General features: G+C 32.9%; 5 protein-coding genes and 1 long non-coding RNA gene across 21 annotated transcripts; 3 read left to right on the top strand and 3 right to left on the bottom strand.

Annotated features, from left to right (window-relative positions):
- The first annotated feature begins 4290 nt into the window (after positions 1 to 4290).
- Positions 4291 to 6933, top strand: LOC107921896 (probable protein S-acyltransferase 1). The gene is made up of 5 exons (XM_016851716.2): positions 4291 to 4684; positions 5076 to 5255; positions 5390 to 5707; positions 5787 to 6008; positions 6447 to 6933. Exons 1-5 carry the CDS (start codon positions 4538 to 4540, stop codon positions 6765 to 6767), a joined length of 1188 nt encoding a protein of 395 aa, XP_016707205.1. The 5' UTR covers positions 4291 to 4537; the 3' UTR covers positions 6768 to 6933.
- Positions 6934 to 19086: 12153 nt separating this feature from the next.
- On the bottom strand, positions 19087 to 20204 carry LOC107922616 (calmodulin-binding protein 25). The gene has a single exon (XM_016852728.2). It carries the CDS (start codon positions 19922 to 19924, stop codon positions 19277 to 19279), a length of 648 nt encoding a protein of 215 aa, XP_016708217.1. The 5' UTR covers positions 19925 to 20204; the 3' UTR covers positions 19087 to 19276.
- Positions 20205 to 22360: 2156 nt separating this feature from the next.
- On the bottom strand, positions 22361 to 23396 carry LOC107921206 (uncharacterized). The gene is made up of 2 exons (XR_001690973.2): positions 22898 to 23396; positions 22361 to 22610 (listed from the first exon to the last, which is right to left on the bottom strand). It is a non-coding gene; the product is annotated as an uncharacterized lncRNA (long non-coding RNA).
- A 12850-nt stretch (positions 23397 to 36246) lies between these two features.
- LOC107922022 (50S ribosomal protein 5 alpha, chloroplastic) lies at positions 36247 to 37198 on the top strand. Its single transcript, XM_016851847.2, has 2 exons — positions 36247 to 36613; positions 36728 to 37198. The coding sequence occupies exons 1-2, from the start codon at positions 36523 to 36525 to the stop codon at positions 37063 to 37065; spliced, it is 429 nt and encodes a 142-aa protein (XP_016707336.2). The 5' UTR covers positions 36247 to 36522; the 3' UTR covers positions 37066 to 37198.
- A 1009-nt stretch (positions 37199 to 38207) lies between these two features.
- LOC107922021 (short integuments 2, mitochondrial) lies at positions 38208 to 52460 on the bottom strand. 13 transcript variants are annotated; one of them, XM_041114041.1, is made up of 14 exons: positions 52192 to 52420; positions 51787 to 51943; positions 51567 to 51684; positions 51123 to 51484; positions 50896 to 50986; positions 46907 to 47073; positions 46269 to 46512; positions 46060 to 46164; positions 45608 to 45685; positions 42888 to 43029; positions 42705 to 42775; positions 41478 to 41574; positions 40238 to 40452; positions 38208 to 38565 (listed from the first exon to the last, which is right to left on the bottom strand). In XM_041114041.1, the coding sequence occupies exons 7-14, from the start codon at positions 46434 to 46436 to the stop codon at positions 38326 to 38328; spliced, it is 1116 nt and encodes a 371-aa protein (XP_040969975.1). In that variant the 5' UTR covers positions 46437 to 46512; positions 46907 to 47073; positions 50896 to 50986; positions 51123 to 51484; positions 51567 to 51684; positions 51787 to 51943; positions 52192 to 52420; the 3' UTR covers positions 38208 to 38325. The 13 variants fall into 13 exon arrangements, with proteins under 13 accessions (XP_040969975.1, XP_040969965.1, XP_040969959.1 ...); XM_041114031.1 differs by having other exon boundaries at positions 50906 to 50986; XM_041114025.1 differs by having other exon boundaries at positions 51787 to 52443.
- A 4609-nt stretch (positions 52461 to 57069) lies between these two features.
- Positions 57070 to 64883, top strand: LOC107922535 (kinesin-like protein KIN-14L). 4 transcript variants are annotated; one of them, XM_041114012.1, is made up of 20 exons: positions 57070 to 57285; positions 57457 to 57548; positions 57760 to 57917; positions 58011 to 58157; positions 58230 to 58479; positions 58809 to 58900; positions 58992 to 59063; positions 59921 to 59995; positions 60461 to 60542; positions 60866 to 60961; positions 61046 to 61219; positions 61311 to 61417; positions 61501 to 61679; positions 61778 to 61942; positions 62092 to 62342; positions 62458 to 62621; positions 62767 to 62794; positions 63386 to 64025; positions 64238 to 64422; positions 64524 to 64883. In XM_041114012.1, exons 2-20 carry the CDS (start codon positions 57482 to 57484, stop codon positions 64607 to 64609), a joined length of 3018 nt encoding a protein of 1005 aa, XP_040969946.1. In that variant the 5' UTR covers positions 57070 to 57285; positions 57457 to 57481; the 3' UTR covers positions 64610 to 64883. The 4 variants fall into 4 exon arrangements, with proteins under 4 accessions (XP_040969946.1, XP_016708106.2, XP_016708105.2 ...); XM_016852617.2 differs by having other exon boundaries at positions 57072 to 57285; positions 62767 to 63364; positions 63956 to 64025; XM_016852616.2 differs by having other exon boundaries at positions 57076 to 57285; positions 57461 to 57548; positions 62767 to 64025.
- Positions 64884 to 72089: the final 7206 nt, after the last annotated feature.

Genomic DNA, 72089 nt, shown 5'->3' with positions numbered 1-72089 from the left:
TAATTTTTTTCAAGATATCAACAATGGTAACTTTCAAAAAGATCTAACAGTTTTATAAATTAGTACATGAGCCAGTCAAATCAAGCTCCCATGACCTCAAAAACATAAAAATTATAAGAAAAAAATACTTAATTGAACTTACTATTTAAAGGTAGAACGTTTGAAGTTTCCTTAAGGGTTTTCTTTCTTTGTTTGTTTGGTGGAGAAGAAGATGAATAGAAATTGACCTTTTAATTCTTTAATTTATCTTATATAGTTGGATTGGGGGTTAGTTAATTAGGTTTAATTAACTTAATTATACTTAATTAACAAAAAAAACTAATAATTAAACTTAGTTAATGGAGAAATCATCACCATCCACTATCCATAATAGAAAATTTGTTTAATTACCATTTCAAACCTTAGGCTAATTACAATATATGTCGCTTGGTCTTTGGCCAATTAAAAACTTATAGCGATAAGACTTTTATAATTGAGTCCTTGTACCTTAATTAAGTAATTAATTGAAAATATTGAAGGTACCAAACTTTAATATTATATTATACCAACTCCATATGGACTCGATTTACAAAATGGGGTTCTAAAACTGCCTTTTTCGGTACCACTAAAAATTAGACTGTTACAAGTGAGGCAACATGGGCTTTAGGGAATTTCATTGTTTTGACTTGGCATCATTGAAAAGTAGGTTGTAAGATTGGTTTCAAATTTAGACAACTTAGTTAGTTGTTTCTTTAAAGATAAATATTTTACAAGCTGTAGTCTTTTTGAAACTGATAAGGCTGCCATTTGGCAAGGTTTATTGGTTGCATGACATCTTGTGTGCAGCGAAATTTGATGGAGAGTTGGTAATGGGTGTGACATTGGAGTTTATCAAGATCCATGGCTTATTAATGATGATTTTTATGTTGATTCACTTTCGTTACCTAGTATGAAGAATCTTTGAGTTTCTGATTTGCATAATGTGGATGGGGGTTTTTGGAATAGGCCATAGGTTGAATGTGTGTTTTTGCCAAGTGATTGTGAATGGATATGGCAAATCCTAGTTAATTTCAATTGTCGCCTAAATAAAATTATATGGCACTTTGCTCTTGATGGAAGATATAGTGTAAAGTTGAATAATAAATTGGTGATGAACTTGTATTCTAATATGAATTTTTTTAATTCAGGACAAGCCTTGGCAATAGATATGACATTTGTGTATCCTTCTACATGTGAAGGAGTTTCTTTGGTATTGTTTGCATACCTTTCTTCCAGTTAAAAGTTGACTTCTTAAAAGGGGTATTTTTGTTACGCAAGTGTGTAGGGAAGGTGATGGGAAGGAGGACGTTGAGCATGCCATATTATGCTATTATAAGGCACAAGTTGTTTGGACTATAACAATGGTACCTATAGATAAGGTTACTTGGTTGGATTTCTTGTTGGGATTGTTGACTATGTCGAACAGTGAGGTTTAGAGACGGTGTCTTGTGTTGTTGTGGTAAATATGGTCGGCCAGAAACTTATATTTATGGCAACATCGTGAGCTTCCACCATTTTAGGTTCTTTATAATGTATATTGTTTCATTCAAGAGTTTATGGTTACAAATGTTGTTTATCCGAAAGCTGAGTCCCAATCGGCCTCGGATATAGAAGATGGGAGTGAAGTCGGGATGAGAGAAGGATTCCCAAAGTCTCTAAGGTGTCAACTAACTCCTTCCCGGCTGTTCAAATGTAATGTCAATGCCTTTGTTTTTGTAGATGAACCGACTATCAGGGTTGGACTAGTTCTTCAAGATAGTTGTTAGAATTAAGTGACCCGAATCCTTATTTAAATAAAATACAATGGTAAAATAAAATAAAAGTAAAATCCATATAGAACTACACTTCTTTTATTTTATTTTAGAGTAAGGTTTTTTTAATCCTTAGTAAACTCCATCTATTTTATATTGATTAGAATAAGGTGTTTCAATCTTACTACACTCTTATTAGTATATGGCTTTACAAAGCCTATAAATAAACATAGTCTATTCCTCTTGTATTAATTCGAATTTGACATAGTGAATTTTTTTCTCCTCTGCCGATGGTTTTTTCTCGAAAGAGTTTTCACGTAAAATTTTTTTGTTCTTTATTTATTTTATTTTATTTTATTTTATTTTCACAATAGTCGTGATGTTTTGATAAAAAGGTTGTCGACATTTGAAAGTGTAACATTTAGCCCTCAGTTAGCTGAGGCCTTCGTCATCCGAGAGGCCTTGTCATGGTTGAAATCTAATCATTACGATCACATCATTGTTATGTTAGATTGTGCATCAGTGGTGCATGCATTGAATCAATCCATTGTTGACAACTCAGAGTTAGATTGTTTAATTTATGATTGTTTATGTTGAGTGCTTTCTTTAAGTCCTTATCATTTAATTGGGTATGTCGATCAGCTAAAAGGCAGCTCATTCACATTCTCAGGTAACCTTATTACATATTAATCATACTACATAATCTACTTTACCGTCTTCGTTTTTAGATGTTTGATGATTGTTTTATGGTTCACTAAACTAGATACTATCACGAAAAAAGCAAGCGCACCTATCGAATGGTAGTATAGCTATGGTGAGTCCAGAATATCGTATCCACAAGACTAAAAGTACTACGATTAACTATCTTTCTATTATTTAGCCTAGAATAGAAGGGATTTTGTTTTAATCTAAATTTAACTAAACTAATTAACTAATAAACACGACAGAGAGTGAAGAAAATAATCGAATAAACCAATAATAAAGACAATACCCAAGGAAGAATCCACATAGACTTCACTTATTATTCTGAATCTGAATCAAATGATTTATTTACTTGTCTTGATCCGTAGAAATCCCTAAATTATGTTAATATCTCTTTCGAGACTAAAAACAATTGACTCTAGGTTGATTAATTGAAATCTCTTTCTAATTAAAACCCCTATTATAGCATTAACTCGATCTATGAATTCCCTTATTAGATTTGACTCTAATCCGACAAATTTATGTCGCCCTATTTCTAGGATTGCATGCAACTCCGCTTAATTATGGTAGATCTACTCTTAGACAGGAACTTTTGCTCCTCTGAATAAGCACATCAACTTGAATTAATATCCTGAAAATATTAGATCAAGAATTAAGAACACATAATTAAGAACAAGAACGAGTATTTATCATTAAATTCAGAACATTAAATAATAAGATTCGTCATAGGTTTCATCCTCCCTAGGTATTTAGGGAGTTTAGTTTATAATGTGAAAGGAAAACATCTCAAATTTAGAAAAACAACAAGACATAAAAAAAAACCCAAATAAACTTCGAGAGAAATTTGAATAGAGATCTTCAATCTTGAGGTGGGTCTGCTTCTGAGACGATTCCAACGGCTTCCTTCTAGTAATTCCTGCTTTCTGCTCTGTGTGTCCCCTTAGGTCTTCTTCTAGTATGTATTTATAGACTTTTGAATGCTCAGAAATCTTAAAAATTGGCTTTTTTCCACATGTTTGGGAAACATGGAGCGATATCGACATGGGCTGGCACATGGGCATGTGGTCTGCCCGTGTGGATCACATAGGCATGTGGCATGCCCGTGTGGATCCTGAAAACTCTGATTTTGGCCCATTTTTCACTCATTTTGCTCCGAAATACTCTCTTAAGTATAGAAACATGAATTTAAGGGATTAGGAACATCAAATTCACTAATTTACATCATTAATCATCCATAAACGCATTAAAATGGGATTAAAATATATTACATTTATGGTTTATCAATGTTTTAAATAATAATAATTTTCTTGTTTCATCTAATGGGGATATTAGGTAATAGTCGTTGAATTTTGTCTACTTATTTTTTCGTTTTGAATATAAGTTTACCTAAAAGAAAACTATTATAAATTATGTATTAACTAGTTTGTGCATGGATTTATTTTTAGATATTCAATATATACCATAACTAGTTTGTCGTTATAAATCTAAGGGATTTATTTTTAGAGATATATATATATACACACACCACCTTTTCGACGTACATTCTGAGTTGCTAATGGATCTTCACATGTAATAATACTCCAAAATTCGCGTTTATCTTTTGCAAATTAAAAACATTATATTATTAATAAAATTTTATTTAGAGAGAAATAGATGGATTGATAATGAGAGTTAACCAATAAAAAATAGTGATGAGTTAGTTGAGGAGCATAGAGGGTTGAAAACAATAAAAAGTAAGGGTAAGGAATATAAAAAAGAAACTAGTTTCGGCTGCGGAAAGCTCGCTTGAATTTAGAAATCTTGAGGACCCATGAAAAAGTTCGTTAGGAAAAAGTTGTGAGGACCGATCTGGTAAACCAACAACTGTTGATAAGGGAAGTTGAAAGAGAGACAAGAAAAGCAAACGCTAACGAAGCGTTTGGTATCCTTTGTCCTTTGGCTTTCCTATGTTAGGAAAACAATGAAAGCCATTTTGACCCTTTTCAATTTTGTTTGGTTTTTGTAATTAAGGTTCATTTTTTTCCTCTTTGTGGGTGTTTGTCTCCCATTACCACGTACCTTGGGTCATGCATTCAACAGAATTGAAAGACCGTACAAAGAGAAGCATGAGAACGAGCAAAAGCCAAGTTTATGATTCTTCTTCCATTGAAATTGACCCCTCCCCTCCCAATTCCACTCCGAAAAGGAGTTATCAAGTTTGGAAAGGAAATAATGTATTCTTTTTCATCCTTCTTCAACTTCCCTTTCTTTCTTTTTTTTCAATCATATTCTTCTTATTTATGCATATTTAAAGGTTTTTTTTTCCTTTTGATTAATGAACTTTTAACATTGTTCATGCCATTTTCCTTTTTTTTCATAAAGTATGTATGCAATGGTGCGAAATAAAAGAGGGCTGAAAAGATGACGAGGTACCCCATAGCATCATTTTGCAAAATCTGGTTAAATCCCATGAGGGGATGGTACCTAAACATTTATGCTTTAGATACTATCTAAATGGTTTTAGGGTTGAAAAAATTGACTATTTTGAGTATAGCAGCTTATATGATACAATTATAAATTCGGTATTTTTATGTGCTAATGAAAGAATACATTTTTCAATTTCAGAAATTTTGTTGTGGAGGAAGAATTATACTTGGCCCCGATGCTTCATCACTTTTCTTAACGTCGTTTTTGATTGGATGCCCTGCAATTGCCTTCTGTATAAAGATGGCGTTGCATATCAAGCCCCAAGATACAATTTTTAACCATCAAATATTGCTTGGGGGACTCATCCTCACTGTTTTGGTTGGTAAAAAGATTTTATACAGCTTTATTAGTAGTAGTAGTAGTAGTAGTAAAAAAATTAAATTTGGGTTAATATTATATCTTCTCCGGTCCTTGATTGTTTAGTAAATTTGAAAAGATTGTTGTTTTTGCAGGATTTAGGTTTTTTATTTCTGACAAGCTTTGGAGATCCTGGAATAATACCCAGAAATACAAAACCACCAGAAGCATCATCAGATGATGATGATCTGTGCAAGTCAACTTCATTTGATTGGGCGAATGGTAAGACTGGAACCCTGAGACTACCGAGGATTAAGGAAGTGAAATTGGAGACGGGTGAAACGGTTCAAGTGAAGTTTTGTGAAACTTGCTTGTTATATCGATCCCCCCGTGCCTCTCACTGCTCCATTTGCAACAATTGCGTCCAGAGGTTTGACCACCATTGTCCATGGGTCGGTCAATGCATCGGAGCTGTAAGTTCCTTTATAATGATTCATTCTTCATCTACCCTTTCTTCATTTGTTTAAAACCAAATTAATGAATGATTTGCAGCGCAACTACTCATTCTTCATTTGTTTCATATCATCATCCACTGCCTTGTGCATATACGTCTTCACGTGCTCTTGGGTGAATATTCTTCGACAACGCACGAGCTTCTGGACTGCCATATCTCGTGATATACTATCAGTTATTCTTATACTCTATTGCTTCATTGTCGTCTGGTTTGTTGGTGGCCTTACAGTTTTCCATTTCTACCTCATTTCCACTAATCAGGTCTTCTTCTTCTTTTTTCCCTTAATTCCCTCCCTCATCTCTCTCTCTCTCTATATATATATGAAGGTTAAATGCGGTAAAGTATCTTAAAGAATATTTGTATTAAGAGTTGATTTCATTTTACTCACTCTATTAGAAAATGGCTAAACTAATCTTTGTACTTAAATTAAAAAAAAAAAGGTGTAAACTAATTTATTTGTTAAAACTTTTCATCCATTTTCGCTATTAAAAACTGATTATATATTAACATGAGGTACATATGACATGATACGTTCACTATTTAGTTATTTGTCAACAACAGTTTTTAAATGGTACAAATTGATAAAAAAATTTAACAAAAAAAATCAATTTACTCTTTCATCTAATGTATAGAGACTAATTTGTCATAATATTTTTACCGGTAAAAGGTTAAATAAATAAATAATTGGTTGATTTCAGACCACGTATGAGAGCTTCCGGTATCGGTATGATAGGAAGGAAAACCCATTCAACAAAGGCATATTGAGCAACTTCAGACAAGTACTGTTTTCAAAAATCTCACCTTCGTTGATCAATCTCAGAGCATGGACATCAGAAGATGACACTGGGCTTTCAGTTATAGATGACAATGGAGATAGCGAGACTGGTTCCAAAAATTTTGACGTAGAAATGGGAGTTCCCAAGCTTTTGCAGAAGATCGACTTTGATGGTTTCGATAATAAGCCTTCGAATTCCAAGAACCAAGATTTTCATGATCAAACTAAATTTGGTATAGCTTAATTATTACAATCACCAAACCAATTAGATTGTAAATGAACCAAGTTTAAATGAACCGTTTTCCGTTCGTGCTTGTTCATTTATTTATTTTTGAGTTTGTTTGTGTTTGATTTGTATTTTTTAAGAATTCGAATTTGAGTTCAAAGCTCAATTTATTTAAAATTATGTGTATTCATATTCACTTTAAATCAAATGAATTTGTTTACGAATATTAAAGGAACATGTTCATCGATGTATAATTGAATATGCTAATGAATAATTAAAAATATTCATGAACACTTTTGGAGATGACATTGTTGAAAAAGATAATTACCAAATTCAAACATATATTATAAAACAATGAAGGAAACAAAAGTAATTCATGAATAAAAAATCTAAAACATTTTACTTTTTTTTTATTAAAAAAAACACACATCACAAATGAAAATGTTTCTTAGTTTTAGATATAAAATGATAAAACTAAATGTTTGCATAATTTTTTAACTTCATTAAAATGAACTTATGAGGTTCATCCTTATAAACGTTATTAAATCATAATGGCTTAAGTGCCCATTTGGTCCTGAATTTGACTCCTCTTTTCAACTTAGTACATTTAGTTTTTTTTTTTTTTCAACTTCATACTCTAAGACTTCTTTAATTTTCATCCACTATTGTGATACTTGTTTGTAGGTTTTCATTTGAATATAGTGAAAAAATAATTACTAAATAAGTATGTTAAAAGTTCATTTAGTACAAATTCAATGACCTCAACATTAGAGGTATTAAGTTACTTGTAAAACAAATTAATGCATCTGCATTTAACGATGATCACTATGCTTTTTAATTGTAATTACGTTAATATATGCCACAAGCTACTATACTTTTCGAAAATTAGGAATTTAATCGTTAAATTATATTTCATAGAATTTAGTCTCTTTACATTTTAGATTTATAAAAAAATATAAGTCCAATTATTAACATTATTAAGTTTTTTTTATCTCTTCAATTCGTTGTTGTGATTTTTTTCAAATAAAAAAATACTCACTTAGTAGTCATATAATTAAAAAAATAACTTTGTAATTAACTTGAATTTAACAAAAAAATAAAGTCAAAACTGTTAACAGTTGAACCTAAATTTTGAAATATAAAAAATAAAGAAACTAAATTCTATAAATAAAAGTACAGGGATTAAATTTTCAATTTTTGAAATGACAGAGACTTGTGGCAAATTTTCCCATGAGTGCGGAGCTCTTTACAATCATTTCTTTTACTGTGCCTATAAATACCTCTCCCTTATTTGTTTTTTTTTTTTTACGCAAACAAAAATTACGTCTCATTGTTGTCGAGTTTCTCACCCAAAAGCCTCTCCAAATTTCTTTCTTTTACCTTAAATTCAAATCATATGCTTTGGAAGGTATGGATATGTTATTTTCATAATTTATTATTCAGGCTAGTATTTATTTATTGTTAATATTTAATTTTAGTATTAATTTTTTATATTATTGAATATAAATTATTAATTTTTTTCCCTTGATTAAGGAAAAAATTTCTTTGGATTTAACAAAATGTAAAGGATCTGACGTTGATTGAGAGAGCATGTTTAGAGGTAGCAAGTTTTTAATATGGTTGAAATACTATTCGTATGTATTTGTTTTATTTTTCTTTTAGTGAATTATAATTAATGTGATTTAAACTCAAATTATGATGAAAAGGTCTTATCTTTTAATTTTTTTTTATAGTAAACTGACAATCATCTTGCAACATGATAATTCACTGGTATAATAGTGAAGGATTAGTGAAGGATGAATTAGAGTTAAGTGTTAACTTGGTTAATTGAAATATGTTTTAATAATAGTGATTTTAGAGTAATCAATGGAAATGATTAATTAAGCTTTAAGTTGAAGCTAATAAACACGTATGATATACATGGATGTGACAAAATTAATATGAAATTGATTCATGATGGAGTAATAATTAAAAATTACCGAAGTAGGACGGGTAAGTTGATAAATGCCAATTTACTTTATTTTAAATGTTTGTATGTGGATGGAAAAATCTATGAAATTAATAAAATACAAAGGCAACCTAATAGGTAAGTAAGTTGCTCTATAAGTTTATTGTATAAGCTGGTTGAGTCTTAATTCGACTAGCATCGATATTACTGTCAATATAGGAAGACATGAGTTCGAGTGCACTGAACACATTATTCTCCTGTTTAAGGGTTGGGGAGGGGCTATAGGTAATTCTAAGTATTGTATCAGAAAGAGATGATATTATAACACTTTTTACCGAGTTCGGTCGTCGAACCCGAGTAATAGAATGCCATAGATAAATACAAAACATTTACATGCAATTCATAGTTCAAATTTCCAATTCAATCTCAATTTATCACATATGATCAAGCATAACACGCAATACAACCAAATTCGGGTTTAAATCAAGCTTACGAGAAAGCTTTAAATTAACTTGACATCAATCAGAGATAAATTTGAAACCAAAAAAAAAAAGATGGAAAAATTTTGTAAATAGGGGTCACACGGCCGTGTTCCCTGACCATGTGAAAGGTTGAGGCTATGCAAAGATGGGACACACGGCTATGTGGGCAGACTGTGTAACAGACTGACCCCGTGTAAGACTAGAGTCACACAACTGCGCGAACAAACCGTGTAACTCACTGAGGCCGTGTGGGTCAAAAGTGCAATTATTTAAAAATTGTCACACGGCCGTGTAATAGGCTATGGCCACGTGCAATTATGCAAGCATAAAATTTAACAGGTCACATGAGTGTGTGCTAACTCGTGTAACAGCCTGATGTCGTGTCAAGGAACCATGTGTGGCACACGATCGTGTAGCACCAAAAGTGAACTATAAATCACAACAACAAGCCTAACATTTTTCCACATACATGCATGATTCACAATGGCACTTATCTATAACCTGCACATAATTCACTAGAATAACATCCAAAATACCACATTCAAACTGCAACACCCCTAACCTATATCCGTCGCCGAAATAGGATTATGAGGCATTATCGGACAATATAACATTTATCAAATATTCAATATCGCATATCAATCATTCACATACACAAAGTCCCTTAAATAGGTCTATGAGACCTTAATACATGCTTAAGAGTGGTTCAAGACTAAACCGATTACACATAAAAATTTCCAAACACTTAGAAAAATTTCATGAAATCATAGGTCACACGCCCGTGTGAACAGGCCGTGTACCTCACACGACCACCAAACACGCCCGTGGCGCAGGCCGTGTGAAAACAGGGCATACATACTAACTTGTACTACACGGTCGAAGACACGCCCGTGTGCCATGGCCGTGAGAAAACTAGGGAGGTTACTGAGTTGGGTCACACGGCCGGCCACACGCCCATGTACTAGCCCGTGTGTCTCACACGACCAGTAGACACTCCCGTGTGTCTAGGCAGTGTCAAAATTGTAAGGTATATTGCCTTAATTCGAAAGGGTACCCTAGGGGACACATGGCCGTGTAACATAGCTGTGTGTCGCACACGGCTGAGACACACACCCGTTTCTCTATCTGTATGGACAAAAATACGCCATTTGAAAAGCCAATTTGCCACCCTTATCTCATGCATACAAATTAACCTAAATTGTACCATTTCAAGACATTTATAAGCAACCAAAACCAGCCAATTTATACACATATCATGCCATCTATACACAATCATTTCAACTACTCAATTCCACAACCAAAACACACCAAAAATCATTAAACTTGTATAACTTCTAAATGCATTTCATCATCACTTTATCACCTATTTCATGCCACAAATCTTACCATTTCAGCACTACATAATCAAGCCAGAACACATAAGGCATTATATACATCTCATGTATCATATATTAAGCACATAACTTAAGCCAACTTATATGGCTAAAAATATACTAACATTTATATTATTAACAAACCAAATCACATGGCTAACATTATAACTCAAAACATACCAAAATCACACTAGCCTATACATGCCATATACCATTTATACAAAGCTTTCAAAGTACCAACAAAATGATCGATAGTGTGACAATGCTCCTGACGATCCCCGAGTCCAAGCTAGCTTTGACTATCTATAAAACATAGACAAATAACACACAGTAAGCTTCATAGCTTAATAAGTTCGTAGTTAAGCAATTCCATTCATCAAATAATATAGTTCAACCATTTGCACATTACCAAATCAACATTACATTAACACAAACCATATTCAAGTCTCAAACATAATTAAATACCATTTCATTAAAATTTCTCAATGTAATACTTGAATATATTCCATACATACCTGTATCACCTCGTACTAACCTCTTTCTCAACTACAACATTTATTTATCAGTTGAATCATTAGGGTTAAAAGTCAGATACTCAAGAATCGCAATAGATAAGTACCTATACCATGGCCCGTAGCCAAATCAAGATAACTTTTCTCAAAATGCCTATATCATGGCCCGTAGCCAAATAAAGGTATTATTCGCACCCAAAGTGTCGATATCATGACCCGAAGCCAATGCATTAACTTAATGATATTACATTAGCATCATAATTATACCTAAGGTTTAACTGGGAAGTTTCGCTTATCGATTTCATCGTCAAACACTTCTGTATAGTTGTATTCCCAATTCCAAACATTATCCGCAATCTCATAAATACATTTTATGCAATATCAAAGCATATAACATCCATTTATAATGAAATTAACACCTATGAACTTACCTCGGTCGTAGAAACAACAAAACTAGCCGATTAATCAAGTACTTTGTTCTTGCCTCGATCTAAGTCCGAGTTTATTTTTTTCTAATCTATATGTATTCAAAATTAACTCATTTAATCACTTATTCATTCAATTTCATCCAAAATATACATTTGAGCATTTTTGTACTTTAGCCCTTAAACTTTCACATCTATTCAATTTAGTCATTATTCCACAAATACATGAAATTCACAAAATTCAATTTAACCCATGCTAGGCCGAATTACCATAGTGCCCCTAGCAGCCCATATTTTTTATTTATTTCACAATTTAACCCCTCAATTTATACTTTTCTCAATTTAATCCCTAATTGACATTTTCACTAAAAATCATTTTATAAAACATTATAATCTATCAACAAATACTCATTTTACATCATCAAACATTCAAGAACTCAAGCATTCATCAATGGCACTTTACAAAATCATCATAAATTTTGAAAATTAAGGCATGGGCTAGCTAGTACTCAAAGCAACGATCACAAAAACATAAAAATCATCAAAAATCGAGCTAAAATCGTACCTTAATCAAGCTATGCAAGTGCCAAACCCTAAATGAGCAACAATGGTTCTTTTTTCTTCTTCAATATTTGGAAAAAGGGAGAAAAGATAGACTAAAATTCATTTTGTTATGTTTTTAATTACCTTATTTACTAAATACCAATTTTAACCTTAAAAACATTTAATAACTACACCAAATGCCATGCCATTATCATCCACTATCATAATAATGGTATAATTATCACATAAGGACCTTAAATTTAAAGTTCTATAGCTATTAGACACCTTTAGCTAATAGAACAACACTTTTGCAACTTACGCGATTTAGTCCTTTTCTCAAATTAAGCATCCAAACGATAAAATTATTTCACGAAATTTTTACACATATATAATCACATGCTGTAAACACCAAAAATAATATTAAAATAATTTTTTAACATCGAATTTGTGGCTCTGAAATCACCATTTTGATTTAGCTAAAATCGGGCTGTTACACAAACCATACCGATATGCCTTTAATGGCACCTTAAAACAAGCAACCAAACACGTATCAATTTAACCATTCAAACAATCTCAAATTGACTCCAAATCAACCTTTTAATTTATGCACTAAACCTACCAAATTATTTCAAGCATAACATAGGCATATGAAACACCTTTTCACACCAATTTCATGGCACATCACCTAATTACCATTGAAGCAAATAAACATACATAAAAATAAACATACTCAACAAGTTATCATTATCAAGATCCTTGCCATCACACACACACACATATACACATACACGCACGTACGCACGCACGTATGCATGCACCCACGCACGCACGCATGCACCCACGCACATACATATTCACGATATTCAAAATGCCAAACTCATCCAAAACATAATAGTTGCACAAACATAAGAGTTTCTAGGTACATACCATTAATAACAAAAACATCACCAACACTTCGAATTCGGGATTACTGTTGGATGCTGATGTGACGGTCAAACAAAAAAGAATTTAACTTACGCATGAAAAAAAACAAAATTGTACACTGAGTATAACTCAGTGATATTTCTATAATTCGAACATTATAACATAACATAATTCATTTAAAATTCATAAGTTAAAAACAATGATGATATGCAATTAACATGTCCAATATACCATTTCTCACATTCCTTGCTCAAATATACTAATATATAGGCATAACAATTTACTTCATATATCATATAATATCTCAATTCATAAGATAGCACATTCTATCTCAATTTCCAATTCATGTATTTAATGAACATAACTATCATTGTTTTAACTCATTTCATAAATAGATATTTCATCTTACATTTTTACTTTTATTTCATATCCATTTGCAATCTCAATATCAAATACCACATCTCATATTAGATTTTTTAATCTTATAGATTCGAGGACTTATTCGTCATCATCATTTCAATTATGAATATTTATTTTTTACCATTTATCTTCTTATTAACTCGACTCGGACGGATATACAAATCCAACCAACACACCAGTTTGGCACCCAATACCTCATCGGATAAATCTGAAGTAAATAGTTTGTGTCCAGTGCTCATCAATAAGTTTGACACCCAATGTCTCATCGGTATAACTGAAGTAATTTGGCATCCAGTGCCTCATCGACTCGTAGTCGAAGTAACCCTGAACTTTTCCTATTCTAAGGCATGCTAACTATATCTGACTTTGCCCGAACAATTAATAAGGTATTCATTACTCATTTCATTATCAATCAATAATCTCAATTGATATGTATTTTCATCATGAATTTACTTATCTATTCATATGGCAGCATAAATCATCTCAATATGTATTCAATTACACATTTATATAAACATACACATTTTTCAAATACATTTAATTTAGTCCTCCCTAACATTATCCAATTCAAATCAATCTAAAATAACTCATTATAACAAAGTGTCTCACCTTAAGTACTTACCATGCCCAATCAATTCAATATGTTGCAATTACAAAGTAGTTCGGATTATAGAAACACAAATCGTAAACTACAAACTATTCGTCGATGATTTTTTATTTTCCTTTCTTTTTTGAGAAACTTAGATCGACGTTACCTACAGATTAAGAAAAAATACAAGATTACCAATGTGCAAACAATTTCACATTCAATTGCTAATTTAAGTAACTTTTGCATTTAATTCAATTTAGTCCTTAAAACCAGGACTAACATAACTTTCAATTCTAACCTCTATTTTTCATGTTGATACTATAGTCTCTATTGTACCTCCTATTTTTCATTTCTATCACAAATTTTAAAATTTGTGCATTTTAGTCCCTATTGAACAAAACCATCAATTGACTTTACAATTTAGTCCTCTTTCAATTGTAAACTTAAAACCTATCAAATTAGCACTTAAAACTTCAACTATTCAATAATGGAAACTTCCAAAATCTTTAACAACACTGAAAAATACTACATGGGTCAACTAGCTTAAGCTCTTGGGATTCAAAAAACATAAAAATTACAAAGAAATAACTAAATTGAGCTAACCAATTTTGGAATTGAAACTAGAAAACCCCAAGCCGTTTGCCCTTCTCCTTTTTTTCTCTGGTTTCGGTTTTGTATGAAGAAAGATGACAATATCTTTCTTCTCTTCCACCCACTTTAACTTAATGTTTTAGTTTATTTTAATTTAATCATTATTTTATACTTTAATTAAACTAAAATTTTATTACAAACATAATTAGAAATCGGCCACTAAAGTTCTAAGGGTATAATTACTATATAAGCCCCTTATTATAAATTCTAATTATAAATCCTTAAGCAATTTACACTTTTATCAATTATATGATTTAGTCTCTTAACTTTAATTAAGCACTAATTCAACAAAATTACTTGGCTGAAATTCAATTAACTTATAATATAATTTTGTTAATATTTAATAAATATATTTTAGTCTAGTTTACGAAAATGGGATTCTGAAACCACATTTTTCGACACCATTGACTTTCGAGTCGTCACAGATTCTATAAGAATCTGTAATAAGTTTAATTTTTTTTAAAAATTTGAATTGTGATACTTTAATATAAGCTTAATTGAATGATTAATTCCGTAAATTGTATGCTAAATATTTTCTATTTCTATTATTGGAGTTATATGCTTATATGATAGTAATTACTTTGAATAATAAAAGTGATGAAACTATTTTATGAACTGAGAAAACCCTTGTAAGCTAGGTGGGAAACTAGTTAGATAAGATATGGCATGCCATAGGATATCGTAGCAATACTATCATATAGTATGGTTTATGTTTGTACAGGGTGTGGTTGAGTGGATAAATACTTGCATTATATGTGTCATAATAAAGAACTGAACAATTACATATGCACTTGATACCTTACTTGGAGAGACAGATACATATTACTATATTTTATTCTAATTCAAAGAGTAGAATGAATACTTATTTGTTTATCTATGGAGTTATGCCTCGTATTTTTTGGCTTTTATTCTCCCAATTAAATTTTGTTTTTAGTTTCTCACTTAAACTCTGATTAGTGTATATTAATTTAATATTATTTGACCTCCAAATTTAGCCTATAAATTGGTCATTTTTCCACCTTAGAAAAATAAATCGTTACACATTTAGGTATTAGCTTTTACAAGCTTTCAGAGAATATTATGTTTACATTTTGAGGGTTCTTATTTTACGTTTTAGGGTTTAATTTTATCTTTATCTTTTGTACTCTTCGTTTTTTCCGTTTTAGTGAAATTATCTTTGCACATGGTTTTTTATCCCCTTTTCGATCTTTTCAATTTCTTCGTTATTTTACTTGTTCGTTGCTTAACCGAGTTTATCCCTAATAAATTCATATTAAGATCTAGTTTGATTTCAGTAATCAACTCGTTCAAAGATGGCAGTAATAAGGTTTGATATTGATAAGTTTGATGGCATCACAAATTTCAATCTGTGGCAAGTTCAAATGACGATAATTTTGATTCAAAGCGATCTTGAGAAAGTCCTTACGAAGAAGAAGCCTGCAGACATAGATAAATTAGAATGAGATAAGTTAGATAAAAAAAAAGCTCTCTCCACAATTCAATTATGTCTAACAAATAATGTGTTGCATGAGGTTTTGATGGAGAAAACGGCATTCGCCTTATGAAAAATGTTTGAAACCCTCTACGTGAGAGTCTCTAACTAACTGATTAGTGTTGAAATAACGTTTATACACGTTCCGCATGGACAAAAGTAAGCACCTTAGAGGTCATATCAGTCAATTTATTACTCTTTTGAATGATTTAAAAAATGTTGAGGTTTAGATTGATGATGAAGATCAGGCTATACTATTATTGTGCTCTTTGCCCCCTTTATACAAGTCTTTCAAGGAACCCCTGATTTATGGTAGACATAATCGCTTATTCGAATATGTGAAGGGTCACCTGTTAAGTAAAGACAAACTTGATAATGAGCTTGGTTTAGTTAGCAAGTCAGATAGGCAAGCCTCGATTTTGGTAGCATCAAGAAAGCGAGACAAAAGATGTCACCATTGTAAAAAGTTAGGTTACGTCAAGACAGATTGTTACAAACTGCGAAATAGAAAGGCTGCTGAAAGCAACGAGGAAGATTTAGCTGGTGCTAATTTGGCCAATGACAAGGGTGATGATTTCTTGTTGCTGTCAACAAGTGAAAGCTCCGAGCTTACATCCAAGTGGATTCTGGATTCGAGGTATTCTTTCCACATGTATCCCAACAGGGACTAGTTCTTTACATACAGTTCAATTGAAGGTGGAGTTGTACGCATAGGGAATGGTTTACCCAATAAGGTACTCGGTATTGGTACTATTCAGATTAGGATGCACGACGAGACAATTAGGACATTGTCAGATGTCAAGCATGTGCCTGACTTAAAGAAAATCTCATTTTCTTGGGAATTTTGAACTTGAAGGGTTGTAGAATTAATATCAAGTCAAATAGCATTAAGGTATCCCGTAAGGATCTTGTTTTGATGAAAGGGAAAAAAGATTAGCAGTCTTTATGTTCTGGAAGGATCAACAATGATTGGTGAAACAGGACGTCCCTAGTCTGTTAAGGAGTCGAAGTCGACTCGTTTGAAATGGAGGCAACTTGGTCATAGGAGGGAAAAAGGTATGATCGTTTCGTATAAGAGAGGTTCTCTTTTGGATATAGGTTTTGAAAAGATAAGGCATTGCGTTCGTAAAAATCAAACCTGAGTCAATTTTGGTTTGGCAGTGCACAAGTCGAAAACTAGAGGACTTCCAGCTTCTAAGCACAGTTTTGACTCAGTTAATATCCTGCATAGTTCGAGATAAGCCCGTGGTAGGCTTTAGCAAAGAAGGCATTGTGGAAATACAAGTCAAGTTTTGTGGAGTTATACCTCGTATTTTTCGGCTTTTCTTCTCCCAATTAAATTCTGTTTTTAGTTTCCCACTTAAACTTTGATTAGTGTAGGTTATTTTAATATTATTTGACCTACAAATTTAGCCTATAAATAGGCCCTTTTTCCACTTTAGAAAAATAACCCATTACACATTAGGGTATTAGCTTTTATAAGCTTTCAGAGAATTTTGTGTTTACATTTTGAGGGTTCTTATTTCGGGTTTCGAGGTTTAATTTTATCTTCATCTTTTTTACTCTTTGTTTTTATCGTTTTATTGAAATTATCTTTGTCTGTGGTTTATTATCCTCTTCGGAGGGATTTTTCCACATAAAATATTTTTATTTGATCTTTTCAATTTCTCCGTAATTTTACTTGTTTGTTACTTAACCGGGTTTATCCTAACATTATCTAATATTGGTTTTCATCCATGTTTATTTGGGTGAAAGTATAAACAAAATTAATAAAGAAGTTTAAACCGGTAATTGATAGCTTAAAAAGAAAATTAAACAAAAGAGTATAGTTATGAAAGACCTAAAGTTATATAATGTATTTATATAGCATAAAGAGGGTGAGTGAAGATAGTAAAAGTTCCAATATGCTTCCTTGTATAGCTAATGATAAATTTAAAGTACTAAGATATGTTTAAATGGATGTCAAGATAATTAGAGTTTAAGAAAGCAACTTATAATTAAAAAAGTACAATTTTATAAAGATGTTTATCAAATGAATAAAAAGTTAAATTAGGAAAGTGTAAAAACATAAGTTGTAAAATGGATTGAGTCTTAGTCACTAATTGTCTATTGGCTTAAATTGATAAAAAGTGTTGAAAAGGTTATTGTAATATATGGTAAATTTTGGCAAAAACTTAAAAAGAGAAGAGATTGTAAGAGTATGTACAACTGGTGTAATAAAAGTTTGGATTAATGCTCAATTTGACCTTCGAACTGTTTTTTTTTTTTTTGGTACATAATTTATTTAAATTATCATTTCGTTATCTGATTCAACTATTTCTTTTGTAACGGTGTTAAAAAAAATATATGTTATCATATTGTATATTGTGATTTATTAGATGTGCCACGATCAACGATTTTTCTTACGTCATTATTAAAAAAAAAAAGACTAAACAGAATAATGGAAGACAAAAAAAAAAGTACCAAAATAATATATTTATATATATATAGTTCAGAGCCAAATTGATAAAAGTTCAGTATGAGTTCTAAAAATTTGAATTGGACTCGAGGAAAATTGCTTCACGGTTCATGTGAGCACTATGAGTTCTTGAAGCTCGATGCATAGTTATTGTTGTCACGCACAGTTGTAGCAAAGATTCGAGTTGCAGTTCTTTGAAGTTTAAATGGGTAGAAAATTTAGTTATGGAAGTTTTCTAATTTTTTTCCTTTACCACTATTTACGATCTTGTAATAAATTAATTATTTAAAAATAATAATATACCTCATCGGTCTATTACCTCTCTCTTTTTTTCCTAATAAAAAAGTATAAAAATTAATTTAATTTTACATATGCTTTCCCGTAAAATTATGAAAATATATTATAAATTGCAATGTAAATGGATTCTTTCTTTCGAAGTTTTAAAGGTTGTTTTCTTTCTGGTATATATGTGTGTTGAAAGTTTTGAAGTTTCAAGTAGTATGATTCATTCATCAACTGGTAAAATAAATTAGCCATTATAATATCATTCATGAACCATACTAATCTACAAGAACATCATGGAGTCAAAAAAATGGGGGAAAAAGAAACTATATTAACAGCTCCACCCATATTCTACTCCGAAAATGATAAACTACTAGCAGAAAAGCAAGGTACAACTGATAATTTAAATAACTAGCAAAAATGAAAAACTAGGCTTTCCAGGATTCTAGAGTGGGAAAGCAGGGAAAACTGTTGGGATCTAAGGTAGCTTCAGCAGAAGCTATACCGTCTGAAGACCGTAATGGAACTAAGCTGGACCCGGAAACAGCTCCTGAAGATGGCTGATGCTGATCCAACAAATAGGCTGATGTGTCGAGCGTAGGCAGGCATCCGGGTCTTTGAGGCTCGGGCTTCAGGATCGGACTCAAAGACATCTGCGCGTTACAAAAGCGGACTCCAGTTACCTGTTGCACCATCTGCCTGAAATTGGCCGGATCCGCCTTTATGAAAGTGGTTTGAGAGAACTTGGAGGCACGGGACTTGCGTTTAGACTTTGAGACTTTTCCAGTAGGAAGGGGCTTGAGTAGTGTCCGCTGACGTTTAACAGTGGTTTCAGGGTCAGAGCCTGAAATGTTTGACCCGCTGGGGGTAGGAGTAGGCGTCGGTAAGGGGTTAGAGTTGACAAGGCTGAAGAGCGGGGAAAGAGAATGCGAATCAGAGTTAGAGAAGGAAGTAGAGATGGAGTCTTGGAGTGCTCTGGTAAGAGCTTCGGCTTCGGAGAGCCAAGAATCAGCAAAGCTGGGACGAAACGCCCACGATTCAATGTTGGCCAAGTTTTCCGATGATGATGATGCCATCTGCTGCAAGTTCAGTGAAACTATAGATCTCTCTGTTTTTTGCTATGTCCAGTTGGAAAATTGTAAAAGAAATAAAGGAAGAAAGAAAATCAAAAGAAGGGAACCATCAAGTAGTTGTGATTGTTCACGCTATGGAATTATATTTTAATTTAGGTGAGACCAAAAAAGAGACAAAGCGATTGGGAATAGCATAAGAAAGAAAAGAGAGGAAGAGAGGTGGAAATGGGAGAGAAAGAAGAGACTTTTAAGGAAGCTTTAAATAGGGCGGTGGGGGGTAGGGGGGAAGAAACCGCGTCGTAATGACAGAGGGACAGGCGTCATATTTTCTCGTACGGGAATCGACCGAACGTACTACTTAGCTAATCTAATCTAACCATGGTTTATTATTATTACTTTTTTTTTTTTTTTGAGTTTTGAGTTTGACTCAACGAGTGCAATGGCTTTCATCTACTTATTCTGCAGGTTTGACTGTCAAGGCTGCGTCTTTCGGCGTCCACTCGTACGCGTTAACTCCACTTTTTTTATTATTTATTTATTTATTTATGATAGATTTGTCTAAGTTTTATTTTTTTTAGTTTAGTCAAAAGCGATAGAAAAAAAAATAGGTCAAAAATATTATTTTGGAAAAAAATTAGCTCTTTTTATTTAAATAAAATAAAAATTATATTTTTTTACTCTTATAATATATTTTTATCAAAATAAATTGAATTTTATAATATTTTATTTTTTTAACACCTAAATCATCAAATAAAATGATAATTTTAAGATTTCAATCATCAAATTGTCTTAAATGGAGATTTCAAAAAAAGTAATATTAGTTTATTTTTGTGATGAAAGATTATGTCGATGTTGGGGGGATAAGATGGGAGGTGTCCGAAGAGGAATGGATAAAGGTGAATACTGACGCAACTATGGGAGTTGGCTCATTTGTTGTTGTGGTGGGAGGAGTGGCCAGGGATAATGGAGGACGTTGGCTTCGTAGGTTCTCCCGTAAGTTAGGGGTTTGTTCGATGCTGAAAGTTGAGTTATGAGGGACAGTTGAGGGAATTAAACTAGCATGGGAGAAAGGAGTTAAAAATTTGTCTTAGAAATGGATTGTATAAAGATAATTAATTTGTTAGTTGGTCAGACTCGAGATTAAAACTTGTTAGGAGGAAGAGTGAGGGATTTATTGGAGTGAAACTTAATACTTGAAATTAGAACATGTATCAAGACTGAAAAACAAAGTAGCGGAGGATATAACTATACTTAACATGAGAATAAATGTGGAATGACAAGTCTTTAAGGAATCTTGTTGGGCGTTACATGGCATTATGAAGGTTGAGACTCTTAATCCAATGACCAGATAAGACAAATAAGTTTTGTTTTGCTTTAAAATTTTCCTTTTGAACAAAAAAAAATTTATGTGGATGTTAAGATAGATAAATGTAAAAATAATAATAATAATAATAATTCAAAAAAAATTGGAGCTCTCAAAAACCTCTTTAAAACTTTAAACTACACCTCTAAAAAAAATCATAAATAATTTTTAAACTTCAAAAATCTAGAACTACTAATCATTCTAGCAAAAACCACTTAAATAAGAAATTATTTATTGTCTTATTAATTTTTCGAATTTTTATGTATTGTTTATTATGATAGGTTTATTTTTAAAATATTAAGTACTTTTTATTATATTTTTAAGAGTATTATGTTTTGCTTAATTTTTTTGAAGTGATACGATTTTTTTATGAATATAATTGTTTGACATGTTTATTGAGTTTTGTGAAAAGTATTATTTTGTAGTAATTAGAATGACAAATATATATTAATAATATGTTATTTTTCAGACCATATCTGGGATGATAAGTAAATATTTTAAATAAGCGTAAAGTGTGTTATGTAAGTTTTTTTATATATTAGCATGATTTTACATTTATTTAGTCATATTTGGTAAATGACAATTAGATTCGTTCTTAACATTTTTGAGATCCTAAGCGAAACAATAAATTGGGGTTCCTTTTTTAAAAAATTATAAAATGTAATACAATAAAATAAAAACATATACTACTAATAAAATAAAATAAAATAAAAAAATGGGGTCCCTCGATCAGAAGATTTAAAATATTGAAGATTTTTTTCCACATTAAAAGCTGAAGAAATTTTTTTGGACCCCTTCTAACCTTGAGCCATAGGCAGCTGTACTCCCAAACTACTCTAGGGTCGGGCCTACAATGACACAGTATTAAATTGCAAATTTTACGCTTTTTTATGTTTAATTTAATTAGATGATACAATAAATATAATCTATTGAAAGTAATTGTTATATTAATTTGATTGGTGCATTGTTAGGGTTTTAATTTTTAGACATTGAAAGTAACATAATATATTGTTAGTGTAGAAGGCCCATTTTGCCCGGGCCTTTAAATTTATTTACAAACAAATAAATAAACCAAATAAAAATAAAATATAGTCCACAGTCCATAAATACCAAATTTACATTTAACCCACATACAAATATAAGCCCAAATTTTAAACTCATTTTACAATAAGGCCCAATCTTAAAATAGCCCAAATAGCCCGAGCAAATTGAAACTTCTGGAACCCTAGGGTTTCTTTCCCTTGTGCCGTTGCTGCCTTCGTACCAGCTTCCACAAGCGTCGTTGCTTCACGCTCCACGTGCACCACCACCTCCAGCTGGATCCTCCTGCAGCAAGTTAACAAACCATAACAGAATACAGCAAAGAAGAAAGCAGAAAACGTGTATTTAATTTTTTTTCATTTTTGGCTACAAAAAGCCAAGTGCAACAGTGTATAGAAGGAGGGGAGATCAGTACATAAAGTTGAAATAAAAAAGGAAAAAAGCAGTTTACAAATTCATGGATTGTTTTTCTGTTTATATTTTTTGCTTTATTTTGAAACTATTCGACGAATATGCGCATATTAAAAAGAAAAGAAAAGAAATCAAAAAAAGGGGAAAAGAGGGAAAAATACCAAAGTCGATTTGCTCCTCCATCATCGGAAACTTCCCCTCTGGCATCGGAGTTGGCCTTCGGAGAGTCCCCTGATCTCCTAACAGTGGTGCGGCCTACTTTCGTGCCTAGCAGAGGAAAAAAGGTGAAAACCTTTTTTGTTTCTTTTGATTTTGAGCAAACAACTCAGGGGAAAGGTTTTTTTTTTTTTAGTTTTTATACATAAATGAAACGGCGCCGTTTAGATGATGGAAGAACTCACGCGTGAACCGACCCGCCTGGGTAGGATCCGCGCACTTATTTGATTTGGGTAAATTTCGTATTTGGTTCCTCCTATTTTGTTGTCGTCTGATTGAGTCCCATTTGTGTTTCTTTTGTTTTTTTAATTCTTTCCTAAAACTTATGCGCCATTTTGATTTGATCCATGTTTACATGGTGCGTTCAGAAACTTGGAACAATAGCGTTTTAATTCTCGCACATTCACGCGCATTGCGCTTTGGTCCTTATTTCTATTTCAATAGTTTTTTTTATTTATTAATTATCCCTTCTAATTTGATTTTATTTAAATTAAGTTTTACTTCAATTTTTATATTTCATTTTTTTTTAAATTCATTTTAGCATTTATCTTTTAAATTTTTTGTATATACATTTTGAATTACCTTGATAAGTTTACTTCGTTTTTTTTTTCAAAATTATTATTTTTAAATTCCTTTTTATATCATATCATTTTAACATTTTGTATAATATTTATATAAAAGTTCTTATACATTATTATATATATATAATTCATGATAAAGTTAATTTTATTCTATGTATATTATTAATCTTATGTTATTTTATACATATAATTTCTTTTAAACTATTCACATATTTTATTATATATCTTTGTTATTTAAAGGAAAATCCTACGTATCTTATGTATTATTAAAATTATTATATATATATATTGGTACATATGTTTATTCTATATACATTATTAAATCTATGTTATTTTATACATATAATTTCTTCTAAATCTATTTATATACATATTTATGTTTTCAAATCTATTACATATATAATTCATGGTAAAATTAATTTGATCCTATATACATATTTAATCCCATGTTATTTTTACATATAGTTGCTTCTAAATTTATTTATGTATATACATATATATGTTTTTTTAAATTCATTATGTGTATGGTTTATTTAAGATTATATTTTATTATGTATTTTTAATATCCTTTCATATTTTATGTATTATTGAAGTTTTCCTTTATTGTGTGTATATTGTTAATTTTTTTTTAAAACCAATGTTTTTAATACCTTGTATATTATTTGATTTAAAGATCTTCACTCTATAACACATATTTTAATGATTACATATATATCTCTACTTTTTTATACAAATTATTTCAAATTCACCAATTCATCAATTCATCTATTATATATATTATGTGTTCATTAATTCATCACTATTTTAAAATTATCTTATATCCCATTGGTTTCTAATCTCCATTTTGTTTTGCACATTTTGTCTTGATTGTGTTATATTAAATTATGGGTTATTGTTGCATATTACTTTCGTATTTTTATTGTTATATCAATTGTTCTCCATACATGCTTGGAAAGTTGATTTCATTTTGCTTAGACTAGTTATACTCAATTGTTTAGTTGGACTGGTTAAATAAGGTTATGGTATCTTCATTTACCAAGTACTGCACTTTATGTGTGCATATTATTTCATGTTTATTAATCCTTTTTTATACAAATGTTGCTTTGTAATATCCAATTTTTTTTTTAAAATAACTAATTATTCCATCTTATTTTAAAACAAATAAATGTGTTTTGAACAAATTTCTAATGTTCTTTATTATTCTAAGATTCTAAAATAGGGCAATATTCAATATTTGGAAATTCGGGAAATCGTGCCCTATTGTGCTGAGTATGATTTTTTGTCGGACTAAATATTTGGATATCCTTTTATAATTTTTGGCGTATGAGCTTTTGAAAGTCAAAAATCAATCGTATTTTTGAAGGTATAAAGGATCGTATCCAATAGTGCTGGATATGATGTTGCCTACCTTTAAAACGAGAGAATTTTGATGACCAACTTGAACCACTTAAGTGTTTTAATAAGAACAATATTTCAAAATTTCTTTTTTTTAATCTAGACATAAGGACAGCACTTAATCAATCTGATACTAGTTTTTGGGCGTAATGAAGGTGTTAACCCATCCTCATACATAACCGGCTCTCGAACCCATTATTTTTACGTGGACTAAAATTTATTTAAATGGAACAAAATGTTTTAATATGTGACCCAATCACACCTAAACAAAAAGATTGGTGGGGACTCCACATTTTTGTTTTAAAAGTCGATCCCCGTTTTTTTTCCAAAAACAAAAATGGTTTCGACAGATAGAAATTGAAAATAATATAACCTTAAGCAATAGTTGAAAATGTGTGCAATATTTTAATTGAAATTGATCTATGACTATACCATTCGAGCAATTTAAGTGTGTAGCTTTAATAAAGAAGATGAGTAATTAGATTATTGCATAATGACCAAATTCGTTAGTTCGATGTTGGTTATGTTTATGAATTGAGTCACCAGATTGGTGTATGGTTTAGTACGAGTGCTAAAATTGATGAAATAAAAAGAAAGATTGGGTCCAAAATAGCTCAACATTCCGGGAGGGTGTTATCAAAACTATTTTAAAAATGTCCAATGCCATTCAATCCTTGTATATATAATTTCATGAGTAACTTCATGTCGCGGAGTTGTATGCAAAGTTATATGGTGATTGTTAGAGTTGTGTAACCCAAATTCTAAGAGATTGCTTGCAAGTCAAGTTAACAAAATATATTTTCTTTCTAGAAGATTTAGTATTTATTAGTATAATATATTTAGCATTTATTAGCATAGTTTATTTGACCTACTAATTTAGCCTATAAATAGGTTCTTTTACAACCTTAGAAAACACACCCATTAGAGATTAGAACTCATAACACATTTAGAGAATTTTGTGTCTACGTTTTGAGGGTTCCTTGTTTTTTGGGTTTTCGAGATTTAATTTTTATCTCCATCTTTTGTACTTTTCGTTCTTTTGCCATTATAGTAAAATTATCTTTACCCGTGGTTTTTTATCCTCTTTGGAGGGGTTTTTTCCACGTTAAATTTGTGTGTTCAATTTCTCAATTTATTCCGCTATTTTTTATTACTTGTTGCTTAATCGGGTCGATCCTAACAGTCATACTATGACTGAGAAACCTATTCTACCGTCTTCTTATACATATGTTGTTCAAGATGTTACCTCAATAAATCCACATAACTGAATTCAAGCAAAACGTTCTTTGATGTACTAAGATCGTCGTGCCTAGACGACAATCTGCATATAGGTATGACTTTGATCTAAATATTGACTTGGTAGTCTTAATGATTATAATGTGACATTGTCATCAGGTGGCAACCTTTACTGTAACCTAACCCAGAATATGTCTTACGAGATACAATTGTTGGTAGTTGGTTTTCCAGCCCTCCTCATCTTTCTTCTTCTTCCCATTCTTTATTCTTTGCTATAAAGTCGGTTCTTATTTCTTGTCTTTTTTTTTGTCATCCTTCAAAATAACCACTGATCCTTCGAGATTTCAAGTGAATGGTGCTATAGTGGAAAGAGAAGAACGATTATACACCACAGTCGTAGAAGATATGACAACCATGTTAATGTTGCAATGTCTAAAATTGCATCACTATTAATACGACTCAATTCCATCAAGATCATATTGAATGAATGATGTTATTGCCGATTGTAAGTCTTGTAAATTGTCATTACTAAATTGTCAAGACTATTACTAATACAACTCGGTCTTATCAGGATTACATCATTATTAACTATCATTATTTATAATGCATATATGCTTTCATTTTTCCAACATCGTCTTGTAAGTCTCCAAGAACTCTCCATTTGATTCTATATTAGAGTCACTATCATTCTGAATTAGTTACTGTTTGACTATTGAAAAAAGAGGTGATAGCAATATAGTTGCTAACATGCTCAACATCCTTATTTGAACTGCTAGAAGAGTCTTCAACACTCCAAGTAACACAAAAAGTTTTTTTGTTCTTGAGTGTATTAACACACTCTACTTGAATGTGTCTAAAGCCATGACATACATAACATTGTATACCTTTCTCTTTTTCCACGGTGGATTCAACATTGATCACTACACCTTTGCTTTTGTTTTTAAAGAAGCTTTTTGCAACATTAGACTTCTTGTTCCCTCTAGATATGTGTAAGCAAAGCCATCTACTTTTGGAGTTCTTCAACGGTAGTATTATCACCAGTTTCAACTAGAGTTGCAACTTGAAATGCTATGTTATTCTCACCTTTATATATACTCTTATGTTCTTCCCAGATTCATCAAGGTTCATTTCAAATATTTGTAATGACCCTACGTGTTCATCAATGCACATACTATCTATATCTTTGGCCTTTTCAATTGTATCCACTTTGATAGCAAATCTCTTTGCTAGTGATCTAAGGACTTTTTTAACCAACTTTAGGCTTGAGTATTCATTACCAAGTGCAAAATGCTTGATTTCATAGATTATATAACTTGGCATAAAACTCAATCAGAGTCTCACTTTCTTGCATTTTGAGTGTTTCAAATTTGGTAGCCAACATCAGTAACTTCAATTGCTTCACTGTTTTGGTTCATTTATGGGCAATTTCAAGAATATCTTGGACCTCCTTTGTTTTTCCACACTTGGAGATCCTTTTGAATTCTTGATCATCAACTCCACAGAAAATAGCATTCAAGGCCTTGAAATTTGGATTGGTCAACTTCTCTTCCTCAATAGTCTAAGTGAGTCCAGATTTGGGAGTTTTAACTCCAAAGACATCAACTACAGAGGTGGCTCCCACCTAGTGAGAATTACACACCTACTTTTTTATCCATAGAATTTATAAAGGTGTTTATCCTTGCTTTCTAGTATGTGTAATTAGATTTGTCCAATATGAGGGGTCATAAAACTAAAGAGCTTTCATAATGAGCAAAAGTCAACACCATGATCACCACTTACTATGCCAAGTGTGCCACATCCCAAAATTCGGTTTAGTAGTTTTAGGTTGGTGGTTCAGGTAGCCGATTCGGGTCCCAAAATTAAATTCAGAGTGAATAATAAGGATAAAATAATAATAGTGGCCTAAATTTAGGTTAGGGAAATTTAAATTAAGACTTCAGAAATCAATTGCCTTAAAACGCTTTTTAAAAAATAAAATCAAATTTTAAAAAAAATTAAGGGAAAAGGTTTTTAATTGAAAGGGAACTAATTTGTAAAAGGGTCAAACTTGAGAGTTGCCCAAAAGCAATTAATCCAAGTTTTAAAATCAATTTTTTTTCCTATTCAGCTATAAAACCCCCTTCCAAGTTTCTTCCCTCCTTCATCCTTCTCATTTGAATTTTTTGCCAAACACAAATCACACAATTTTCTCTCCAAACAACTAAACCATTTTGATTTTCTCACCTCCCAAACACTCAATTTTCTCTCAATTTCTTCATCAATTTTCTCATTCTTCTTCAAAGGATTTTTAAGGAATTCAAGCTTTAACTCATTTTTCTTCTTCAATCAAGGTTAGAATCAGATTATTCATGATGTTTTCATGCTTGTTGATTTTTCAAATCAAGATTTGATCACTTATAATGAATTTCCTATGGATATAAAGTTTTAAGCCGAAATTGAGCTTGAAAATGGTGAAATTCTGATTTCTAAGTCAAATCATTGTTTCTAAATGATTTTCAACTTGTTTTGACATGATTAAAAGGTTTTTAAACTCAATGTAACAAATCATTAAAGGTTTTGAAAGAATTGATGATTTTTCCCACTTGAATGCCCATATACGATGATTTTATTGAAAAACTGATATTTGATTTTGTAGGTATTTAAATTGATTTAGATCTATTCTAAATTTATATATAAGATATCTAGAAGAAGTTTTAAGTAATAGAAACAAGAATTGATTAATAAAATCGATTATTTTGATAAACTAGTCAAATTTTCTAAGAAGAGAGTGGATGAATCTGTGTTTTTGTTGATGTTTAGATGTGTTTGTGACTGTTAGTGGTCAAATGACTTTTTGTTTAATGTGTTTGCAAATTTCTGGATCCATCGAAGCCTTGTACGAGTAAGGCAAAAGGCAATGAGAAGTTTGTTTAAGCTTTTGGCAATCAAGCAAAAGTTAAACAGTGAGTGGACTAGAATGTTGCTTGTAGCATAATTACTTGAGTTAATTAGGGGCTTAGGTTAGCCTAAAATCCTATCATAAGTTTTTAGTGTAAGCTTTCCTACTCAATCTTATTTTATTTTGCCAATAATGCATATATGATATGATATGTGATACATGATGAGCTATTATAGCAAAGTGAGATGTGTTTATATCAGAACGTGATATGAGATTTGTTGGTTTATGCACACATATGAGATCTATACTTATTGTGGCTCATTAAACATTGTGTTGGTACTTGAAAGTGCATTAAAAATGAATGTGATAGTGTTGTGAACATGACAAGTGAAAGTGTGCATAAAATAATAAATAAATGTGTATAAGTGGATATGTTGGCCTTGTGATCTATTGAAATCATTGGATATAGTTGGCATGCCATAGGATTTAAGTATTCACACGTGTTTTGATTATGGGCGTTGAGGCCCCGGGATATGTTGGAAAGATAAAAGAATGTTGTGTTTTGACTCCATTCAATTGGACATGTTGATGTGTTGGAGAGTGTTAGCTTTATGCTGCACTTTATGGGACATGTTAGACTCTTTGAGTCTTTGGTGTGTTGGAGACCTGTTTATCCAATGAGATATGTTTGCATATATGTTTTTCAAATCACAAGTAGCCAATATATCCATTATGAATTGATTGAATTATGCTTAAAAGTGCCATGATTATTTGTCTTAGTATAATTTCATTTCACCTCGGATATTGTGTTTTATCGTGGCATCCTTGAGTACTCACTGAGCTTTGTAAAGCTCACACTCGTGTTTCAATATTTTTCATAGGAATAATGATCCTGAGGTGAGGGGAGTGGGCAATAAGGGTGATTTATACAAGGCATTGTGTTTGAGTATGTGTTGAGGTTTTTGAACTCTTCTAATAAAGGCAATGTGGACTGGATTTATAGGACTAGACTATTCATTTTAGGATTGTAAAATGGACTATATGGACTGTTGTTAAAGACTTTGAACATTGGATTTTGATGTTTTGATGATTGTGAATAATGATATTGATGCATGACATGTCTTGGTTAAATCCTAAGTGTTAGAATTGCATGAAGCTTGATATCTAAGTGTTATGAATGTTTAAACTATATTTTGGAAGTTGTGGAATGCTTAAAATGACCAAATGGTTCAATATGAACATATAAAACCTTTAGAAATACATGATAGGCTGATTTGATATGTTGAGTAAATGACTCAGAAGTTATCACTTGTATGATAGCATGATCATCTACTTTAAGGCTCAAATTTTGCTATTGGATGTTATAATGTATTTGAGCATGTTTTAAATTATGTATGTATGTAATATGACTTGTTAGAATTGTGAAATAAGCCTAAATGCATGAGGTGGTATGTTTGGTAGTGACCAAAACATGACATTGCAGATTTCTAGGCTGCTATTGTAGAAAATGCAGCTAACATTGCGACAATGTTCGAATGATGTCACGACGAGGAACCAACGTCAAGACACCCTTTATTGTGTCAACATGACGAGGTGCCTCCTCCAATTCATGTCATGACGTGGGGACCGCACCATCACGACGTGACATACTATTTGTTTTTGGAGTGTTTCACCAGATTTGCAATTTAGTCCTATGTTTTATGTAATGTAATTAGAGGTCTAAAATGCCATAAAATTTTTTGAAAATTTGCATAACTGAGTTTTAGATGTCTAATCTCATAAAACCACAAATAATTTCAAAAATGGTTATTTTTTATATTATGACTTTCTTTCAGTTTAGTCCTTATTCCTTGTTTTAACATTTGATATGAAATATTAATCAGTTTTAATTGGATCTTCAAATTATGATTTTAATAGAACTTTAGAACTAAAATTTATATCTAATTTGTTGTTTTATGGATCTTCTCATATGTTGATAGTGAAATAACGATTTTACCTTTGAATATCGTTTGAATGATTTTGTTAGAAAATCATGTTATTAGGGTTTGTATGAATAACCTTCATTATTTGATTGATAGTTATGCATGATGATGTTGTGGTGTGAATGGTGGTTTGTGGTGTGGTCACGTAAGTGACTAATGTGACGTTCCAGATTAAGGTCGGACTATCTCGGACGAGTTTGGGACGCCACAAAGTGTTTTCCTTTTATTCCAATTTGAAGTAACATTTGGTATGTGAGTAGATATGCAAGCAATTATAATTAACACAACTAACAAGTGCATAATAGGAATACCAAAAGTTTGGCTACTGTTAGAAAAAATCTAGTTCAAAAATGGTTTTCTTGTATAGTGGAAAATAAATATTTTAAAAACTGACCCGATTTGTGATATTTATAGCAATAAACCTTAGAACAAAATCGTACTGTGTTTTTGAATAAATGAATCCTTTTCTTTCCCAATGATAGGCATCAAAACCACCGAATAAAAATTCCTATGACAAATTAACTCTAAATAGTAATAAAGAGTAGTAGGGTCGGATCCACAAGGATTGGTTATTGTTATCCAATTTCATTTTTTCTTTTGAATAGGATTTCTGTCGTGGCAATAGTCGTGCCCGCGACTTGAAACAAACTCGCTGAAAAATAAACAAACAAAATAAATTAGGAGAGTTGAAAATGTTTAGAAATTAAATAAGTGAGATAGCAACAATAAACAGTTATATTAATTGAAAATAATATAAAATAAGAAAGTGATTTGAATTTTGTAAATAGAAATATAAAACCTTAGCCTTAGACTCGGTGAATTTTGGTTTCTGAATCGATCCTCGAAAATAGATTCTTTCTTCCAAACCATAAGTTAGTTATAACGATCAAAAACGTCTTAATCGCCAATTCTTCCTTTTGTAGTTGATTCTAGTACGACCTGCAAATCGACCCTTACCAATTGTCTAACTGCGATACACGCTTTCACAATTGAAGACCCCGACAGCCTTTTGTTCTGAAAAACCCAACTCAGATTAATAGCCTCAACCACGCAGGACGTTTAAATCTGATCACTATCTCCCTTGACGAAAATCCCACTAGTATGACATCGCAGGATAAGCCAATTTGTTCACGGGAATCCAAATACAGCACGGTTGACTCGACTTTCCAACTATATGCCAAACAACTCCAACCCAACGTGGGCTTTTTGAACTGAAATTGAATCGACTTTAAGGGATGAATTTATAGTATCCTATATTTCGGAGAGATGGTGAATACTGTTATGAAATATTTTTAGTCTGGATTCATTTCTCACAATTCTTTACCGAAAAGAATATTAGCCTAAAGCTAAGTTAGAAGTTTAACTAAGCATGAAATTGGTCATACTTAGTCGGTTTATGGAAGTGGATTTAATAGAATGGTAGAAGATGGAAAAGGAAGAGAAAATGACTAAAATGGAAAAAGTTGGCAGAATGTCTACAATTGGTTCTAACGTTGAAAGAAAAGAAAAGAATAAATTTTATTCATTCAATTTCCAAGTGAGTTCAAGTATGTGTCTTTCAAAGGCCACCATACACCCTATTTATACACAAACCATATACTAAAATTAGGCTAACCCACCTCCCCACTAATTACATGAAATAAAATATCAAATTTTCTTTTATAAATATGGCTTTTACAAAGTCAAAAATCTGATCAGCCCTTAAATGTTTTCAAATTTCTAATTCGGCTCCTCTTATATTGCTCATGCTTCAATTTAATCATTTTCTAGTTGTCTTTGAATTAAAGCATCTGAATTTCGTTCTTGACAAAATTTAAACATAAAATCACCAATTTAGTAAGAATTATTTTAAGAATTAATTGATTTGAACATGTAAAATATAAAAAATAAACATGTCATCACCAACTATTAACCAAACGATCTTTTTCGCTATTCTTATACCACGAATTGCCTCGAGTCTGGACTCGATCAAATCAAATCAAATTAAACACAGAAATTAGAAATAGTTTTCTTTTCTTTTAGGGTGAAAATGAAAATTTTCTCTTCTCGAATAGAAACTAGTAGAGTTGTTATTCTAGAAAATATATTTAATACTTAGAGAATAAAAGTCTTTCTATTTCCGAGCAGTCTAAAAGTTGTGTAAATAGCCCTACTGGTGTCATCTATTTATAGGGAGAGAAGGTAGAACCCTCATTGAATTATAGAAGTTTATTTCAACTAGAAAAACGAAATTCTAATTCAACTAGGATGTAGGGGCAGCAACCCTAGTTAATTATATTAGGGTTTGTCGTCCCTCTTTATTACATAAAGGGCTTTTAGGCCTCTTCTATATCAAGTCCAATTATAAGTATATTTCAAGTTTTTAACCCAATACTTTATAATTTGATCCAACCCAGTAATTTTTTTTTTGTATTTCTCAAAAAAAACTTCAATATTTATATTAAATAATTTTCTCATCCTAATTTTATCCTCGATAAATATGACGATTTTACCCTTGATAAAAGTTCCAAGAAAATATATTTAATATTTCACCATTCAACTTGTTCACTATAATCGTATGGTTTGTTATCACTTTCAAGCTTTAAAATAGCTCAAAAATATAAACTTAATCTTACGATCAATTTTGAGAAATCCTTATTCATTTCTAAATGAATTCATTTCTCATTTTCATTTCCATTTTGGAGAAAACCACATTAACTTCTAAATGATTTCATTTCTCTATTTTCATTTTCATTTTGGAGAAAACTTTAATCATTTTTAAATGTTTCATATTTCTACATTTCACCATTTCTTTTTATTTTTGCTCATTTGATTTAACATGCAATTCATTTCTAATTTCAACGAGCTAGCGGAGGGGCCAATTGGACATATGCAATTGAGGCTTAAATGATTTATAATTAAGTTCCAGTTTTTCGCCTATCAATTATAAACTCATTTAGTCACGAAGTCATTCCACTATAATATCATGATTGAGCTCTCCCAATGGCATAACATCACGAAAACAACTTAATTAATTCTCGTCCAATGACCTTGTCATAAGTGTGTTACCCTCATAGAATATTATTAATCTCTTTAGGATAATATTCGTTCTCCAAATATGATCCTATTTTTTCTCATAGTAATTATTACATCTTCCTTCATAAAAAGTCAATCATCATCAAATAGTAATCAAGTCATTCATCACAAAGACGAATAACCCGTGGTCATGTTTAATTTTCATCAATCATGTAATGCTAATGAGAGGATATCATTTACCCATGTCTCGAGCTACGAATTTCATTATTGTTAATGACGCTACATACTGCAGAAGTCATACACCCAACGCACCAGCTTTCGATGTCTTATTTATTCGAACTCAGGCTTTTACTTACATCAAAGTGTACGAGTCACACAAATATAGTCCATCATCCACTCAAGATTTAAGTATGTCACACAATGAACATCACAAGTGAATAAATCCATAAACAAATTCAGGATCTGTTCTTCTTGGGTCTAGTCCGATATACAATCAGTCTAGTCAGTCACATCTATGTCTCTATCTTTTGAGAGTCATCTGCTTCGATGCCCAAGACAAAGCATCTCCCCAATTGGATTTGATAGACGACATATTAGTCTTTCAATCTATTTGCTCATTTCCGATTAAACTAATGACATGTTTTGTTTATTAGTAGAACTGTCTTTCTGTATTATGATCCAACCACGTAATACCACTTAGTATTAATTTAAACATTATATAACCAATGAGCAACATTTACTTCTATTTTGTTTTTCGCGCAAAAATCATGTGAGGACAATATACAAAGTATTAATGTATTTCATGAATAATTTTATTAACCAATCTATTTAAAAAATTACAAGTGTACTTAGACGAAAATACTATACTTAGGGCACCAAATCCAACAATTACAGAATTTGATTTCCACCTGTCTGCTGGTACCTAGAAAGTTAATCCACAATGTTCAAAAAAGTACAAGTGATGATTTAAGTCTTGCCACTCACTGTGTAAGATGTAATAACCTCACGCTCATACAAAGATCTAAATCACTCTCCACTAAGTTTTTCCTTTGAAAACTTAGTTGTAAAACTAAGAGACTCATTTGAGTTTTACTTACAAAATGCACTCCCAAAATAGTTACTAATATAGAATAGTATAAATTGTTAATTCTCTCATACTTTTTACCTAGACAAGCTTAAGCTATATGTAAGTTTAAAGCTTGCTAAAATATAGATCAATTTCTATATCAATTTCCACCAAAGTAGCCTACAAAACTATACTACAATTATCCTAATAAAGACTAAGATAAAAAAGAAGAAGAAAAAAAGATCTTCAAGATATTCTTTTATGTCGTCGAATCCAACCTTCATAAAATAATGATTTCGATTTGTATGATCTAGTTGGACCCAATCATTTGTGATTTGTTCCTCCATTAGATCAATCTTCAAATATAAGTTGAGAACACTTTCAATAGATTACAAATTCAAACAAATTTTGTTCAAAAGATAGTCAAACTCTAAAAGTGACAAGTTATGATTTTAACCCATCAGAAATTGAAACTGCTCTTGTAATTTGAACTATAATTGCTCCAACACATTTTATGCATAATTTAATGTCTTTTTCCGTTATTATATGTGTTTTAAGGATAATATAATAAGAAAGTGTTACTAGATTATCTTCTATTCTCTCAACCAAAAAATATAATTCTACATTCTAATTGACCAAACAATAAAATTTAATAGTGTCAATAATATTTGTTTTCCTTTTCTAAATTCTACCAATAATATTTTAGGTAATATAAATAAAGAATAACCCTATTACTAGAAGTAATCAAACCTTCTGTAACTCAAATGTCTAAAGATTTGAACATGATATTGATATTTATATGTAGTATTACAATGATTTAACTTTTTAAGTCAATGATATATAGTTAAAATTGAATTATTATAATAATTTATGCAAAACATGAATGAAAATTAAACATAACATAAGAAAAAATTATTAAAATAACACAGAAATATATAACTACGTAAAATATAGGTAATGGTCTTATAATGCCTTGAATATGATAATTACAAAAAAAAAACATAAAAAATACAAGACTTTTTTTCTTTCGTCTTCCCTTTCCTTCCCTTTCCTTCCCTTTTTTTTTCCTTATTCCTTTTGATTTTTTTAATCAACATATAGTCAATAAAATTGTCGCATTTTTCGATTGAAAAAAAGTTTCAACTATAACTTTTCATTTTTTATTTCTCAAAATAAAACTTTTCATTAAAATGTCAACTATAGTTAGGTGTCTTAAGCAGCCTTATACATATATATATAGTTTTAGGCTGTTGCCATGTCCTTGACTTAGTGGGCAATAGGCCGGCCAGATGCATAGGCCCATCGAGGCTTTATTTATTTATTTGCTGTTTAATTTTTTCTATTGTTTCGATGGTATGAGGACGGGGTAGAAAAAAGGACCATTTATCTAGCTTATCCAAATCGAAAGTACAAGGAAATGGCTCTCCTCACCTTTAATCCACTTACCTGTCACTCTTCTTCTCCGGTTCGTTCTTGCTCAACGTCGTTGCCCATCGTTGTTTTACCAAGTAAGTTCGCTTTTCATTTAACGTCATCTTCTGTGTGGTTTTTCATCGAACACTTCGTTGTCATTGATGTAAACATTCTTTATCTTGTTTGAAATCTTTTGTATTCGTCGTCAGTTTCCAGGTTGCGGGTGAATAGAATCGATGACCATTGTTCAAAATGTTCAATTGGTACACAGTTTGTCCCCAGCAAGAAAAGATCGGTGATGACTGTGAAAGCATCTTCTGCAAGTACTGATGGCGAGGAACAGGTTCCGGCGGAAAGCAAGAAGGAAGATTTACCAGTAGGACAACTTCCTTTAGAATCAAAGATGCAGCAGATGGCGGAGCAGAAGATGAAGATGAAGATGGCGAAGAAGATAAGGCTTCGTAGAAAGCGACTTGTCCGCAAGAGAAAGTTGAGGAAGAAGGGACGATGGCCGCCTTCTAAGATGAAAAAATTGAAGAATGTATGACCTTTTGCTTAGTCGTTTCAACTTTCTTATTCCTACTTTGTAGATCTTATATACTGTTATGCAGTGATGACCTTAAAGAACTGAATCTGCTGTTATCCAATTTCATTATGAAAACTGAAAGATTAATGCCTAATGTGCTTGCCTGTTTTTGGCATCTCTTATGCGAAATTATGCCAGCTATACGTTCCTTTGATTCTTGAATGCATCTGATTATGATAATCCTGTCATTCCATTTCACTACCCTGCAACTATTTTATGAGACCAAAGAAAATGAAGCAAGTTGATTCATTCTTTGTTATTAGGATTTGGGTGAAGAATGTGGTAAGCTATGTTCTAATGTAGTTAGATGGGATGGTTGTAATAATATATTTATTTACCTTTTTTTGTGTTAATAATAAATTTTTTAAAATAATATAATTATTCTTAAATTATCCTTATATTGTATTGTCATTAGTATGGAAAATACCTCAATATAGGGGTACATTATTAGGAAAACAATGTGATGGACTAATCCACTATAAGAATGTTTTTTGAATTATTATGTATTAGTCATAACAATTCTTATAGTGATAATAATGCACATGATTTTTGAACTCGAGGTCAATATAGTTTCAAACATCAAGAGTTGTATGCTTTAACACAGTGATAAGTCTTCCGTTACTAAATGTACTATAAAAATTGTTGTTAGATATACTATAAATTATGTAATGAGACCTGAGTGACCGTGATAAGATTTGTTCCTTCTACGTAATAGGAGTAATGTCTTACACCCTCCGATAAAATTAGACTAGAAATGCATAATCATACTCAAATTAATCGATACGAGATATCAAACTCATTTAAATTCCTTAGTCTATAAAAATTTAGAATATAAAATGTTGGAATATTCAAATGTGATTGTTCCATGACTTTCAATCTAGATATAATGGACAAACATATATTTAACAGGGAAAGCTCTTAAATGCACTTAAAATAAAAAAAATTAAATAAATAATGTGATATTCTTTTTTTTGTGGAAAACCGAAAATGTGAAAATCTCTTAAATGCACTTAAATTTTATTTTTTAAAATCTACTATTTTGAACTTTGTTTTTAATAACTCTACTTGAATAGATTCCAGTTATGTTTTTAAGAGACCCAAAATAAGAATAAATAGAGGATAATAAGCTACTAAAAACCGTTGAAGTGATACAATATACCAATGATTCATTTCCTCCCATTTGTGAAAATTAAGGACTAAAATAAAAGGGGGAAAGTTATTTTATGATTCAGGGACATCATCAAGGACAAAAGAACCAAGTTTACCTGACCTAAATAAAGTAAGAAACTTCTTTGATACCATCAAACGAGCTTCAGATGACTTATGAGGTATCCTCAATACTTTCTGCAGCACTTCAAATTGATGTTCAACAAGGCACTCCATGTCATTCTCATCTTCGATATTACCACCAAATTCGGACAGAGTTACATAGAGTGCATGTCGAACTTCTGCTACAAGATCCTGAAATTGAGAAACAACAAAGAGTGAGAACATTGAAATAATGATAAATGAATAAGGTTTTGTAGTTGATCCTTTTCTCTGAAATCTGCAAGTCGTAGAACTTATAATATCAAATAGGACTTGAGTAAAAAGAATGACGATTCAATTATGGCAAGCAGACAGAATTAAACCCAAGCTGCCGACATGTAGTTATAAATCATACATAATGTTCAAATATTTTCTCAAGAACGTTCTTTAACCCTTGTAAATTTATGAAAAAACATAATTATAGGTAATATCTTTTTCATAATAATGACGAATATATGCACACACAAACAGGATTCTGATTAAATGAAACCTTTTGTAGTCTCCAAACTTATAAAACCTATCCGAATCTCAACTTTTTTACCCTATGCGTGTATATTCATAAGCAATTGGACTGCACGAGATGAAAGTTCCATGACATCTTTTCTAAACTTCGCACAATCGCACAATCTTCATAAACATAGCTGGAACAACTCTGTAAATCTTTTGCTACGCAAATAAGAGACTAAGCAACTCAACCTAAGAATATAATTCGAACTTTACATGGCATGGAAGAGACAGGCAACCCACAAAATATTCTAGTTCGAACTTTGCAACTCTGCATACTGGAGACTAAGAAACTCGACCTAAAAATATGGTTCAGACTTTGCTTCACATGCAAGATACCGGCAACTCCCAAAAGAAACTAGTTCAAACTTTCCCCATGTTTTAAATACAGACAGAAAAGGACAGCAGCAGTTTCCATTAAAGACAAACTACCTCTTACAGCCTCAGTCTATTGCATTATAGTAAGACTGATACTTATGCAATCAATATATTACATATATAAATCACACCATTTTCCTGGTCAATGTATAAATCACATTCTTTTAGGACATATGTCTAACCCATTGTGGAATCCAATAGAGATAAAGCCTTATATTTACCCTTTCATTTCAAAGTAATTTTTAAAGGATAATTTCAGCTACACCACTCTAGAATTTGTTAGATGCTATAATGAGTGCATCCAGAAGATCCTAGTCAAATCGAAGTGTTTCTTTTCTTTTTAATTATTTTTTCAAATGCTATTAGTATAACTTGAGACTTCAAGTGTACAGCTGAATTCCAACGTACTTTTATTTGAGTTATAGACCAGATGATCTCTTACAGAGCCAACACTTATTGTTATCTATTGTCACGGGCTACTGCCTGCAACTATAAGCCTCGAATATAATCCTTTCTCGGAGAGTCACATTCTACTGTGTACAACTGTTGATGCCTTGTGTTATGAGATTTTTGTGTGAAGGATTCAAGCATAGTAGCTATTGAGCCCAGAACAATCACAGATTTGAACATCCAGATTCATAAGAGTAACTATGCAATTCCACTTAGCCTTATTATCAGATTTCAACCTATCTATAATTTTGTCTTAAGATTAGTCAAACTAGTAATGCTCACATAAGGATTTGCTAAATTTGAAAGATCTTAATGAAACCTAATGCTGACCAAACATTAAAACTCAAAACAGTGAAATATCTAACAAAAACAAAAAACAGTATCATATCTAAGCACCGTGGACTACAATTAGACTTGACGACAAAACTGTAAAAAGCTTCTCACAGACTTAAACATCCTGAATAAGAGAGGAGAGAGTGTTGACCCTTACTACCTTGACATACAGCAGATCAGATGCATCGGGCAGCTTCTTCATTTTGGGCCGTAGATCTTTTGGATTGTAACCTGGTTTGTCCTCAGAAATTTGGGTGGTCTTTTCTGTTGGGTTAGCTAAATGCTTCCAGTGAAGTGGAGTGCCTCTAGTATTCAGCACAGTCAGTAGATATTGTACAATGCGATCCTCACCAACTACTGAATCCTTTACAGACCCTGCAATTGCATCGAGGTAGTTGAAGTTCTTTCAATAGCTAGGGTGAAATGCAGAAAACTGAACTTACGACTTTTATATTAGCCAAAAGGATTTAGACACATCCTATCCAGTGATGTCACGGCACAGCAAAAATGGCCATTACCGCCTCAGCCACTTCAAGGCAAGGCGACTTCAATCAGGCGAGTGCTTGGTGCGCTTTTCAGGCACCTTTGTTGCAAAGCCAGGCGCAAAAAAAGCACGCCTCACTAAATTGCCATTCTATCCTCCTATTTATTTTATTTTGACTTTTAAAAGAATGATATAATATAATATAATATAATAAATGATTTTTTAATTAATTATTGACCTAATTTTATTATATAAAAACCTAGTTAACTCTTAAAAGTTCAAACTTTTTAAGAGAAGATGAAGAAAATTTAGAGAGAGTTTCTGACGATGATATTTAATTTTGTTCTTATGGTGTTTTATTTTACAATATATTAAGTAACTTATTAAAATTAAACTATTGCACAATGTTTCGAATTTATAAATTGAACTATATTAAAATTTATCTTTCTTTTACTAATTAATTAATACTTATTAATTATATGTATTAGTTACATATGTTTTCAAATACATTTTACATATATATTTATATGCTTGTGCCTCGGTTTACTCGGGCGAGCACCTTTTTTGCGCCTTGCACATCAGGCTATATAGAAGTCCTAGTGCCACGAGTGCACCTGGCAACCTTGACAACATTGATCCTATCTCTTAAGAAAATTTTGAATCAACAATATTCAGAAAAAAAAATGGTGCAGAAAACAATGTCACAACAACTTCCCACTTGCATAAATGCAGCAACCGTCCAAATTCCTTTTGCAAAATGAAGTCTAAAACAAGATAAATATTCAAGAAACAGCAGAAACACTCCATATTTTGAATCCACGTATCAGAACCCCCATTTGAGTATAGAACTATTACAAAAGGAGCACATGCTTATATGATCCATACAGTGCGATAAAGGAGAGTACAAAAAATGTACCTGCCAGAGCTAGCTTTAACCCTATCTCTATGTTTGGGATGTTTGGGACTAGTACCCCTGGTGTATCAAGCACATAAATGCTTGGTTGATGAGCAATCTGTAAGTTTGTGAGGACAAGGTATATTAAAACATAAGTCCTTAATATTATGTTGAAGTTACTATTCATGAATAAGAATGGAAGACAAAGTACTTTAATTGCAAATGACTGAAAAGAGAGAAAATGGAAAGGGAAAAAAAGATGGAAATGATTGTAGCAGAAGTAATAGAGAAACATGGGAAAATCTAGATAGTTCTTTAGAGAAATCATCATTATTAACTGTACATAAATCAAAAATAAAAACCAAGAAATTTTCCAAATGACCAAAAAAGTTATGTTTGTCCAACTTTAATGCTCAAGACATCACCAAATCAAACCAATAGCTAGAGAAAGGTGACAATTTCTGTTGGAAGGGCATGATTGCATCATGCCAGTGACCAAAAATGAAATTGAGAAAAAAAGGATTTAGTCATTAATCATATTAATCCTCTACATAAAAAACAACTCATATTACAAAGGTTAACGTGGCTGATATATCCATTTAAACAAGTCATAATAAGTTGATACGCATATAATTTAAGATTAACATGCTCAATCAAACAACACCATTGTAATAGGAAATCTATTTTATTCAACATAACGATTGAGACAACAATTGTTATAACTTAAAAAATAATTAAAAATATTTTCACAATTGACTTTGTATCAATATATTTTAAAAACGAAAGATAAAGATTGAAGATTTAGTAAAACTTCATAATATAATTATAAATATCTTATATTTCTGCTTTACTTGGTAGTTAAGTGGATCATAAATAGATATGTATCTAAACAAGTGAACCAGCCATTATCCTTCATTAGTTTCAACATGGAGTCAATTTCACATTAACTGGGCCTAATATGACAAGTTCATTAATTGTCTTGAATAGTGACCTAATTTTACTAAATGCGCCAAAACCCACAAGGTATCTTAACCGGGAGTCGTGTTTGCAGGCCATGTTGGGCACTACGGTTCAAAAGCTAGACTTACTAGTTACAACCAGATTAAAAAGAACACGACGAAATGAAGTTCACTAAGATGACAAATCTTAGCCATGGCTTGGATGCCGTAAAATAGCTAAGTCCAGCTTGTATCTGGATTCATCAGGCACATGTATGTACAAAAGAGAGAGGGAAGTAGAACACTTGACCTTGTAACCAGCAATATCTTGAGTAACACCTGGCAATGGACCAACGGTGGCTCGTTTCATCTTCTCCTGCACTATGCATAAAACTCTATACTATTATTAATCAAGTCAATGTATCTGGATTAATCAATTTCCATGCTCAAAGATATTCTGTCTTAATATCATATCTAAAAGATAACTTCTTACGAGGAAAGCGAGTTGATGCAATTTGATGGATTGAATTTATCAAAGCTGATTTCCCCACATTAGGAACGCCAACTACCATAACAAGAAGGGTAGGCTCTCTCGAAATCACTTCCTTCAATTTGAACTCCACAAGATCAAGAAGCTAGAGAACATGAACCATCAAAGGGGAAAAAAGGAAAATGATAAAGAATATCGTAAGTAATGGATGAAGCTAGAGAGCAATGTGAAGAAAAAATATTTCAAGATCATGCAAATACTGTATGAATAAGTACATAAGCAACCAATCATAAGGAGATACAATATAGCAAGGTTTATTGACTGACAAGCATAGTCAAATATGCTTAGCTAATGATTCAGATCATTCTAAATCAACATTAATAGAAAATCTAGAAAAATAAAGTACTCATATCTATTTAATAAACCTATGGGAAAAGAAAAAAACCATATTGAACAATCAATATCAAAGGGTGGAATAGTATAAGTGAGAACCTAAAATAACAGCTTTAATCTTGTCTAATCTAATCAGATACAGTTCTTGGATAATAGCATACTACATTTACCTGAAATGGCATTATCCAATGGAGACAATGTGCATAGAACCTGATCTTTCCAGTATAGACTTCAACCAGACATCAGCTTAAGTTATGAATGCCCCAGAAATTAGGTTTACATTTTTAGTTCTCTTTTAATTCTAACAAATAAGAAGAAATATTTGTAACTTAAAATCAAGATACACGCATTTCATAGTTTATTTTATAATACTTCTTCCCTTGGAAATCTCTTCGTCCTAATGTCTCCTTCCCCAGCTCCCACAAGTTGAGGGAAAATTTTCTAAGCATGCAAAGATAGCCCCCATTATCCAATGTAGAATGAAAAGGATAATTCCTGCACTTTAGGGCTTTGTTTCTCTAGTTTCCTAGCTTGAATAAAGAGATTAAGAAGGCTTTTCCTAGAATATATCTTGTTCTAATTTGATTTTTTTGGTTTTGTCGCTGCACCTTGGCGTGCATCTTGACATCATTATCTACATCTTTTTTCCATTATTATATAAATTTCAAGTCTAAAAGATCCAATAGAAAAAATCATTTTATAAATTATAATCATGTCGGAAAAGAAACAACCTTCAAAAAGGCCATGGACGTTGACGATCATGTAATTATACGACCCTATCCAAAGACTAACTTCAAAGTGAAGATTTCAAGAAGTGAAATTGAATTGGTTCTCTTCTATATCAATTTGATCAATTTACATGGGTATTTGATACAAAATCCAAAGGCAAGATGTGCATCAAGAATTAACTTTTCTGAATGGTCCCATTACAAGGTCTAAAGCAAAGCAATTGAAGATGAAGTTACAAACTTTCATGCAAGAATTTCTCTTTAAACAACTTGAAGAAGCTTGTGAAACTTCGAGAGACATCAAAGACAAGCATTGGATCACTTATCAAAATTTGGAGAAGAGACCCAACTGAAGTAGGATTTCTGAAGGTCCCAATTGGAGTAGGAGAGTTTCAGTTTAAGTAAGGCTCTTCATTTTTAGAGTTTTAGTAGTTTTAGAAGTTTTTTTAATTTAGGAAAGATGTAAAATTCGGTTGACATGAATAAAATATATTCTTCAACCGAGTTTAGAAGAGTTTTAGTTTGAGTAGAACTCTAGGACTTCTAGTTAAAGTACGAATCTATTATTTGAACGAGTTAATATTTTATTAAAGTTTTGATATAATTAGTACTCCTCCATGTCATAGCTGGTTAGAAATGGTAGTTCTAGAACAGTCCAAGTCATAGTAGATTTCTTGTAAAGGGTGACCAAAGTTCTTTAAAAATCTTATTCACCCACGGCCCGCCCTTAATTATGGTTTCTGGATGTTTCTTTGGGATAATTGATGAGGTTCTCAGCACATGTTTAGTACGTAAAGGTTGTAAATGAGATGTTTAGTGCATTCCAAAATTGCCTATAAGGATATAGAGCCGCTATATTTTGTAGTGGAGCTAATTAGCTAATTTAAAAGGCTAAGAGAAGCTTACATGATGCAATTATGATTGTAAAAAGAGCTTCAGAAAAGTCTACTGGTGTTACTAGAAGTGGTGAGGTAATAATACTAGAGGCAGCATGAATGTGCAATAGATGGGAAGTCTAAACTTTTTATTAGTTTTTATGGCAAAGTTATTGAGGTTTTCACACAACAGGTGACTAACAATGCTGGGTTTCATTCAACTGATGTGCTAAACAAATTAAAATAGCATACTCACTCATTCTTCTTCACTTCAAGTTTGTAGCTCATTTAAGATGTTTGTAGGTGTCAATGCCTCTCAAGTGATGATCTTTTCAAGAAGGCAGAGGAGTAATCTCTTCAGTTACATCCTTGAGGACAAGGATGTTGTTAAGGGGAGGCTACTGATACGTGCCTAATATTCTATTGTGCTGTTTTTAGTTTATGGTCATCGTTTTAGTCTAACACTGCATTAGTTTCTTTTAATTAGTTGTTAACTTGTAATTAGTTACAACTTAGCAATTGCAAAATGCCATTCAAGGCATGTAACTTTGGAAGGGCGGTACACAAAATATATATTCCTCTTTCCTGAAAACTCCCTAAAAAATTCTTCTCTTCTCTCCTTCTTCCCTTCTTTCTCTTTCTTTTCTTCTCTGTTGGTCAGCCTAACCTCAGATGGCCCATATCATACCCAGATCATCCACAAGGGAAAGGAATCAAATCAACTAACCTTTCTGACAGAACTTCTGCTATGTGCACTTATAGGAATGCAATCTTGCTTACACGAATCAAAATAACGGACCCATTTCTGCAGAAAATAATTATATCCCAATAAGCATCATATTCGCGTCATATTCCAAAGGCATAAGCTAACCGAGTTCATTGACACAAAACACCACATAATCTCAATACTGAAGTTTTCATTCGAAATAGAAATACAAAGAATTAGTAAAAACTATATTCGGTTATTACTTCTGCTACAACTTTCTCACTGGTAGCTAAATAGCAAAACAAAATTCGAGTAATTAAATGAATGCTTTTGTATCTTAAGGGGTTTTTTTTTTTTCTTTCTTGTAAAAACAAAAGGCAAATCAGCAAAAGTAACAATCAGACACAGCCAAAGACTAAACAAAAAAAGGGAAAAGAAATAAAGGAAAGAATTGAATGCAAACATGTACGAACATTGAGGACATTGGAGTTGGCTAAATCTTTCTTGTTGAGAGCAATGACACGCCTTTTAGCTGAGAGCTGAGGCTGCAAGTCTTGATTAGCAGACGAAAATGGAATCTGCAAATAACTATTTCTTTTTAACTAAAAAAAACAGTAGAAAGAATTTTTGAAAACTTGAGGAGGTATATTTGAAGCAGAATGAATAAAGAGAAAGGACTAACACGGGCATCACGAACTTCGATGACGAGGTCGGAGAGCTTGAGGCGGCTACGGATGGCGCGAGTGGCGGCGGCCATGTGGCCTGGGAACCAGTTAATGGCTCCACCATCTTTGCTGAATCCAATTTCTCCCACCTCCATTGCTTTCTTTATTATTCCATTTTTTCCCATTTATTTCCTCAAAGTTGTCCCTCTTTTTCTTCTTCTCTGCTCTTTTCGAATTTCGACAGAGATTATCACCGGCGAACTGCAAGTGAAATGAGAAAAACGAAATTGGGTCTAAGCCCATTTTATCTAATATTAAGCCCAGAAATACTCCACACCTTTTTAGGCAGCTGCTGCGATTGTTATTAATAAATCAAAATTAGGTATAATTTGAACTAGTGATTAATTTTTTTAATTGCTTATTTTTTAAATTAATTAAAATTAAATAGTTGCAATTTTTTAAAAAGGTTTAATTTATACATTTAAAAAATGGCAGAATTGGTACAGAAAAAATTGCAATTACTCTGATTAAATAAATACATGCATATTTGAAGTACTTAAGTAATTAAAATTGATTACAGATATATAGCTAGAATTAAGATTTTTTGGGATTAATGTTAATTGAAGGAGAGTCTTAATAAGTGTAGGTCTGCTACCCTAGCATGACATTGTCTGTCGCCACTGGCATGAGGTTTTAGGTTTTCTTGTTCTTTGTCTAGTATCTGTTTCTTTTTTGTTTATTAGTTTTTTTTGCAATCGGCATCTCCAGTTCTTTTCCTTCTACGATTTAGAAAGATTTGGTCTTGTCTTCTGGCCTTTAAACCTGCAATTATGGAAGCCGAATTAGCCCACTTGACAATCAATGAAGAAGAGAAAGAAATCTTGCAGATTGCGGCAGATCTGAATACGAATAGAGAAGTGGGGGAGTTTCAACTAGTAGGTTGTTTCCTAACCGCCAGTATAATTCACTTCCCAGCCATGAAAAGTACTATGGCAAACCTGTGGCATCCTGCTCGTGGGTTCAAATTCAAGATTTGGGAGATAAAAGGTACCTTTTTCAATTTTTTCACATTATGGATATGGAAAGGGTTTTGAAGAGTTCACCATGGACTTTTAATAATCATTTACTGGTGCTTTACAATTTAAAAACGAGGGAGGACCCATTAAAAGTACCATTAACTTTCACTCCTTTCTGAGTACAAATTCACGATGTTCCAATTGGGATGTTTTCTGAAAAGGTAGCAATACAATTGGGGAATTTTGTAGGGTTTTTTTAGAATATGATAGATCAAATTTGGGAAAAGAAAATTGAAATTACATGAGAATAAGAGTGCAGATTGACAGTAGGCGCCCTTTGAAAAGGAAGAAGAAGGTCATGTGCTGTGGAAGATGTTCATATGTCAAATTTAAGTATGAACAATTAATCACTTTTCTGTTTCTATTGTGGACGTCTGGGGCATAACGACTCTTTTTGTGAGGCAAAAATTACGTTAGGGGTGGAAATCACTAAAACAGGCTGGGACTTATCATTAAGGGCACAATCACGAATAGTTGGATCAATGAATAGCATATAGCTACAAGAAGAAGGTGAAGGAAAAAGGGAAGGTAGCTGGCAAGATAACCGAATTCTGGGAAGTAGATCATGGAATGGGGCAAACAAAGAAAGAAGTGGGACATTTATTGATCCGATTTTAGGTTTTAACATTGAAGAAGGAATGTCGCCTCTTGATCAAAGGAGGAAGAAACCTTGGCTGGATCAGATACAAATTGCCATGGATTATGACTTGGAAGATGGTATTTTAATAAGGGAAGAGGGAAAAAAGCGTAATCGAGGGGAGATGGAAGGTCTGACAGAAAAGGAGGGAAGTGACAATGACAAGGCAAGGAATAGAAAAATGGTTGAGTTTAACCTTGTATCATCGGCGGTTGCCACAAGGCAAGCTGACCGGGCGCAATGAAAATCATAAGCTGGAATGTTCGTGGGTTGGGAGCCCACGAACGATTCGGAGACTTCGACATTTTCTGAAGTCTCATAATCCCCAAATTGTCTTCTTTATAGAGACAAAGCTTTGTAAAAGATAGATGGAACGAGCACATAGAAGTTGTGGTTTTGTTAATGGTATTGAAGTCGATTCAGATGGTACGAGAGGTGGGCTGTATTTAGCTTGGAAGATTGATGCTAATATTACACTCCAACATTTTTCTAGAAGACATATTGATGTGTTAATTGGAAACAATGAATCAGGAACCAATTGGAGATTTATAGGATTTTACGGATCCCCATACGCACAAGACAGGAACGATTCATGGGCTGTTCCCTTGGTTAGTTCGTGGAGATTTTAATGAAATTATGTACGGTTTCGAGAAAAAAAGGAGAGCTGCCTAGAGATGAAAGAATGATAGAACAGTTTCGAAGAACTTTGAAGGAATGTCAACTGAATGGCGTGGGATTTTCAAGACATTGGTTCACTTGGGAGAGAGGTAATTTATCGGAGACAAATATTCAAAAATGATTGGATAGAGGTTTTGTTAATGCAAAATGGATCACTTTTTTTTCGGAGGTGAAAATTCAACACATGGTACACTCTTTTTCAGACCATTGCCCTCTTCTAATTGATATAAAAAAGAAGAAAGATCAATTGAGGAATTGAGGAATTGTACGTTTAAATTTGAAGCTTGGTGGGTTTTGGAGGATTCTTTCATTCGTGAAGTTCAGGTTCTGTGGGAGAAGTCTGCATGTGGTCTTTTGCAGAAGCTGGAGTTTTTAAAAATAGGGCTGAAACAGTGGGCTAGGCAAATTCAAGCAGGTAGGAAAAAGAAAAAACAGGTCTTTATGGAAAAATTACCCGAGCTGACTGAGATAGAGATGATAACAATTTGGCTGATTTGATTGACACGAAAATTTATTTAAATTTAGAGATCGAGAAAGATGAGTGCTATTGGGAGCAGAGGGCCCGATTGAATTGGCTAAAATTTGGGGATAAAAATACAGCATTTTTTCACAGTCAAGCCACACAGCGTCAAAAGACAAATTTTATTCATAGGTTGCGAAACAAAAATGGGAGAGAATTGAAGGCCTTGCAGGACATTGAAGGGGCTGCACGATCCTATTTTCTAAATTTGTTTTCAGAAGGGGATAGGGGGAACTATGACCATTTGATGACTGGGATTGATCGGTGTATTAATGAGGAGGATAATCGAAAGCTTACAACAACATACATAAAAGAGGAGATTCAAGAAGCAGCGTTTGCCATGGGACCCACAAAGGCATCAGGAGAAGATGGATTCCCAAGTCTTTTTTATCAGAAATGCTGGCATATTGTTGGAGAGGATGTCACCTCCTTTTGCTTACAACTCCTTAATGGGGACATGGACGTGAACTCTTTTAATTTTACTAATATAATGCTTATACCAAAAGTTTCTAACCCTTCAAATATGACGCAGTTTAGGCCGATTAGTTTATGTAATGAACTTTACAAAATTCTGGCAAAGGTAATTGCAAATCAGCTTAGAGGGGTTATTGAAAAATGTATTGATGGTGCGCAGAGTGCATTTATGCCAGGACGCTTAATTTCAAATAATGTCTTATTGGCCTACGAAATATTGCATATGCTAAAACATAAGAGATTGGGGAAGAAGGGCTTTATGGCAATTAAACTCGACATGAGTAAAGCATATGATAGGGTTGAATGGAATTTCATAAAAGAGATAATGCTACGAATGGGATTTGACCAAAAATGGGTGGATGATCTTATGAAATGTGTAACTACGATTTCTTATTCAGTGGTCATTAATGAGGATATTGAAGAAAAGTTTCGGCCTACCAGAAGCCTTTGACAGGGTGATCCTCTAAGTCCGTTCTTTTTTCTTCTATGTGGAGAGGGTCTCTCGAGCTTACTAAGACTTGCTACAAATGAGGGGTTTTTCAAATGTGTTAAGGTTAGTAGAAGTAGTCCACCGATTTTCCACCTTCTATTTGCTGATGATTATATTTTATTCGGGGAGGCTACAACCAGGGGAGCAAAATTGTTTAAGGACATTTTACGCGAATATAGATCATGTTCGGGTCAATGCGTGAATTTTGAAAAATCAACGGTATTTTTTAGTAGGAATACTACGGAGGAAGATAGAATATTAGTTGCCAACTTAATGGAGATCCGAAGCTTAAACGAACCAGAACGATATTTAGGATTACTGAATATGGTGGGTCGAAGGAAAAATGAATCTTTTCAAAATCTGAAGGATCGCCTTGAAAAACATATTGATAATTGGAGCAGTAGGTTTTTATCTCAAGGCGTAAAAGAAATTTTTATAAAATCCATTCTCCAGGCCATACCTACTTATATGATAACTTGTTTTTTATTACCTAAAAAGCTATGTAATGAACTTGAAAGTATCGTTGCGAAGTTCTGGTGGCAAAAGGGACATGGAAGAAAGGGCATTCATTGGTGCGTTAGGAAAAATCTTTGTTTTTTGAAAGAAAATGGTAGATTAGGTTTTCGAAATTTTGGTCAATTCAATATTGCGTTATTAGCCAAACAAGGTTGGCGTCTTATTACTTATCCGAATTCATTATTGGCCAGAGTTTTAAAAGTAAAATATTATCCGCAATCAAATTTTCTAAATGCAGAGTTGGGAAATTTACCTTCACTTACCTGGAAGAGTATTTAGGCTTCCAAGGGACTTCTCCAAAGAGAGCTGTGCTGGAGAGTAGGCAGAGGGGATAACATTTCAATCTGGGACGATAGGTGGATTCAGGGGATCGACAGAGTGGAAGGACATAACAGAACAGAAAATGAGGAGTTACAGTCAGTTTCAGATCTCATCGACATTCAAAATAAAAAAGTGGAAGACGGAGCTGATCTATGATACTTTTTCAACGGAAACTGTGAAGAAAATTTTACAAATCCCACTTGCAGAGACGGATCATGAAGATATTCAAGTCTGGAAAGAAGAACCGTCTGGGGAATTCTCAGTTCGAAGTGCCTACAAACTATTACAAGGGGCTAATTTGGATCCTAGTAATTACTTATTACAAACCGAAACTACAAATTTTTACAAAAAATTATGGGGTTTACAACTTCCTTCAAAAATTACTATAACTATCTGGCGAATCTCTTGGGATTTCATCCCCCATCTAGCAAATCTCAGATATAGAAGGATTACTGTAAGTGACAGATGCCCCCGTTGCCATGTTGGGGTTGAAGACAGTCCTCATATTTTCAGACAATGTCCTGTAACAATAGAAGTGTGGCAGTGTTTACATCTATCTTGGGTCACGAACAATATGAATCAAATTCTATGAGAGTGGCTCACCTGGGTTTTCAAGAGAGGAACTGAGAACCAATGCCGCATTTTCTGTATTGCTTTATGGCTAATCTGGTTCTCCAGAAATCAGCTCATGCACGAGAGGAAAGAGACGACAGGGAGAGAACTTGTCCAACGAATACAAGGGTATATTGCAGAAAATGAAAGAGTGAGAGAAACTCAGACCCTTTAAACATAAGTAAAAATTACAGAGTTCAAGAGGATATACCGAGAATAACGATCCAGTTTGATGCGGCGTTCGACAACCGAAACTTAAAATCAGCGACAGGTTTGGTGGTTTGGGGACTGATGGGCGAACTCCTGGTTTTAAAATCGACCCTTCACAACAACATCCCTTCCCCTTTCACAGCAGAAGCATTCACATGCTTGGGAGGTATAAAGTTAGGGATAACAATGGGTATACAATCGGTTATAATAATGGGGGATTCTAGAACCGTAATTAAAAAATGCCAAATGTCTTCAACAGATAAATCAGAGATTGGAGCGATCATAAAAAACATTCAGAATAAGAATTCATGCTTTCAAGAAATTATCTTTAAGCACATCCATAGATCAGGGAACTGGAAAACACACAGATTCGCAAATGCACACTCAAAGCGGAGAGATCCCTTACCTGGTAGGAGAGGAGGTGAATCGGCACCCTTTAGTCTCGAAGGAAAGATGGGCACGAAGGCCAGACTGAAGGAGAGGATGAAGAATCTGATTTCAAAAAATGGATAGTAAATAAAAGCTTTATCCTTGGTATTGCTATCGTCAAAACGGATAGGGGCTTGGAAATGACAACTCAATTAATGGTAGTGGAGGCCAGCCGTTTGAGATGACTGAGTAGACAATTAGTTTCATGTTTTTATTCAGACGCATTTATTGTTTATTGTTTCTTCTAAGTTACGTTTTTTTTACAGCTTTTTAGGAGGGCTTTATTAATCCATAAAATAATGGGGCCGGATTTGAATTAGGTTTGATGTAATAGGCCTGGGCTCAAGGGTCTTTGTTGGGTCTTTTTGTCTTTTTTCTATTCTTTTCTAATAATATACTCAGTCAATTGATTTAAAAAAAAAGATTATTTGGGATTAAGTTATGTATTTGTCTATTAATTACAATGCTAATGAAAGGATATCATTTACTCTTTTATGCAGGTTATAATTCTGCTATTGTGAATAAAGTCATGTCATGCCTGAGTCATGTATGTAACTTACCAATTTTTGATCCGCTACCTTAAGAGTACACGTTTTCAATATATTAAAGCAATTGAGTTATACTCATATGGTCATTCACTTATTTAGAATTTAGGTAAGTCACATCATTAACACCACAAATAGATAAATCGACAAATGAATATAAGATAAATTAAAATTAGGTATCTGATGTATTGTTAATCTAAACAATTACATTTGTTTCTATTTTTGGGAGTCAATCCAACTTTGATATCCATGCAAGTTATCTCCCCAATTAAACTTATAGACAATGTAATAATCCTAACATGAATAATTTGTTCAAACTAATTTCATTAACCACGGATAATTTGGATTACCTATTAATATAAATTATCTTATTGCATTATAACTCGATCATATAACACAACTTAATATGAGTTAAACCATGTGTAATCACTAAACCAATATTTGCTTTTTCATTTTACTTTATATGTATAAAAAAACCATTGAAGACAACCATACAAAGAATATTAGATAATCACGTGGTGATTTTACAATTTATTCAATCAATTTAGACAATTACAAGTAGGCTATGACAAAAGCATGGGACTAATGGCACAAATCCTAACAATCTCCAAATTGCTTGATTGAAGTAATTCAGTTATATTTTGCGTTCTCATACCTTCTTGTTTCTTAAAATTACTAGCCACAAGATTCAATGTAAACACATCGACATGATAATTTTCAAATGCGATTTTGATTATATTTTACTATCCCATCCCTTATTGCCTTTGGTATGATATGATATTTGCATTAATTTATATGCTGTCTTCTTATGATATTTTATTTCTTTAGTGATAGTTATGGTCGCATTATTATTGCAATATAATGCCTATGCTTTTAGAAAAAATCTCATAAATATAAGTATATGTTATTTGATCGGAGTTTTAAGCTTTTGCTTAGAGTTCATTAAGTTGGTGATTGCTTATTGCTGAGCTAGAATAGTTTGTTTGAAGAATAGCTTAGCGTTCGTACATGAATTCCCAATTGTAGTGCGATAACTTTTATGTTGTTTTTATAAAATGTTGCTATCATTTTTTTCAATGGAATCTAGCTTCACGTTGAGATTTAAGAGGACATGTTTCATCATAAACAATTTTCCAACAAAAATTTCTAAGTCATGCACAGCTGAAAGTGCATCATAAAATAAATTTTCATTAAGAATCGAAGAAATTTGACAAAATAAGTCTACTAGTGCCATAAGAATGAGCTAAGATATTGACAATTGAAAATGAGGCTTGATAAACTGTAGAATTAACTTAAGCAAGTTTAAGAGTTGATTTGTTGATGATAACTTTAATTATTTATCACTTAATTTAATTTAATTAAAATAGTTCCTCGATACCTAAATTTAAAATTTAGTTATTGTACTTTTATTTTTATAAATTTAATTCCTTCACTTTTTAGATTTTAAATTTTAGGTCGAATTCTTAACACTATTAATCTTATTTTGTTAAATTTAAATTCATTACAAAGTCATTTCTTTTAGATACATTACTACCAAGTGAGTATTTTTTTTTAATTTCACATCAACAAATTTAACCCAAAAAATAGTAACAATGGACTTAAATTTTGAAATTTGAATATAAAGGGATGAAATTCCTAAAAATAAAAGTATATGAGACCAAATTCTAAATTTATGAAGAGTATAAGAAATTATGAGATATTTTAACCAAAATTCTATAAATGACAAATGATGTGAAGGAAAGCAATTAATACCAATAATGAAATATGAATAATTTTCATTCAGGCATAATATATATATATATATATTAGTAAATATTAGTTTGTTATCTCCCACTTATTTCAGATAAATATATAATTCTTTATATCAATTAAATTAAATAATTATTATTTAAATATTAATAGACACGTGGCAAAATTTTAATCTCATTTTTATAATTAAAAAATTTCACCTTCTAAATAATTACCTTTTTATTAAATAAAATTTAATAATTGTGTTAGGCATAGATTGTTTTAGATTAAATTATGGTTATGATCTCTCTACTATATTAAAATTTAGAATTTAGTATCTATTCTTTAACTTTATATAATTTGGTTCTTCTACGTAATATAATTAGTTAGTTCAAATAGTTGATACCCTTAATTATTTTGGTTAAAATGTTGATGTCAGTTTTTTTTTAAAATACCCAATCCAACTTCACCTAGAAATATTTATTTGTGTTTAAAAAGTATTTTTAAGAGAAATTCACTTAATCATTTTAATCAATATAGCTAAAGATGTAATTTTTTTGGACTAACTAATGTCATCATAAAAGTAGATGATTAAATTATGCCAAATTAAAATATAAAGGCTAAATCTCAAATGTGAGCATAACAGAGATCAAAACTAAAAATTTATCATTATATTATAATGATTAAAATATATAAAAAAAGTCATATTATTAGTTAATCCAAATAATTAGCACCCTTAATATTTTTAGTAGCTAATTTGAAATTTTTTTAATAACACTTGTTCCAATTTATTATGCCAAAATAATTTTTTTGATTTAATAGTATTTTTGAAATGGACAGAAAAAATTAACCAAAATAGCTAAATATGTTAATTATTTGGATTACCTAATATCATTGTAAAAATAGAGAGCTAAATTATGTCAAATAAAAATATAAATATTAAATCTTAAATTTAGTTTACTAGAGGGATCAAAACTGAATTTTTACCATTATAATTGAAATGACAAACAAAAGGGTGTAAAAATATAAAGATTAAATCTTAAATTTGAGTTTAACAGAGGGATCAAAACTAAAATTTTGCCATTATAATTGAAATAGCAAAAAAAAAAAGAAAAAAATAGAGCGTAAAAATATAAAGATTAGACATTATATTTGAGTTTAACTATCAAAACTGAAATTTTACCATTGTAATTGAAATGAAAAAAATGAACTTGTGTTACAAGAAAAGGGCTTCCTTTTATATTTAGTCTATAGATTACTAATAATATAATTATTTATTATTTATCTATTTATTAATTTAAATTCTTTAGACGTTATATATAATGTTATCATTTTTTAATACATAATAATTTATGTTTGATACATCACGTTTAATAATTAATTTAAAATTTTTTTCACTACAAACACACACAAAAAAATAAGTTGAAGCCTAATAAGGGCTACCACATGGCAAAGCATAAGGCATTTTAGTAAAAATAATCATTTGTTTTTTCGGGGAAAAAAATAAAAATTATTTAGAAATTTGTAAAAAAAAAATTAAACTTCATAAGTAGATTTTTAAGGGTCACACATGTTTCATTTAAGGAATGGTAAAAAAAATTCAAAAATTGAAAAATGAGCACATGCAACCATATTTGAATTCTGCTTATGAATTAAAATATTTCACTAACAATGAGTAATTTTAAAAAATAAAATAAAATGTTACCTTTTTATCTATACAAAATTTATTTCTACCCATTATTTACAAATTCTTAACATGGAAGAAAATACATGTTTATGCATACTCAAACTCACATCATTATTATTATTTGAATAGTAATAATACTAATTGAGTTAAAACTTAATTCACAAATAATATTATTTATATGTCAAGATTTTAATATTTTAAATTTATGTTTTTTTAACATTTTATCTTTTATATTTTAAAATTAATAAAAATATTAATATTATTTATATTTTTTTAAGTGTTTTACTGAATTGTTGCCATTGATCAACTGAACAGTCATTCAATTAAAAAATTATTAAAAATATTTTTTCATATACAAATTAAATTATATTTTTTTAGGATATTTTTATTTATTTTTATAATAAATCAATAAAAAATTCATCATAAACATGAGATTTGAAATAAATAATTAACTTTACCCTTAGATTTAAAACATAAATTAATTTTCTTTTTGTGAATTTTTATATAATTTTTAATAAATATTTTTTAAATTCCGTGAAAATTAGTGCAACACCAATGATTGTACTGGACAGAGTAAAATCCTAATTCTTTTTACTTATCTTTGTAAGAATGCACATACCGCAAATCTCACGCGCACATGTTGTACGTGCTATGCACGTACATTAATTCTCAAGCATGTGCCCACCACGCCCTATTCAAATCATCGCCAAAACATTTCTACAACGATAAATCTCATCCATAGGTTCAGGTATTTCACGTGGCATAAAAAACGGATAGGATTATCCCCCGCGTGGACCTACGTATTTGAATTCAAATTTCTGCTCAGAAAAGTTAACGTTACGATTTTGAAGGCCTGAGCTTCGGATCCAAGCCAAACACCGAAGCCAAGGCCATTGGAAGAAACAAAATTACAAGATTGCAAAATATCAAAGCAGACACAAAGAAGAGAGGGATCCCACAAAAAGAATTAAACATCCTTTGATTTTTTATCCTCATTTGACTGCGACTACACCATTTTTGCTCCTTAAGTTCCTTTTCTTTTTTCTGGGTTAACTTTAGTTTTTTGTTTTTGGTTTTGGTTAAAAAAGAATGCCCAGAAAAGATTATCAAAGTATGTTCCTTTTCCTCAATTTTTTTGGTCCAAGTTATAGTTTTTAATATATAGGGAGATAAATGAATTAATGGGTATTTATTGGTTTTTATCTGATATGATTTAAAGTTTGGGATATATTTTTTCTTTATTTTCAACTTGTTCTGATGAGTTTGATTTGATATGTGAAAGGAAGAATAGAAAAAAGGGATTTGAAATGGAGTATGTTACAAGAACTGGGTTCCATGACCTCAATTTGGCTTCAAGAAAAGCTGAAGAAGCTGGTTGGTTTCCTTTACTCATTTCTTTCTACGTTTGCAAAGAGATTGCAAAGAAACAAGAAAGTGAAGTTTTCATATATTTATTTTTTTCATTGCAAATAAAGTTTCCTTTTTGTTAAGAAAAAAGTTTGATACTATTCAACCCTTTAGTTCTTTTACTATTTTAATCAAAGAAGTTGATGAACATTACCATTTTGTTCACTGGTTTTCGCAGCGTTGAGAAGATATGTGGCTCTTGCTTGGTTAGAAACCTTAGTTGGTCCACTGGGGATATCCAACCAGCCATCAGAAAAAGAGTTCATTTCTTGCTTGAGAAATGGTTTGATTCTTTGCAATGTAATTAACAAGATCCATCCTGGTGCAGTACCCAAGGTATCACCAGATTTACTATCTTTTGTTGAACGTAAAGTTAAGCTAAGCCTCATCCTTATCTTTTAAAATTGCACTCTTCCCATGAATTTCAAGGTCGTGGAGAGTAATTCACATGCACAATCACTCAATCGGGAGTTTCAGCCTCCAGCAGCCTATCAATACTTTGAAAATGTCAGGAATTTTCTTGTTGCCATTGAAGACCTTAAATTGCCAGCCTTTGGAGCTTGTGATCTCGAAAGGGTAAATTCCGTTTCCACATTGAATAACTGTTGTAGTTTCTGGTTGCAAATTTATGTTGAAACTTTGGAACAGGATAACTTGGACGCAGGGTCTTCAGCTAAGGTTGTAGACTGCATATTAGCCCTCAAGTCATATCATGAATGTAAGCAGATTAATTGCGGAACTGCAAATGGATATTATAAGCTTACAAGGTCCCCCATGGTAATGCATTCTTCCACTAAGATCAACTCGCGAGCCTCATCAGAATCTTGTAGGCGCTTGGACATGCCTGCTGCTTGTGATAAACGACCGCCTGCCAATGGCGAAGTCTATAAACTTGAAGGTTCTGATTCATTTTGTTTGAGTTGCCCTTAAAAACTTTTAAACTTTCTACAGCAACATCGTTTGTTCAAGCTGTTGGCAAATAGTGCATTTGACGCGGTCAACATAGGAATCCTCTTAATAAAAGTTATAGGTCTTGTAGTCTAAACGCTAAATAAAAGGGAGGCACATTTATTTCTAGCTACTTGCTTTTTTTTTTCTTTTTTTTTTTTGTTGTTGTTGTCTTTTTACCTTAACATATGTATTATCCGAAGCAAATATTGTTGTTTTAGAGAGAATGTTAATCAAGTTCCTTATTAATTGACGTTTATGTGATGCATATGCTTGTAGATACAATTGTGAAGTTACTAGCCGACTACATGGTTGACACAAAGGAAAACTTTGATGACAACTTTTTGGGTTCTTTCCACAGTAGAAATCCGGTAATATATGTTTTGTATATGGACCTTGTTCTTATTCAACAAATTGAATGTATAGACTTCAGTTTCTGTATTTAATTCTCCTCTGATACAGGATTCAGTCAAAGTATTGAGCAAGATGATTTCAAGTTGCCTGGAGGAGCAACTTGTAAATAAGATCCCAGAGGTGAGCTCAGAGCAGCCAAGAAAAAATTCTTACCTTCTCCAAATGAAAATTCAATATAATCTACATTTCTGAAAGAACACCTATAAGAGTGCTTTATGTGTTCTAAATTCTGACAGTATGGATTTGAAACTTATTATGGAGTACCGGCTGGTTCCTTTCCGTTTTCCCCCCTCTTTCTTTATTAGTGAAGTGTTTAAGTGAGTATAGTCATGCCCTTTATGTTCCAAAACAGCTGAAATCCATGTTTAAAGAATTGGTGAGGCCTGTATATAATTTATAAAGAATTGACGAGGCCTACAAATTTAAATGTCAGTCTGCCAGAAAATTAACATTTTGACCTATGTTAGGATATAGCTATGTGCCTCAAATGTGTACATTCAACATTTCCAAAGTTTTTCAGTGTATTTCGAGGATCGTACCCATATCCATATCTGAATATGTGTTAGACACAGATGTTGGAGACTGTTTTATGAAAAATGATGAATAGGATGATATAGATTTGTCTTTGCATAAGTTGCTAATTACCTTAAATAGCATTAACCTCAATTTAGCTATCAATTTCAGCAATAAAATGCAAAATCCTAGGGATAAATAGTAATTTTTAAAACCCATCATTTACGTATCTGGCAAATACTGCAGCTTCTAAGTTAAACATTGTTTGTAAAATAATTAACACTTGAGAATCTGAAATTATTCATTAAAAGACTGTTGGTAGTTTTGCTTCAGTATCATAATATGGAGATATTTAGGTCTCCATATGATTTGTGTCAGTCTGTATAACAATTTTTTCTGTTGCTTTGGCATTATTACCACGTCTGATGTAGCAAAATCTGATGAGACCTTCATCGTTTTTACAGGGATCAAGGGCTTGCACGAAGAAGGCTAATCAAAACCACATAAATTTATTGAAAATGCAGGAAAAGGAACTTTCAGTATGTATTTCGTTTTCTTCACCTATCCTGTATTAGTTGCAAAAACATTATGGAAAACTATGTTACCTGCTGGCTGAGTCTAATACATGCATGTGTCAAATACGGGTATGCTCAACTTTTTAAAATATCGTTTTTTTGGAGGATCATATCCATATTTATGTCCAAACATGTCTTGTGGACACAATTTTTGGTTATGGGTTCGCTAGGAAAAATGGAAAGTCCGTCTATGTTTTATTCTACCACTTGGATATTCCAGACAGCAAAAAGTGCAAGGATTCCTTCTCATTTTAGACTATTCTAACATATGAGGTGTCTAATAGTGATGGAGCAATCCAAAATTCCAAATATATTGAATCATTTCTCTGTTTTAGCTGAAAGATCAGGTCTGGAATCTTTAACCAACCTGATAACAAGAAATGCTCATATTGTTGTTAATCATATATTTTTTTAAAATTTTATTGTCAGGACCTCAAGGATTTGTTGTTAACAGCAAAAAGAGAGTTTGAAGACTTACAATCACAACTGCAAATAGATTTGAAAAATATAGGTATATTACGTTAGCAATCATCTTGTAGCTAAATTGAGTAACCCTTGTTGAGATTATTTGCTCCATTTCCTACATGCTTTGTCATTTAGATTTTTCTTCCTAAACTTTTTAACTTCAAATGCATGTGTTTTAGTTTTTTCTTAGATTTTATGGCTTCTCCATAGTCATCTTTTTCTCATGATGAATTCAGCTAAACTGTATAAATGCAAAAAATAGTTGTATCATAAATTGTACTTCCTAATTTTACTCATGGAGCTTACCGGGGTAAATGCATGAATTCTTCTTCTGAGAATTTTTTCCCATCATTACTTACACGGTCTCAGGAAGTCAAGTAGAAGAGATGTCCACTGCTGCAGTTCAGTATCACAAGGTGGTGGAAGAGAACAGAAAGTTATACAATATGGTACAAGATTTGAAAGGTACAAGTTCAATGTTCATCATAGTTTTGTTTTAATTTGGAGCTGCAGAATCATCATGTCCTGATAAAAAGTTTTACCTTCTAGGAAATATCCGGGTTTTCTGCAGAATTAGACCTGCTTTCTGTGGTGGAACTAGAAATGTAATAGATTTTATTGGAGAGGATGGTTCACTTGTGATTTCGGACCCATCAAAACCCAAAAAGGATGGAAGAAAAGTCTTTCAGTTTAATCGTGTTTTTGGTCCAAGTGCAACACAAGGTAAATTGTAACAAAATTCAGTCTAGTGTGTGTTGGTTATGATGTCTTGTCTTGTACATGGATTTGATTTCTTTACACAATCTTATTTCAGATGATGTGTTTAATGACACTCAACCTTTGATTCGATCTGTCATGGATGGTTATAATGTTTGTATCTTTGCATATGGCCAAACTGGATCAGGCAAAACTTATACTATGGTAAGACCTTCAATTTGCTTCGTATCATCTTGGTCTACTTATCTGAGTTAGACTTAGTTTGGTTCCAATTCATATGGTGACAGAGTGGTCCATCAGGTGGATCAACCAAGGATTTGGGGATTAATTATTTAGCTCTCAATGATCTCTTTGAAATTTCTAATCAAAGGAAAGATAGCATAAGTTACGAGATTCAAGTTCAAATGGTGGAGATATATAATGAACAAATCAGAGACCTTCTTTCAGAAGATTCATCATCCACCAAATATCCTTTCTTACTGAATTCTGTCTCGGAAAATGATAATTTGCTTATTCTTGCAATTTCTAAAGCATTCATGTAAATGGTATCCTTAATGTGCACAAGTTAGAGATTCGTAGCTGCAGTAATGATAATGGCTTAAGCCTTCCAGATGCTACATTGCATACAGTGAAGTCCACAAGTGATGTGCTAAATCTAATGAAATATGGAGAGGTGAATCGTGTTGTCTGTTCCACTGCAATCAACAACAGAAGTAGCCGCTCCCACAGGTCAGTTTCAAAGGTTCAATATTTTTATATAAAAAATTACCTTATATTTTCTATGTTATAGCAATGTTACCTGGACTTGAGAGTGATTGTCAGATAATGAGCATGTGTCCAAGACAGATATCACAAGGATTGTATGTTTCACTTTGCAGTATCCTAACAGTACACGTGCATGGGAAATATACATCTGGAAACATGATTCGTAGTTGCTTGCATTTGGTTGACCTTGCGGGAAGTGAAAGGGTGGACAAATCGGAAGTTACTGGAGATAGGCTAAAGGAGGCTCAACATATTAATAAGTCTCTTTCTTGTCTTGGAGATGTGGTCACCGCTTTGGCTCAGAAGAACTCTCACATACCCTACAGAAACAGCAAACTCACGCTTCTCTTGCAAGACTCATTAGGTTGTTACCAAAACCTCCAGCTTATTAGTTTCAGAATGGCACACATTGTTCTTCATTTAGATTATGTTTTTTATTTTTCTTTTCTACTGATATTTTTTATATGGAAAATGTCTAGGTGGACATGCTAAGACATTGATGTTTGCTCATGTGAGTCCGGAAGAAGACTCTTTTGGAGAAACATTAAGTACCTTGAAGTTTGCTAGGAGAGTTTCAACAGTAGAACTTGGTGCTGCTCGTTTAAATAAAGAGAGCAGTGAGGTTATGCAGCTCAAAGAGCAGGTAAGCATATAATTAATTGTGTCATTTACTTGAGCGATTCAACACTGTACGTTTTGGTTTGGGTTACTCAAATCTACTACTCTGCCTGCATGTAAATTATATTCAATTGACCCTGCTTTTGTAACTATTGAATAAATTCTTGTAGATTGAGAACCTCAAGAAGGCATTGGCAAATAAGGAAGCACCGAGCACACCTTCATACAAAATGAAAGAACCTAAATCTCCATTTGAGAAACAAATGGCAGCGATTGCGAAAACTCCCCCACGTACTCGAAGGTTGAGCATTGAGAATGGTAGCACCATGAAATCTGAGAAGGCAATGAATGCAGAAGACAGGAGAGGACCAAAAATTCCATCTTCTATAACTCGGGCAAGGAGGTTGAGCTCGGAAGGCTCAAGAAATGAGGAAAATAGTCAGATAAAAGTATCAGCAGATGTTAGTAGGTCTTTACATGCTAGCACAGTATCCGTACAGAAATACAGTCAGTTTCAAGATGAAGAAGCAGTTACAAAACAGTTTGGGAATCTCAGCAACGGCAGCTCAGTGATGGAGGCTTATCATTCTAAGCCTCATCAAAGCCCTACTAGTTCATCCTTCCAAAAGCAAGCACTAAAGACTGATTGTCGAACACAAATTCCTAGACTTGAGCTACCTAGTACACCTGAGCCTAAAGTATACTCTAGAAATGACATACAGAATCTCATGCAAACAGTAATTTCTACAGAGTCCAGAACGGCAAATGGTAAAGGATCAGCATTGGCAAATAAGGAAGCACCGAGCACACCTTCATACAAAATGAAAGAACCTAAATCTCCATTTGAGAAACAAATGGCAGCGATTGCGAAAACTCCCCCACGTACTCGAAGGTTGAGCATTGAGAATGGTAGCACCATGAAATCTGAGAAGGCAATGAATGCAGAAGACAGGAGAGGACCAAAAATTCCATCTTCTATAACTCGGGCAAGGAGGTTGAGCTCGGAAGGCTCAAGAAATGAGGACAATAGTCAGATAAAAGTATCAGCAGATGTTAGTAGGTCTTTACATGCTTGCACAGTATCCGTACAGAAATACAGTCAGTTTCAAGATGAAGAAGCAGTTACAAAACAGTTTGGGAATCTCAGCAACGGCAGCTCAGTGATGGAGGCTTATCATTCTAAGCCTCATCAAAGCCCTACTAGTTCATCCTTCCAAAAGCAAGCACTAAAGACTGATTGTCGAACACAAATTCCTAGACTTGAGCTACCTAGTACACCTGAGCCTAAAGTATACTCTAGAAATGACATACAGAATCTCATGCAAACAGTAATTTCTACAGAGTCCAGAACGGCAAATGGTAAAGGATCTCAAGTAAGAAAATCGCTGCGAACAACCATTGGGAAACTGATTAGTGGCTCTGAAAAAAGGTAGGCAAAACTCAGTTCTTATTAACTTTTTATTTAACGTGGACTATAGTTGTTGGCCCATGCAACATGGATCATAATGAAGAATACTGACATATGCATTCTTTTAGAAACGTCTAATATTGTATGCAGTTGTGTCAAGGTGTGAAAAACCTTAACAGGGTAAGCCTTCTTGACTGTAATTCAATATGAACATCTCTGCATAAAAATTACAGGAATCTACAGAAGACATTAGAACTAAAGTCACCTGTCAGGGGAGTGGGCAATGTGAACGATCTCAAGTCACCACCAGTCACGGCTCATGCAAAAGCAGCACGTAGGGAATCACTTACCGGTGTCCAAACATCAGGGTCAGACAGGTCCCGCAGATCTTCCCTTGGAGGGAAGCCAATCGAGTTGAGTAAGTACAAGTGTTGGCATCATTCTGGTCTCTTTTTGTGTTCCCAACACATTTTTTTGTGTGATGATGATGGAAATTTGTTTTGGTATTTTCTTATGTAGGTACACCTATGAGCAATAACAGGAATGCCAGGACACCGCCTCCTGTCCACCCATCATCAGCAAAGACAACAAAGCGGTGGTTGTAATCTTTGTAATGGTTGAATGCTAGGCTCCATTGATGCCTTGAAGCAATATTGAGTTGCTGACATTTATAAAAAACGGCTAGAACAAGTTGACTACTAGAATGAGTTGATGTGTACATAGGAAATAATAGGATGTCAGTTGAAGCAGGTTGATATAGATCAGCCAATCTCTCTACTTCATATATCCACTTCGCTATTCTTCTATTTCTCACAATTTTTCCACGCCCAAGTTGGCTTATACTTTAATTTAATCCCTGTCAAGATCTGGTCGCCTCAACTTGTTAATATCTTTCATATTTCTGATTAATAAGCAGTAGTTTAGGGACCCTTTTGGCCTTTCCCCCTGTAGCGACGTAAAAATTTTGGTTTGGGGTCGCTAATTGTGACAATCTAGTGAAAAAGTTTGAAAACTGAAGTTTGATTTTAAAATAAAGAGGGAGTCGCCACCGATCCTTTTCGTAGGTGTGATTGGACACCTATTAGATTCATTGTTTTTTTAAAACAAAAGGAGGGCTGGATTTAGGTCTACGTTAAAAGCCAGAGGAAAATTAGGGTTCGGGAGTCGGTTACGCGCGAGGAAGGTATTAGCACCCTCGCGACGCCCAAAAATTGGTATCTCATAAACACATGTTGTCTTAATTTTTAAAAATGCGAACTCAATGTAAAGTTTAGTTATGATCCAAAAAAAAACGAGAAATTTTAGTTTATTCCGGTTTTTGAGAAGGATATGCCGTTTTAACACGAGTCAATTGACGTTCACCCAACATAGCGATGAACTCGATGACTTAATGTTAAATCGATATATTGCCTTGACTATTGAAATTAATTAGAAAACCGGAACGTAATTTTCAGAAGAATGCAAGACATAATTGATACGAAATGAAAATAAGTAAATGAAATGGCTTGATACATTTGAAACAAATAACAAACATGACAATAATATTAGAAAATAATAACCGCGCATGCAAGATCAAATGCAATGTTAGCATTGAATACGAAAACGTAAAGAGAACACAATGAATATACATATAAAGATAATTAAGAGTATGTACGTAAAATATATATATATTTATATATAAATAGTAATAGTGTTAGAAATATACTATATATAGTGTTTGAAGTATATGCATAAGATAGTAAAAATATATAACTAGTAATGTTAAAATATGTACATAATATATACATATATATGTATAAAATGAATATTGAAAATGTATGTACATAACATATATGAAAAATATAAACATGATATAATATGTAAAAATATAATATAGTATTCGTATGAAATATAAATGCAATATTAAAAAGTACGCACACGTAATACATAAAAAATAAATATATAATACGACACTAAAATATTTACATAACATATATATATTGGAAATAATGATGTTGAAGAAAACTATTACAATATTGCATGAATATATACTTATATATATATTAAAGATATACATGCAAAATAGAACACATACTAACATTGATAAGAACATATACAAGAGCTAGTATAAAACGTATAACTAATAATACTAACGATATATACATGTAACAAAGTATTCACTATATTAACAAGGATGATAATAATAATGGTAATAATATTAAAATACAAAAAAAAATAAAGTAATTAAAAATCATACTATATAATAAAGTAATAAAAGATAATACTGTATATACATGTACGTAATATATGTATATTAGAAATAATAATAGGAGTTAATAATAATATAAATATCATATACATAAAAATAATAATAATAACAATAGATAACGTAATAATAAAAAATGAATGACAAAATTAATTATTAAAATGTCAAAAATGATAGAAAGGATTGAATCGAAAACAAAATAGAAAGCTCGGGATAGATTTTAAAATATAAAACAAAAGAGGAGGGCTTATTTGAACATGCACAGAACCATGGGGGATCAAAAGCACAATATCTCAAATTATTAAAACGCTGCGCAGCGTGGGGGACCAGAACGAAATCAGGGCAAAATAGCGGGGCCGAATTTAAAATATAAAAAAACTTGATTATAAAACGTTGAAAAAGCGGAGGGGCCAACTGCGCAAATAGCCCCTCCCTAAAAAAACACGCGGATCCCTTGGTCGGACGGGTCGGGTCGACCCGACCCGCGTCCAAAACGGCGTCGTTTTTAGTCTAAACAGAGGGGGTCCAAAACGGTGCGTTTTGGACCCCTATATAAGTCAAAAATTTTCTAAAAAAATTCATTTTGTACCGTAGAGAGAAAAAAAGGGAGAGAATGGGAGAGGGAAGAAAGAAGAGAAGGGAGAAGAGGGAGCTCCGGCCACGGGCCGGTCACCGGTCCGGTCACCGGAGGCTCGCCGGCGCCGGCGCCGGCCACCGCACGCGGTGGTCGGAAAAGGTAAAAAATTTATTTTTTTTATTTTTTTTATTTCTATTATTTTATTATATTTTTTGATATATATATGTATGAAATCGACCAAAAAACGAATTTAAAATATAAGAAAAAAAGTCACCTTAGGTCGGTTCTGATTTTAGCTTCTGATTTAGTGTTAGAGCCCCTGATTGTATATGTATATTTCGAATGGTTCTTGTATTCAATCTGTTAATATTGAAAGAAAATCTCCGTTTCATCGCCAAAAATCCCCCCTTTACAAATTTCCATTTAGGCTTTATAGCCGAATGTTTCAAAGAAGAGTACAAAAAATATTGTTTCTTCCATTCGCTACTGTTCTGTTGCTGCTGTTGTTTTGTTTCCTTTTTGCAGGTATAGAGTCTGTTGTCATGCGTACGGGGTGTGGGCGTGGCGTACGAGGACTGTGGAGGTATGGGGCTGTTGTAGTGGGGGTATGGGGCGTGGCAGACGTCGGTGGTGACAGAGACAAGTGGGCGCCTAATGCTAGGGGGCTAGGGTTTGGGATTAGGTATTTTTGTTTCTGATTTTGTGTAATGGGCTGTTAATTTAGTGGGCTAGTAGTTTAGGTTATTGGGCTTCGGGTATATGGGTTCAGGGAAATTGGGTTCTGGTTGTTATTGGGTTTTGGGGGTGGCCCAAAATTGGCCTGTACAGCTGCCCCTCTTTGCTCATTGTCGTGTAACGGGAATGGACCAAAGACATAATGAAAGGCCAATTTTGCCTGGTCTTGCTGGGTCTTGACTTCATTGGTGCTCTTCTAGTTCAGATAATCTTCTTCCAGTCCACTGCATCTTGTAGCTTTAGATTCAATCCACTACATCTTCTGACATATGCCTTGTAGCTTCGATCTACTCCAATGTAACTTCAAGGATATAAGATTTGTGGCTTTGATCTGCTTCCATGCTGCTTCAGAAAGATGAGGTCTACAGCTTTAATCTGCTCTTCTATCGCTTCTGTGAGATGAAATTTGCGATCTTCTCTTTTGTAACTCTAGCAAGGCAAGATCTGATATTCTCGATCAGCTCCACTCTGCAACTTCAGAGAGTCAAGACTTGCAACTTTGACCTGCTCCGTTGCAACTTCAGGGAGGCCACATTTGGTGTCTTTCATCAACTTCAATCTTTATTCTTACTTGGCATGTGATCTTGAGCCCAACTCATTTCTCACAATATGAATTGACTCTTTAAAAACAGACATTAAAAACAAAAACTAAAGATATCTCAACATGTGAACTGAGGCTCAACTCACTTTTCGCAATATGAGTTGATTTTTTTGACAACAGAAATTGAAATTATCTCAGCGTGTTCTGAGGCTCAACTCACCTCTCGCAATATAAGTTGATTTCGAAAAAGTAGAAATTAAAAGGTTCAACCCACCTCTCGCAATATGAGTTGATTTTTGAACACAGAATTTGCCAAACAGATTTTGAAAATACCTCGGCATGTGACCCGAGGCTCAACTCACCTTTCGCAATATGAGTTGAAATTAAAACACACAAAAAATTGAAAATACCTCAGCGTGCCCCGAGGCTCAACTCACCTCTAGCAATATGAGCTGATCTTGAAAAAGTAGAAATTAAAAGGTTCAACCCACCTCTCGCAATATGAGTTGATTTTTTGAAAGTAGAATTTGAAAATACCTCGGCGTGCCCCGAGGCTCAACTCACCTCTCGCAATATGAGTTGATTTTTTGAAAAACAGAAATTGAAATTACCTCAGCGTGTCCTGAGGCTCAACTCACCTCTCGCAATATGAGTTGATTTTTGAAAAACATAAATTGAACAGGAATTGAAAATACCTCAACGGTCTTGAGGCTCAACTCACCTCTCGCAATATGAGTTGATTTTCTTGAAAAGCAGAAATTGAAAATACCTCAATGTGTCTTGAGGCTCAACTCACCTCTCGCAATATGAGTTGATTTTTTTGACAACAGAAATTGAAATTACCTCAGCGTCTTGAGGCTCAACTCATCTCTCGCAATATGAGTTGATTTTCCTTGGAAAGTATGAATATTAAACATCAAAATACCAAAACCAGTCCTTTGGTAGAACTCGGGTATCTTTTCCTTTGATTCAGTGCGACTCTCATTCAAGATTTCTTGCTTTACTGGATTACCTGTATATGCCATGCATGATGTCATCATGATATGCACATGTTTGTCTTAAATGCCTTTATGCCTACATGATTATGCAGTGCTCCTTAAGCATATTGGTCGTATGTCATTTTCGCCATGATTGTTGAGGATCTGCGTTCATTGCTTTGATTCTCGACCTTCTCTTCAGGCCTCATACTTGTCTTCGAGCTTTACGAGTAATCGACGTTTCTCAGATATCACCCTCTTGCCCTTGGTTAAACTTTGTTCTTGCTTTGAAGATCTTGCACTTATCAAATTCTTATCCGGGTAATGCTTGACATTTCTTTTGTTTAGAGTATGTCATTTCACTATTTATCATTAAATAAACACATAATGAGATGCATGAAGATGGTCAGGTAGGGATAAAAAGGATATCTCATATTCCTTTATTTCAAATGTGGCAAACAAAGAAAGTTAACCAATGAGAGTAAAAATGTCAAAAAGAAAGAAAAGGTCGTATTCAACGGATACAAATGCTCTAGATATTCAACACATGAACTCTTCCACGTTCCTCAATCAATAATCTTTTCGAGCATGGCTTCTTGCGTAGAAAATTTCGAGCTTTCAGAAGTGCTTCAAATACTGTAGTCTCACTACTTGACCTATCGTTCGACCGCCAGGTTTGTTTCATTAGGACGCCCTCTCGGGTTTTCATCCTAATCTTTTTGTACTAATCAAGACGCCCTTTTCGGGTTTTCGCCCTGATCCCTTTTTTTTTAGATGCCCTTTTCGGGTTTTCATCTTAAGCATAATATTTCTTCACCGCATCTGAATTCACCGGATTCGGTAACTCCTTCCTATCCATCTCGGTAAGGATTAAAGCTCCTCCTGAGAATGCCTTTTTTACAACGTATGGTCCTTCCCAATTTGGTGCCCATTTTCCTCGCAGGTCTTTTTGTATTGGGAGAATCTTTCTCAGAACGAGTTCTCCTTCATGGAACTCTCTTGGTCGTACCTTCTTGTCATGGGCTGCGATCATTCTCTTTTGGTACATTTGCCCATGACAAATTGCCCTTAGACGTTTTTCTTCAATGAGGTTCAACTGATCATATCGAGCTCGAACCCATTCTGCCTCTTCTAACTTTGATTCCATCAATACTCGCAGAGAGGGGATCTCAACCTCGATAGGTAGCACAGCTTCCATTCCATAGACTAGAGAGAAAGGAGTTGCTCCCGTAGATGTTCGCACAGATGTGCGATATGCAAACAAAGCAAATGGAAGTTTCTCGTGCCAATCTTTATATGTCTCAGTCATTTTCCCAATGATCCTCTTAATGTTCTTGTTAGCTGCTTCAACAGCCCCGTTCATCTTTGGACGATAGGGCGAGGAATTATGATGCTTTATTTAGAACTGCTCGCACACTTCTTTCATCATCTTATTGTTCAGATTCGTGGCATTATCTGAGATGATTCTTTCAGGCAAACTATATCGGCAAATGATTTCCTTTTTCAAAAACTTGCACACTGCAGTCTTCGTCACATTGGCAAACGAAGCGGCTTCAATCCATTTTGTGAAGTAATCGATAACCACAAAAATGAATCGATGTCCATTTGAAGCTTTTGGAGAAATTGGCCCTATGACATCCATGCCCCACATAGAAAAAGGCCACGGAGAAGTCATGACATGAAGGGGTGAAGGGGCTACATGAATTTTATCACCGTAGATTTGACATTTATGGCATTTTCTGGCAAAATTGATGCAGTCACTTTCCATTGTCAGCCAATAATAACCGAGTCTCATGATCTTTCTGGCCATATTGAAACCATTGGCATGCGTTCCGCAAATTCCCTCATGGACCTCTTCGAGTATTTTTCTGGCTTCAACATCATCTGCACATCTCAAAAGCATCTGATCCTTTCCTCTTTTATACAGGATATCCCCATCAAGAACAAATCCCACTGCCATTCTTCTAATTGTTCTTTTATCGTTCTCATTCGCCTGTTCGGGATACCTTTGATTCTTGATATATTCTAAGATATCATGGAACCAAGGCCGTCCGTCTACTTCTTTCTCAATGCTACAACAGTGTGCAGGGACCTCGTGTATGCTCATTTTGAGGGGCATTATTTCTGCTTCTCTACTTGCTTTGAACATTGAAGCCAAAGTGGCTAAGGCATCAGCCAGTTGGTTCTCTTCTCGTGGGAAGTAATGAAAAGTTATTTCTTTGAATACCTTGATCAATCCAGCCACTAAATCGCTGAACTTAATCAATTTTGAGTCTCTCACTTCCCATTCTCCACGGATTTGGTAAATCACTAGGGCTGAGTCCCCGTACACCTCCAAGATCTCGATGTTTCGTTCGATAGCTACACGAAGCCCCATGATACAGACCTCATATTCTGCGATATTATTGGTACAGAAGAAGTTCAGTCTTGCAGTGAACGGATAATGATTCTCGTCTGGTGATACCAGGATTGCTCCAATTCCATGCCCTAAAGCATTTGACGCACCATCAAAGCACATCTTCCATGACTTCTCTTTTGATGACTCGGATTCTATTTTTGTGATGTACATTAAGTCTTCTTCTGGGAAATCTAATCTTAAAGGCTCATATTCTTCTGTCGTTCGAGTTGCTAAGAAGTCAGCTATTGCGCTCCTTTTTATCGACTTCTGACTTACATAGGCAATGTCATATTTCGAAAGGAGGATCTGCCATCGTGCCATTCTTCCTGATAGTGCCGGCGATTCCATCATGTATTTTATTGGGTCCAGCTTTGAAATTAGCCATGTCGTGTGATACAACATATATTGTCTGAGTCTCCGAGCTACCCAAACCAGAGCGCAACAATATTTCTCAATGGACGAATATTTTGCCTCATATTCAGTGAACTTTTTGCTGAGGTAGTAGATCACATTTTCTTTTCTCCCTGACTCATCATGTTGCCCCAGTACGCAACCCATTGAGTTTTCAAACACGGTCATGTACAAAATTAAGGGTTTTCCAGGGGTCGGTGG

This window comes from Gossypium hirsutum, chromosome A01 (genome assembly GCF_007990345.1).
Source record: "Gossypium hirsutum isolate 1008001.06 chromosome A01, Gossypium_hirsutum_v2.1, whole genome shotgun sequence".
Taxonomy (NCBI): domain Eukaryota; kingdom Viridiplantae; phylum Streptophyta; class Magnoliopsida; order Malvales; family Malvaceae; genus Gossypium; species Gossypium hirsutum.
Note: the sequence above shows the minus strand (reverse complement) of the source record. Positions and strands in the feature narration are given on the sequence as shown.

Bases quoted from the DNA above. Each gene is read 5' to 3' on its own strand.
- LOC107921896 (XM_016851716.2), top strand. From the start codon at position 4,538: ATGCATTCAACAGAATTGAAAGACCGTACAAAGAGAAGCATGAGAACG. The intron at 4,685-5,075 runs GTATTCTTTTTC...TTTCAATTTCAG, and splicing joins AAGTTTGGAAAGGAAATAAT to AAATTTTGTTGTGGAGGAAG. The intron at 5,256-5,389 runs GTTGGTAAAAAG...TTGTTTTTGCAG, and splicing joins GACTCATCCTCACTGTTTTG to GATTTAGGTTTTTTATTTCT.
- LOC107922616 (XM_016852728.2), bottom strand. From the start codon at position 19,924: ATGGCATCATCATCATCGGAAAACTTGGCCAACATTGAATCGTGGGCG.
- LOC107922022 (XM_016851847.2), top strand. From the start codon at position 36,523: ATGGCTCTCCTCACCTTTAATCCACTTACCTGTCACTCTTCTTCTCCG. The intron at 36,614-36,727 runs GTAAGTTCGCTT...ATTCGTCGTCAG, and splicing joins GCCCATCGTTGTTTTACCAA to TTTCCAGGTTGCGGGTGAAT.
- LOC107922021 (XM_041114025.1), bottom strand. From the start codon at position 46,436: ATGGGAAAAAATGGAATAATAAAGAAAGCAATGGAGGTGGGAGAAATT. The intron at 42,776-42,887 runs GTAAGAAGTTAT...TTTTATGCATAG, and splicing joins TGCATCAACTCGCTTTCCTC to TGCAGGAGAAGATGAAACGA. The intron at 38,566-40,237 runs GTAGTAAGGGTC...TCTCAATTTCAG, and splicing joins CTGATCTGCTGTATGTCAAG to GATCTTGTAGCAGAAGTTCG.
- LOC107922535 (XM_016852616.2), top strand. From the start codon at position 57,482: ATGGAGTATGTTACAAGAACTGGGTTCCATGACCTCAATTTGGCTTCA. The intron at 60,962-61,045 runs GTACAAGTTCAA...TTTACCTTCTAG, and splicing joins TATGGTACAAGATTTGAAAG to GAAATATCCGGGTTTTCTGC. The intron at 64,026-64,237 runs GTAGGCAAAACT...TAAAAATTACAG, and splicing joins ATTAGTGGCTCTGAAAAAAG to GAATCTACAGAAGACATTAG.